At 40.6% G+C, this 71907-nt stretch overlaps 6 protein-coding genes, 2 long non-coding RNA genes and 1 other non-coding gene across 9 annotated transcripts in view; 7 read left to right on the top strand and 2 right to left on the bottom strand.

The window, feature by feature from the left end:
- Positions 1-2161: 2161 nt before the first annotated feature.
- On the bottom strand, positions 2162-4863 carry LOC128132571 (uncharacterized). The gene is made up of 3 exons (XR_008230641.1): positions 4642-4863; positions 2965-4280; positions 2162-2350 (listed from the first exon to the last, which is right to left on the bottom strand). It is a non-coding gene; the product is annotated as an uncharacterized LOC128132571 (long non-coding RNA).
- Positions 4864-5534: 671 nt separating this feature from the next.
- Positions 5535-6614, top strand: LOC111889108 (uncharacterized). The gene has a single exon (XM_023885248.2). The coding sequence runs from the start codon at positions 5535-5537 to the stop codon at positions 6612-6614; it is 1080 nt and encodes a 359-aa protein (XP_023741016.2).
- Positions 6615-7810: 1196 nt separating this feature from the next.
- Positions 7811-9750, top strand: LOC128132606 (cytochrome P450 81Q32-like). The gene is made up of 2 exons (XM_052769245.1): positions 7811-8894; positions 8974-9750. Exons 1-2 carry the CDS (start codon positions 8004-8006, stop codon positions 9589-9591), a joined length of 1509 nt encoding a protein of 502 aa, XP_052625205.1. The 5' UTR covers positions 7811-8003; the 3' UTR covers positions 9592-9750.
- An 8047-nt stretch (positions 9751-17797) lies between these two features.
- LOC128132607 (cytochrome P450 81Q32-like) lies at positions 17798-19509 on the top strand. Its single transcript, XM_052769246.1, has 2 exons — positions 17798-18725; positions 18813-19509. The coding sequence occupies exons 1-2, from the start codon at positions 17835-17837 to the stop codon at positions 19431-19433; spliced, it is 1512 nt and encodes a 503-aa protein (XP_052625206.1). The 5' UTR covers positions 17798-17834; the 3' UTR covers positions 19434-19509.
- A 21499-nt stretch (positions 19510-41008) lies between these two features.
- Positions 41009-43710, bottom strand: LOC128132572 (uncharacterized). The gene is made up of 3 exons (XR_008230648.1): positions 43489-43710; positions 41812-43127; positions 41009-41197 (listed from the first exon to the last, which is right to left on the bottom strand). It is a non-coding gene; the product is annotated as an uncharacterized LOC128132572 (long non-coding RNA).
- A 671-nt stretch (positions 43711-44381) lies between these two features.
- LOC128127062 (uncharacterized) lies at positions 44382-45461 on the top strand. The gene has a single exon (XM_052765314.1). It carries the CDS (start codon positions 44382-44384, stop codon positions 45459-45461), a length of 1080 nt encoding a protein of 359 aa, XP_052621274.1.
- A 1198-nt stretch (positions 45462-46659) lies between these two features.
- On the top strand, positions 46660-48597 carry LOC111889132 (cytochrome P450 81Q32). Its single transcript, XM_023885277.3, has 2 exons — positions 46660-47741; positions 47821-48597. Exons 1-2 carry the CDS (start codon positions 46851-46853, stop codon positions 48436-48438), a joined length of 1509 nt encoding a protein of 502 aa, XP_023741045.1. The 5' UTR covers positions 46660-46850; the 3' UTR covers positions 48439-48597.
- A 7579-nt stretch (positions 48598-56176) lies between these two features.
- Positions 56177-56283, top strand: LOC111889135 (small nucleolar RNA R71). The gene has a single exon (XR_002849423.2). It is a non-coding gene; the product is annotated as a small nucleolar RNA R71 (small nucleolar RNA).
- Positions 56284-69902: 13619 nt separating this feature from the next.
- LOC111889127 (cytochrome P450 81Q32) overlaps positions 69903-71907 on the top strand; it is a 2177-nt gene continuing 172 nt past the window's right edge. Inside the window, exons 1-2 of the mRNA XM_023885274.3 lie at positions 69903-70891; positions 71374-71907. The exon at positions 71374-71907 is cut by the window's right edge and continues 172 nt beyond it. Of these exons, the coding sequence (XP_023741042.1) occupies positions 70013-70891; positions 71374-71907 (1413 nt within the window). The 5' untranslated portion in view covers positions 69903-70012. The remainder of the gene's footprint in view (positions 70892-71373) is intronic.

Genomic DNA, 71907 nt, shown 5'->3' on the forward strand with positions numbered 1-71907 from the left:
TGAAATAGGGTAATGTAAAGAAAGAAAAAAAAAACTGGGGCAAATGCTTTTCGTTCTTATTGAAATTGTAAAATGGGGGACACCTTACAACGAGCATAATGTCATGCATTTTAAAGGGAAAAATTGGAACTAACAACTATCTCCTAAAGACCAGGTAATACAAATACGTGGCCTTGATTTATTCTTTCTAAATACTTAAACGTGCATTTAATTAAACTTCTGAATTAATATAACAGCATTTGATCATTGATTACTTTACTGTATTACTGCTTATTTATATAAAACTATCAAATGTAGATCCAGAATGAAACAAGTGCGGATGTAGAGATCTCTTTTTCAACAAAATAATCAGTACCAGTTCACCACAATGATACAATGAGCTATGATTGTTTGGGTGATATGATTCTAATGATTTTATTGGTATCTAATGCTATGCTTATATATGTTGCATGAATGATCCCTGATTTGATAACAAAGACTTTTTCGTTTTGGTCATTGCTGTTAGAGATGAATTTGGTTTAAGCTCAACATCGTTACCCCCAACCCTCCAACATGACTTTATTGTATAATTTTTATTGGCTCCTGTCATATATATTGCATTTTGGTTGGTGATGAATATACATATATGGATTGACCTATTACAAATTTAGGGTGGGGACTATTACATATACCTGGGAAACAAAAATATAATCTTCTATGTATTTAACAACATACTATATATGACTCGAATATACACGCTTCCATATAATTGTATATACTTATCTCATTAAAATTTAATATTTTCTTAAAGGGGACTGTCGTAAAGGTGGTATCTATGTGGCAATCAGATGCGCTTGCAGCCATGAAGAGATCTAACAATGTACAACTTGACGGAAAATGCAAGAGACTTGAAGTGGTTAGATTAAATACCGTTACAACCAATGACAAGGGGCATATTGGGAAATTCCATTAATGCTTCTCCAAGATTCAAATTCTCTTCTAAATGATTTATAAGGATTTAGATTGTGAGTTTGAGACCTACTGTAGGTCTGATTAACTTTGTTATTTGACAACATTGGAGCTAGAATTGTCGGAAGAGGGAACCCTTTTTTCATCTTCTTTTGTGTCATGATTTGGAGCTAGCATTCTGCATTGCTGGTATTTGGCCACATTGTTGGATTAGGTGATATGTTTTTGTTTCTTAAGTAAAGTGAACATGCAAACGTATCTGATCCTGCTTGTTGTTTTTTCTTTTTGGAATAAATTTTGGTAAATTTTGTTATTTGTTGGGGAATAGATTCAAAAAATAATATTCAATAATTTACATATTGTTCAAATTCATGCCTTTGATGTGGCGTATTTAGAAAATAAATTGACAATGATAGATTTTAATTAAAGATTCAATTATGCAAAAATGTTAGCTTTTAGCTAGGTAGACGCAATTATACATGGTTCCAGCTGAGCGAATAAAATTAATAATATAAATATACCTATAATTACATATTTTGATTATGCAAATATGCATGGATGGTTTGTTGATTAATAAGATGAATTATATAAATTAAATTAATTTTGTATTGCTTTCATCCATTTAATTACTGCTGCCGTCATATGGTATAAAAAATCTTGGTTGTGGCTACAAGGAAAGAAATTATGTAAATTAATTATATGGTATGTTTGATTTAGTTTTACAATGCTAACATAATATAACTTTCACCCATTAATCATTTTCATATGACAAGTGCAACAAACCCTGTGTTTCATAAATGTAGTAAGCATTTTGAATTAAATGTACGTTTTATGATTTTATCAAGCACAAGGTTTCCGTTGACTTAATTAGGACTTTGATTCTTTGAATCTTGGTTCCAGTAAACTTAATTTGCTTGTAAGATAATTGTATAGCTTTCAAGTATAGTTGGTGAATGTTAACTACAATTAAAGAGAATTAGTTTAACAATGTAACATGTGGTATGTTTTAAGGGTTAACTCCTCATTCATGTCTACCGGCGGATTTAGATATATCCCGGGGTAGCCCAGGATACCCCTCAAAAAATTTTCAGTAATGTAATTTTTTTCGGAATTTTTTTTCTTATTGTGTATTACACGATTTTTTTTTTTTTGGGATACCCTTTATTTGTCGGGAATACCCCTTTATTTTAATCTTGGTTTAACATCCCAAAAATACAGACTGAAAATTTCGTTTTAAATTAGTAATAAAACCATATTCATCAAATGTCATATAAGAATTATAAAGAATGTATCTCAAAATATCTTAACAACTGTCAAATATATCAGAGTATAAACATCCCAGGCTGAACAAATGGTGTGTGCACTGCAATCTTCCCGAGCTCCTCTTTTAAAAACTGAGTACCTGAAACCAAAACTGAAAACCGTAAGCACGAAGCTTAGTGAGCTCCCCCAAACTACCACATACCATACAACATATAAAGCACATACTGGACGTTGCCCACTGCATCGGACCAAAGTCCGGAAACTGCATCGGGCTGAAGCCCGGACTAACTGGGACCATGTCCCCTGCATCGGACCGAAGTCCGGAAACTGCATCGGGCCGAAGCCCGGACTAACTGGGACCATGTCCCCTGCATCGGACCGAAGTCCGGAAACTACATCGGGCCGAAGCCCGGACTAACTGGGGCCTTGCCCCCTGCATCGGACCGAAATCCGGAAACTGACTGGGACCTTGTCCCCTGCATCGGACCGAAGTCCGGACTAACTGCATCGGACCGAAGTCCGGAACTAACTGAACAAAGCATAACATGAACATATCAACTAACATGGACACACGTATACTGCATACTGCATCGGGCCGTGACCCGGAACACATAACACATAGATCCTGTCTGAGCCACGAAGGCATCAAACATACATACTAACTACTGCATCGGACCGAAGTCCGGAAACTATTGCTAGCTAAACGGGCCGGCATTGTGGCCTTAGACCTGTTCCTACTGGAAGGAAACTCACCTCACACTGTTGAAGTCCCGTAGACACAATCCCACACTGCTGAAGTCCCGCAGACTCCACCCTAGCTGCTGGCTGACAGATTTCCGAACTGTCAACACCAAATAACACCCAATTAATAATTGGGTTCTAACACAACTAAAAATACATGCTTTGGATAATTACTACATTACCCCTAGCTTGGCTTACCCAAGCCCAAGGCCCAATCCATAGGCCCAAAGTCAACTAGGGATCAAAGCCCAACATATGGCCCAATTTTCCAAATTGGGCCCAAACCTCTACATGGACTTCCCTTAAGGCCCAATTGATCAGTCCAGTCCAACATGTATCATTCTAGGGCCCAATATCATACAACCATCTAGGCCCCAACTATAGCCCATCTACGGCCCAATTTTCCAAATTGGGCCCAATCATTCATATGGGCCTTACCCTAAAGCCCAACTAATTACTCTAGTCCATTTGATTATTCTCAGATGGCCCAACACAAAGCCCAAGTGAAATTAGGGTTTCACATCAAATGATAACTAGGGTTAAGTGTTGCTTACTTAACCCACTAAGGACTTAACACACTAGGGACTTAATCCATTAAGGACTTAATCCATTAAGTCCATTATTGCTTAGATTAATTTCTGCCAATGATTATTATTTAATATTTCACTTATTAAATAAGTCTCGTGTGTGTGTTCTGATAACTTCTCAAATACTAGGATTTTCTCAATTAGTCCATTAAGGACTTGATCCATTAATTCCTTTACTCTACTAGATAAATGGCATGAACTAGTTTGGGCTTAATTCACAATCCAATCCCAATGGTCCACAAGTGGGCCCAATAAGTCTAAGGCCCAAAACTCATAATTAGGGTTTTCCACCCAAACATGGCCCAATAGGCCCAAAACCAATATCTAAGCCCATTAGGGTTTGCTAGCGGGGCACCACCCACTACCACCTCGGGTAGTGGTGGTCGATGGCGGCTCACGGCAGCGGCCACCACCTTACGGCGGTGGTTTACTTCATTTTCATTATTCCAAATTCAAATTACATTTTACAAGGCTAAATCTCAATAACCACACACACCCACACACACTAAACTAATCTAAACATACACACACACACAGCCACACCATGGTGGCCGGCGGTGGCTCGCGGCGGCATGAGGTGGCGTTGGCCTTTCTTGCTTTTCCGGCTATACTAACACACCACAAAATACGTCTCTTACTCGGGAATGCACACAACCACCCACTTCATGGTGGCATACGAAGGTCCGATAGCGACAGCAGCAACACAGCGGCGGCGGCTACCATTTCCAATGGTGATGGTTCCTGTCCAAGAAAATCACACACACAATCTTCACAACTAATAAATACACACACACACAGCCACCTCCTATGGTGGCTGGTGGCGGAAGAAGGAGGCAGAAAATGGTGGCAGCCACCACCTTGTGGTGGTGGCGATGGGTTTCTAGTCAAATAACTCCCATAGCCACACATTCGACTCATGGCAGCAAACTTATGCACAAAAACGACATGAGACCAAGCTCCTAACCACCAACTAGGAAGTTGTGGTCATCGGAATGAGTAGAAGCGGCGATTTAAGGGCGGCCGATACCCACAGCCGGCAATCGCAACGTCAAAACACGAAATGACGAAGGGAATGGGAAGAAGAAGTGACAGCTAGCCTTACCAGCGACTTTCTCGGTAGTTCACGACTCGAGCAGCGACAAACACGACGATTCCTTCCTCTTTGGTGGTCCTTTGGTTACTCCTCGACGTCTCCGGTAACAGGCGAGTGATAACGATGCTCGACGGCACTGAAATGGCGGCGATAGGGTTTGGTGATGCAACCGGCTTCCGAGGTGCTCCAAACGATGGTGGCGGCTAGAGAATGGTGACCTTAGGGTTTTGGTTTGAATGAGGCTCCAATACACAGGAGGGATGGAAGGTTCTTAAACCCCCGTCCTATTTTAAAAGTTCACCCAAATTGACATAATCGGTCCCTCCTTCCCAAAACCACTTCAACTTAAATCCAAAACTTACCTTTTACACCCTAATCCCATAAATTCCTTTCATAATAGATCCCTATATTACCAATAAGCCCCTTAAGCCTTCAAATCTTTTCAATTTAAATCCATTTATTACCAAACGCACCCTGACTTCTGTAATTGTGACTTTTAACTCCTCGAAACTAATGCCTCGCTCAATTTTTATTCATTTTAGGGCTTCTATACATTTATTTATTTTATAAACAGGGTGTTACACTTGGATCCGCCATGTTGGAATCCTAAGTCGAGTAGGACTTGAAGACCAAGTAATAGCAACCTAGTTTTTAGGAAATCATAAATAAGTAGGTTTCTAGTTTCCTAATTGTAATCTAATTACAAGTCGGTAGTTAGGAGTATCTATATACATTGTTTTAGGTCGAGCCATGATCATTGGAAAACATTGTAATATCGTGAGTTTTGAGAGAGTTTCTCATATAATCAAAGAGTTATTTTGATTAAAACAATCGTGTTTACATATTCCAATCTTTAATTGGTATCAGAGCTAAGAAACAAGAAGCTGTGAGATCGATTTTACATGTTGACGAGTCAGGTCAACATAACTGATGTAGGGGAAGACGGAGGACCTGCTCCGGTGAGGACCAAGGAGGTGGGAGCGACTTCTGTTGTCTGTCCGATGCTCACACCAACAAATTACACTGTCTGGGCCCTACGTATGAAGGTGGTGCTTAGAATTCACAAGGCTTGGACAGTGATTGATCCAGGAACAGAAAATAATGAAGAGAAAGATTACTTTGCAATAGGATTGTTGTATCAGGCAATCCCAGAAGATCTAATCATGCAAATCGAAGATGTGGAATCTGCCAAGGGACTGTGGGAATCGATCAAGGCTCGCTATGTAGGAGCTGATAGGGTAAAAGAGGCCCGATTGCAAACCCTAAACGCAGAATTTGATCGATTGAAGATGCAAGAATCTGAAACGATTGATAGCTATGCTGGAAAGCTATCTGGAATCGCATCTAAATCAGCAGCCCTAGGAGAAACCATTGATGAATCGAAGTTGGTAAAGAAGTTCCTCAAAACACTGCCCCGATCGAAGTTCATCCAGATCGTTGCCTCCTTTGAACAGGTGTTGGACCTGAAATCAGTTGGCTTTGAAGATGTGGTGGGACGACTCAAGGCGTACGAAGAGAGGATAAAAGAAGAAGAGGACGACGGAGGAGAAGGTCACGCGAGAGTGATGCTCACGAAATCAGCGTCGTTTGGCAGTGGTGGATCTTTTGGATTTCATGGAGGAATGACAGGGAAGGCAAAGGGAAAAGGCTCGTCAAGTGGAACTATTCATGGAGCAACCGGGTCGAATGGTGGATCAAGTGGATCAGGCCCAAATGTGTTTAAATCAAAACAGGCACAAGATGGGGAGCCCAATTCTAATTGCAAAAATTGTAATTGTTGTTGTCACAAGAATTGGAAAAATAGGGAAAAATACCGATCTAAGGTAATTTGTTTTCGGTGTGACAAACCGGGTCATTTTGCTTCTGAATGTCCAGAACGACTCCAAAAATTACAAGAAGGTGATTTTTCGGAACATGGCGACAGTGACGAATCCGTTTTTTTAAATACGGATCGGGTTGAAGAATTCTCTAGAAAGACTTAGAGATTCGGGGGTGATTGTTGGAATCCTAACTCGAGTAGGACTTGGAGACCAAGTAATAGCAACCTAGTTTTTAGGAAATCATAAACAAGTAGGTTTCTAGTGTCCTAATTGTAATCTAATTACAAGTCAATAGTTAGGAGTATATATATACATTGTTTTAGGTCGAGCCATGATTATTGGAAAACATTGTAATATCGTGAGTTTTGAGAGAGTTTCTCATATAATCAAAGAGTTATTTTGATTAAAACAATCGTGTTTACATATTCCAATCTTTACGCCACTGTTCATGTCATGTGTTTGAATAACATTCTAACCGTTTTTAAATTCATAGTAATGTGGACTAAATGTGATTGTGTCTATACTAAAGTACATTGCTATTTACTAGTAATGAATTATAGTAATATACTTTTAAAGTAAAAAGGGTTAGTTTGAAATATTTTAAAAATATAAGTAATTTTTTTATAATACAAATGTGAGAAATATGTTATTTTAATAAAAAGAAAATGAAAGTTCAATGCTTATTAATTTCTTTATTTGGGTTTATTACAAGAATTGGCAATGAAAATGCAATGTTATTTGTTGTAGTCAACCCTTTAATACGATTGTACTTGAATTTACAGTTAACTACGAAAATTAACTATAATGAATATAGACTGATATAATAAATTAAAAAAATAAGTTTATATGTGTTTCTATTATACCGGTCAACCATTCACCGTATAGATATAAAACAAATTGCTAATTCACAATACCCTAAGGCTTGAGGGAGTGGGAGGTGCTAAGCCTCGCCACCTCCCTCGCTAATAAAGTGTTACCCATTCCTTATTATTTGTTAGCCTACTCGCCAAAGAAGTGGCCAGGAGAGAGAGGAAAGAGAAAAATGTTAGGTGAATTATGATTGGATGTTTCCTTTGTATCTTTTTTTTTTTTCAAACTAAATCCTATTAAAATAATAATCCATCACTCGCTATCAAATACTAAAAATTAGATGCCAAGGGAAAAACTTGATATAACATTTAATGCATCGTTATAATTTACTCTAAATACTACAACAAAATTCCTTAAGTCAAATTTGCATCAGCCTAATGCCTACGAGATAACTGCGCATAAATACCAAATTCAATTTGAATCAACCTAATGCCTACGAGATAACTGCTCAACATGTCATCAATACCAAATTCATTTACTTTTCTAGTTTTCTATAAACTTTGAATAAGATTCATGTAACAATTTTTACAATTATCTAGAAAGAGCAACAAAAATTGAAAAATGGAAAGGCCAAAGTCTTTCACCATTTAACTCGCAAGCCAACGTAGTCAATGAGCACGCACTTTTTACCAACTAAAAAACCAAAATTCGCCATTGAATCATACACCACCATCTTCAACAATGGAAGTACTTTATCTGTATGTCTCCTTTCTACTGCTTCTAGCTTCCTACCTCTTCACATCCATCTTCCGTCGCAAAATCTCCAACTTCCCACCAACTGTCTTCCCGTCCCTCCCCGTAATCGGCCACCTCTACCTTCTGAAACCACCACTGTACAGAACCTTGGCAAAAATCTCCGACAAATATGGCCCCATTTTCCGCCTCCAATTGGGCTTCCGCCCTGTCGTAGTGATCTCCTCCCCTTCCCTGGTTGAAGAATGCTTCACCAAGAATGACGTCATCCTCGCCAACCGCCCTCGGATGTTATTCGGGAAGATCATCGGTGTCAACTACACTAGTTTAGCCTGGGCGCCCTACGGCGACAACTGGCGCAACCTCCGCCGCATAGCATCCATCGAGATCCTATCAATCCACCGTCTGAATGAATTCCACGACATACGAGCCGATGAAGCAAGGTCGCTGATCCGTAAGCTAGCGTCCGGTTCTTCTCCGGTGACAATGAAGAATTTTTTCTATGAGCTGACTTTGAATGTGATGATGAGGATGATCGCCGGGAAGAGATACTTCGGTGGTGATAATCCGGTGTTGAAGCAAGAAGGAATACGATTCAGGGAAATGCTACATGAAACCTTTATACTCGCCGGAGCTTCAAACGTCGGAGATTACTTGCCAATTTTAAGTTGGTTTGGAGTGAAGGGACTGGAGAAGAGGTTGATCGCGTTGCAGGAGAAAAGGGATGTTTTCTTTCAAGGAATTATCGATGAACTTCGCAAATCAAAAGGAAGTGATCAAACCAGAAACAAAAGGAAGACAATGATCGAAGTTTTGTTATCACTACAAGAATCCGATCCCGAATACTACACTGATGCATTGATCCGAAGCTTTGTGCTTGTAAGATCAACATAATCAGATCATAACAATTTTTTTCTTGTCAATTTCTTATCTGATTATTATACTTTTCTGTGACCAGGTTTTATTAGCAGCTGGGAGTGATAGTTCAGCAGGAACCATGGAATGGACAATGTCACTTCTACTCAACCACCCAGAAGTTCTAAAAAAGGCACAAAACGAAATCGATCAAGTTGTGGGAAAAGATCGTTTTGTTGATGAATCAGACATATCAAATCTCCCTTACCTTCGTTGTATCATGAACGAGACCCTTCGACTGAAACCTCCAGGCCCACTAGTTCCACACGAGGCATCAGAAGATTGTGTGATTGGAGGGTTTAACATCCCCGGAGGGACGATGGTGCTGGTGAATCAATGGGCGATACATCATGACCCGATGGTCTGGGCCGACCCGGAAACGTACAACCCGGAAAGATTTGAAGGTGTGGAAGGGACAAGAGATGGGTTTAAGCTGCTGCCGTTTGGGTATGGAAGGCGGAGTTGTCCGGGGGAAGGGTTGGCTGTTCGTGTTCTTGGGATGACTTTGGGGACGATGATTCAGTGCTTTGATTGGGAAAGGATTAGTGAAGAAATGGTGGATATGAGTGAAGCTCCTGGGCTTACGATGCCTAAAGCTGCTCCATTGGTCGCCAAGTGTAAACCACGTCTACAGATGGAGAATCTGTTGTCGGAGCTGTAATTAATTAAGTGTATTGTTTATTCGGAAGAAGTTGGTGATGATGCGTGGGTTAGCCCCTGTTTCTAACTAGCGGGATTACGAATATACTTATGATCCTTTTAGTTGCCTTCATGTTGATAGGAAAATTTGAAATTAGTTAAAATAAGCGGATTATGGTTATATTTGGAGACGAATTTTTAAAAGCTCTTAAACGAAAAAAAAAAAAAAAAAAAAAAAAAAAAAAAAAAAAAAAAAAAACATAGTTTAATTTGATTCAATCACTTTCCAATACTTAATAAAAAATGTTATCTATAAAAATATAATATATTGATGTTTTATATGTTTTGAGATGTTACAAAATTGTTAAATTATTTATAAATTCATAATTTTAGACAAGTTAAAACCTTTGTTATAATTTGGCATGACTTATTTTTTTTACTAAACTGTCTCAATATTTTATTTTTCCAAATTCGGTTTTCTTCAATATTTTAAAGACTTTTTTGCACGAATTTTTTATAAAAAAATTTTATAATTTATTTTAATAATTATTTATAACTTTTTTATACAGCTTATTTAAACTTTTTCTACGATATACATAAACTTTTATACAAGTTTTTTAAAACCTTTTTACATCATATCTAAACTTTTTTTACAACCCCGGAAGGTTAAAAAAACAAAAAAAAATGGTTTAAAAAGTTTGAAATGTAAATACAAATGTTTAAAAAAATGATTCTTTTTAAGATTTAGGGGAAAGTTTAAAAACACACACTCTTGTTTAGTTTTGAATCCACTTTTCCCTTATGGCTAGCTAATGATTACGGATTATTAAGCTGGTTTTTAGTTGTATTAGTAATTTAGTTCTATCTTACCAATACTTAACTAATTCATGTCAAACCATGTATGTTCACACATAATTAAACACACAACTAAATGTAAATATGCTATGTAAGATTTGTTGTATAAACGCAATTATGGTCACAGTACACGTTCTCTAGCACAGCTAAGCTTATTTATTCTAATTACTAACTAAGATTGGTCAATCCTAGCTCTAACAATTCAATGTTCACTAAATCATTATGTAAACAGGTTCATGCAGTTTAATGGTCACTAAGCTACACAGAACATGCAATCAAGCAATTAGATAAACAAATAATAACATGCTAGGTTAAACAAATCAAACACAAGCAATTTTTACCAACTAAATTTAATCCATAAGTATATAACTATTCATAAGTTCAAAGCTTCATCTAGCTAAACAAGAATAGCTAGATTCAGCTGCTCATCATAGCAACTAAATCAAAACAGCTAAAACTAATGAAAGACATGTTCTTATTTAACTTAAAATAAACCTTTACTTCTTTTGGTGTTGAAAACCCTCTTCCAGAACCTTTCTTTCGTTCTTATTCGTCTCCTGGAACTCCTTTCTTCTGCCAAAAGCTTCCTCTATTCGTAATTGTCAAGGATTTATATAGTTGCTGATATCCATAAATTCACATCGTGAATAGTATGAAATTTATCTGCCAACAACTTCCACCAACTCAAGACTCCAGTCTTCAGTTGCCTAACCGCAAAAGACGGTCTTCTGTTTGTTGCTACAGTCGCAACTTTCAAATACCATCTCCATTTCGGAGATCCAATCCATTATCTCAACAGGCTTTGGGCTCCCAGAAAGACTTGGCGGCTTGGCGCCCAAGAAGTTCTTGTACATTCGCCCATCCTTGTTGTTTCTCCTTTCTGGATCGTTCCTTCATTCCCCTTGAGTCCCAACTTCACTCATCATGCGACTATTGTTCCCTTCCTCCGATTGCTCGGTAATTAATTTGGGTTCCTCAATAGGTATGATAGGTTCATCCCTATTATTATGCAACATTTGTCGCATCTCCTCCCTTTGTTCGGCTAGCATAGCCCGAATCATGGCTTGCACCGCAACCATTGTTATTGGTTCTGGTGCTGCTGTTACAACAGGTATCTGCTCAATCACTGGCGGTTGATTCCTGTTTTCATCCGCGTTTCCAACGCCACTCCTTGTTCTCACCATTTTGATCTACACACCGAATAAGGTGAAATTAGATCCTCATTCACGATAGATATTCAAATCATCCTTATTATTCCGAAACGTTTACATGCTAGTTCTAATGACGTAGACGCACGCTTAGAATCCAACACACATAAGGTTTCCAGATCCCGTCGGCAACAGACCGTAGATCCTAACAATTAATATCATATATGGCAACATATAACATTTAGCACATAAAAGAATTTTAGGCAACTTTCCTAAAATAAACTAGTGCTCGTGTCTAAAATCCAACAGACACACATCTCAACATTCCACTTAGCATTCTAAGTTTAAGTCTAGAAATCCTACAAATTCCTAGTTCGCTTAAACTAATGCTCTGATACCAACTGTGACATCCCCAAAATCTCGGCCAGAAAAGTCCGATTTTCATTTATGCTTTTAAATAATTTCAGAGTAAATCATTTTGATTTGAAAGAGTTGCGGAATTTGTTCCCAAAACAAAACATGATAAAATAATATTTATCAAAGCATTTCATCAAGAGATGCATTTCATTATATAATCAAAACTCGGGATGTCATGTTTCCGATACAGACCATAAAGCATAAACGATAAACATTGCAAGTCATTCAACAAATATATACATATACAGACTTGTAAACAAAACAACAAGATGATCCATCCATCTTACGCCCTTGTGCCACTTCCTGTAATACAAATAAAATTGAGTGGGTCAGGCTTGGGAGCCTGGTGAGCATATAGGGTTTTCAACCCACAATAAATAAATTATATTTAATTTCACCAACCAATCACTATCCCGATTACCCATTCCCGTTATCCTCACTTTACGTCCCTAAAACAACAACTATCTCAAGGGACCTAATCTAGGATTTTCATCGGGACGGACATCACTGCGAAGGGGTTTCCTCAACAATAGATATCCTAAAGGCAACCATGAGGGGGATAGAGTACACCGGTGAACACATCGTTCACAACACCTACAGGTTATGAACCTGCTAGCGTTCCACTGGACTGTCTAGAAAGAGTCTGTGGTCGTTATCCATACTCCGCTGAATAACTAGATCAACAACAACAACAACATCGAGGCCTCTCATCTGTTTATTACACACCAACTATCTACCCATGTTCTACCCAACATATTAGTAGATAAAAATATATATTTTTATACGTAGTTTAAAACCTGTATATCATTTTCATTCAATATATATTCCACATAACAGATGAGGCATACCACATAACACTTATTCCATAGAAAACAATTCAGATCTATGAGATAGAATAAAGTGAATATCCATTCACGCATACAATCACAAAATATACACATAACAAGTATATCATATAAATTACTTCATAGTTACTCGTTAGAAGAAAGTAGCTATACCCTCACACCTATAAACCACAATTTACTTAATACACTCAAACCGCACTTGTATTATTATCGTGTTTATGAAAGGTAGTATACACTCACTTGATCAGAAGACGATCGGACAGCACTACGACTTGCAGAAGTAGTAATCCACAGCAGATCTGGAAGATCTCCTCAAAAATCGAACTTCTCGCGGGCAGAGCTTCGGCTCAGGAACCGCACTTCTCGGGATCTTCGGGATCTCGGGACTTGCCTCGGGGCTAGAGTATGATACCGGGGCTTCGGGGTGGCTTCGGGGGTAAAAATGCAGAACTTCGGCACAAAGATGAGAAGAAATGAGCAAATAAACCCTGAACCCTCGCATCCTATTTATAGTGAAAATATCTGATGTACTCGCCGAGTAGGGGACACCTACTCGCTGAGTTGGTCCATACTCGCCGAGTAGGGGACACCTACTCGCCGAGTTGGTCCATGTGGCGGCTTTCTGGTGGTGCCACGTGTCAAATTCCGGGTGGTGCCACGTCACCCCTATCGCGTGTTAGCCTTCGAACTTAGAAAAATCATAACTTTCGCATACGAGCTCCGTTTTTGACGTTCTTTATATCCACGCGTAGCTAAAATCAAGATCTACAACTTTCGTTTAGACTCCGTCGGCTAAATCTTGACCGATCTCAAATTTAACAGTAGGAGGCGTTTAGACTGTTAAATGACCGCGAAGAATTCGTAACTCCTTCATACGAACTCCGTTTTCGTCCATATTTTTACCGTTGAGTTCCTATTAATGAGACCTTCAACTCTCATTTAGGTCGCGTAAGCCAAAAACCGGTCGAACTAAAATTCGAGTTTTGGGTCGTGCACTGCTAAGCCGAATCTTAGAAAAATCATAACTTCCTCATACGAAGTCAGATTTGGGCGTTCTTTTTATTGACGCTCTTATCTTAACATATTCTACAACTTTTGTTTAGATTGATAAGGCTAAATCTCGCTCTATCTTAAATTCACTATTTACGCTTCCCGGTGCCGTGCCGGTTTTGCCGTAAAACTTCGACAGGTCATAACTTCTTCGTTATGACTCGGATTTCGGCATTCTTTATATCTTCGGAATCCTTGTTTCGACCAATACAACTTTATCCAATGATATCAAGTTTATTTTAAACTTAAATTTCGACGCTTATTTTTATTCTTAATTAATCAACCCACATAATTAAGCAATTAAGCACAAAACACATAATACTCAAATAATACATTATTATCATTTCAAATTGGGTTACAAAGGTTAACCTAGACTATTACATTGCTAAAAATGGCAAGCCCGGAAACACAGGCGTTACAATTATCCCATTTATTATCTTTGCCTTCCTACTGTCCTCCAAGGCTTGAACGAGGTTTGGGTAATTGTGATACTGTTAGACCACCATTAGAACATGAATCTTGCTCACTAGATTTTCGACCATCGTTGGATTTTAAAATTTTTGATGTTGCTTGGATCTTTATCGCCTTAGGCTTAAGGGAGTGGCCTCGCCATCCCTCTCGTTACAACCATCGCCATGAGTTTCTATAGCACCCCCTATGACTCAACAGGAGACTCGCTAGCAATGGCTCGTTACACCCACAACGAGAAGAGAGAGGAGAGAAGGAGGGAATGTGACTTCTGATTGGTCCTTTTTCTTTATTTCTTCTTTTGATTTTTTCTTTTTTAAAAATTCAAGCCGTTTCATTGGTCCTTTTTTATTTGGTTTATTATTTTTTTTTTTCTAAATCTAAATGTATATGTGATTAAGATAAAAGCTTAGGTGGAAGTTAAAATAAAATATGATATGACAATATGTTTAGCATGTACTAGGAGTGTTACTACTCCTAATAAGTAGTTTTCTTTTGATTTTATAGAAAACTACTAAGCATCAAACTAAATACTATATAATCATATTTCTCATATTGAACTTGAGGTCTCACCATCAATAAAAACATAATAAATTACATAAAAGGTCTCTCATTATGATATTTGAACCACATTTTTACCCTTGTACCGTTTATTTTTTTTTATTTTATTTTACATATTATTTATTTATTTAAATATTAAATAGAAAGGTCACGCCAAGCCTACTCCTATGGTCAACATTACCTTCTTTATTATATTTGTCTTCCTACTGACCTCCTAAGGCTTGAACTAGGTTTGGGTTTCTGTGATGCTATCAACCCACCATTGGAACATGGATCCTGCTCATTGAATTTTCGACCACTGTTGGATTTTGAAAATTTTGATGTTGCTTGGATCTTTATGGCCTTATGCCGTTGATAGCCTTTCCTTGTTGCATAGTAGGCTTGCATTTTCTCAAAACCTTTCCTTCAATCTCTTCTTTAGACTGCACTTGTAACATGGAAAAAGAAAAATGAAAACTCAAATTGTTCCAAATTTGCAATCATCTTCATTATGTTTAAATAATTTTATCTAATGAGAACACATGTAAACCCTTAATATAACTAATGTTGTAGAACTCGTTACTTGGTACCTGTTCGGCCGACTACCGAGTAGCGAGTATTCAGGAGTACTCGAGGAGTACCTTGGATTCGGTAATTCATGTAAAATATTTTTAGGGAACTTATATATGTCAAAATCATAAGTTAAAATCTTAAGTTGATTGAAATATATAACAAAATTTTATATATATATATATATATATATATATATATATATATATATATATATATATATATATATATATATATGTGAATACACAAAAACTAAAAAACACATAATAGTCGCACTTCATGAATAATAACTGAAAAATAAAGATATATATATATATATATATATATATATATATATATATATATATAGTAATAATCACATGCGTGTGTGTTAAATAATAAATCGTTAAGTACATTATACATATTAATTACTGAGTTGATCGGGTTTTACAACACTGCTCAGTTTAGTAAGGAGCCGATCAGGGAGTACTCGGGATTTTGTAGCACGCCTTGGTAAGGAGCTGAGTAGCGAGTATTTGGAGGTGTAGTCGGCTAACTCGGCGAGTTTTACAACACTGCTAATGACCAAAAACCATAAAAATGGACTTGAAAGTTAGCGATTTCTCGACGAGTTCATTTGGTTCCACTGTTAATGGAATCCTTATTGTAATGAGTGATTTCATTTTTCTATTCTAGGTTTATGTAACCGTGGGTTTTCGATGATAGTTATGATTTTGGTTTCCCTTGATTTAATTTAGAGAAATTGCAAATTTAACCAATTTTGCTAATTAATTTGCAGTTAATAGCCAAAAAAACTCAAGGTTACAAAAATAACCACTAAAGTCGCAGATGGGTTAAGCCTATCTACAATTTGACCTTCCTATCTGCGAACGTACAAGTTGCTAATGCATGGTTGTGCATCGGGACTTGTACATTCGCAGATGGATTAGTTCATCTACTACCACCTGCTATTTTGCCTTTTTTTCAAGGTATAAATACCTTAAAAAAAATGAAACACTCATTTTTCTTGACTTTTATTGGAGAAAACTCTTTCTAGGGAGCTATAGAAATAATAATCCATACTAAAATAATTGAAATAGTAATAATTGATGTAATTAGCTATATTTCAACATAACGAGATATATATACAATTGTAATATGTCATCAACATGATGAATGCATAAAAATTATCTGTGAATATATGTCATTTTTTTAATAACAGTCTTATTAAACTATAACAAACAAAATACAAAAAATTAATTCTTTCCCGTCCATACCAGCAGCTCCCATTTTCTCCCTCCATCTCATGGATGTCATGTTAAGGGTCATAGAAGTTGTCCTCTTATTTAATCTTTGGCAAATATTCACACAAACAGTCTCGTCTGATTTAAGCTTTTGCAAATAATACAATAAGCATATATAATGATCTTGATAGACATACAATTCCTTACATTCGGGTTTCTACTAGCTATTGAGCTATAGTTAATGTGCATTCAATATTTTGTAACTTGAAAAAAAAAGTAAAAAAAAAATCTAGAAATACAAATATGTATAATGTATACACTTAATAACCGCCTAAGAGAGAGTGTTCCCCACCAAAAATCTAGAAAAATAACTGTTACAAATTTTTTTTTTAAGGTTTTTATACCTTGAAAAAGGCAAAATCGCAGTCCATCTACAAACGTACAATTCACTGATGTCCAACCATATTTTAGCAACTTGTATATTCGTAAATAAAAATGTCAAATTGCAGATGAACTTAATTCACTTGCGATTTTAGTGACTATTTTTGTACCGTTGGGATTTTTTTGCTATTATCTGCAAAGTTAACAAAAATTGCTAAATTTACAATTTTCTCTTTAATTTATCTGTTAAAGGAATCTTCAATTGATTTGATTTCCCTGCCAATGCTAACGTTTATTTACATTTTATAGTAACATTTCATAAAATAAATAAATGACATTAGAAGAGAATAGTTATTATATGTGGTAATGTGGATCAAAGACCAAGACTAAAACCGCATGAAAATAAAACCATTTGAACCAAAATTGATGATTGACTATGTAATAAGAACCATTTTTATAATTTACTCTAAATTCTACGACAAAACTCCTTCAGTCAAATTTGCATCAACCAAATTCGTACGAGATAAGTGTAATATGTCATCAATACCAAATTCATTTACTTTTCTAGAAACTTTGAATATGATTCATCATGTAACAATTTTTATAATTATCTAGAAAGAGCAACGAAAATTGAAAAATGGAAAAGCCAAGTCTTCAGTCTTCACCATTTTACACGTAAGCCAACGTAGTCAATGAGCACTAACTTTTTACCAACTATAAAACTAAAATCAAAATCCGCCATTGGAGCATACACCACCATCTTCAACAATGGAAGTATCTTATCTATATGTTTCCTTTTTACTACTTCTAGGTTCCTACCTCTTCACATCCCTCTTTCGTCGAAAATTCTCCAACCTCCCGCCCACTGTCTTCCCGTCACTCCCCGTAATCGGCCACCTCTACCTTCTGAAACCACCACTGTACAGAACCTTGGCAAAAATCTCCGACAAATATGGCCCCATTGTCCGCCTCCAATTGGGCTTCCGCCCTGTCGTAGTGATCTCCTCCCCTTCCCTGGTCGAAGAATGCTTCACCAAGAATGACGTCATCCTCGCCAACCGCCCTCGGATGCTATTCGGGAAGATCATCGGTGTCAACTACACTAGTTTAGCCTGGGCGCCCTACGGCGACAACTGGCGCAACCTCCGCCGCATAGCATCCATCGAGATCCTATCAATCCATCGTCTGAACGAATTCCACGATATACGAGCCGAAGAAGGAAGGTCGCTGATCCGTAAGCTAGCGTCCAGTTCTTCTCCGGTGACTATGAAAAATTTATTCTATGAGTTGACTTTGAATGTGATGATGAGGATGATCGCCGGGAAGAGGTATTTCGGTGGTGATAATCCGGTGTTGGAGCAAGAAGGAATACGATTCAGGGAAATGCTACACGAAACCTTTATACTCGCAGGAGCTTCCAACGTCGGAGATTACTTGCCAATTTTAAGTTGGTTTGGAGTGAAGGGACTGGAGAAGAGGTTGATCGCGTTGCAGGAGAAAAGGGATGTTTTCTTTCAAGGAATTATCGATGAACTTCGCAAATCAAAAGGAAGTGATCAAACCGGAAACAAAAGGAAGACAATGATCGAAGTATTGTTATCACTACAAGAATCCGATCCCGAATACTACACTGATGCATTGATCCGAAGCTTTGTGCTTGTAAGATCAATATAATTTATCAGATAACTATCGTTTCTTGTTTCTTGATTTCTTAGAAATCTGATTATCGTACCTTTCTGTGATCAGGTTTTATTAGCAGCTGGGAGTGATACTTCAGCGGGAACCATGGAATGGACCATGTCCCTTCTACTAAACCACCCAGAAGTTCTAAAAAAGGCACAAAAAGAGATCGATCATGTTGTGGGAAATGATCGTCTTGTTGATGAATCAGACATATCAAATCTACCTTACCTTCGTTGTATCATAAACGAGACCCTTCGACTGAAACCTCCAGGCCCTTTACTAGTTCCACACGAAGCATCAGAGGATTGTGTGATCGGAGGGTTTAACATCCCCGGTGGGACGATGGTGCTGGTGAATCAATGGGCGATACATCATGACCCGAAGGTCTGGGCCGACCCGGAAACGTACAACCCGGAAAGATTTGAAGGTGTGGAAGGGACAAGAGATGGGTTTAAGCTGCTGCCGTTTGGGTATGGAAGGCGGAGTTGTCCGGGGGAAGGGTTGGCTGTTCGTGTTCTTGGGATGACTTTGGGGACGATGATTCAGTGCTTTGATTGGGAAAGGATTAGTGAAGAAATGGTGGATATGAGTGAAGCTCCTGGGCTTACGATGCCGAAGGCTGTTCCATTAGTCGCCAAATGTAAACCACGTCTACAGATGGAGAATCTGTTGTCGCAGTTGTAATTAAGTGGATTGTTTATTGCTTCGACACTTTTTCACATACTTTGATACTTATGAGTTATGATCTGCCTTCATGTTACTTTCAACCGGTGGAGTGGGTTTGGATCATATTTTATTATTCGTTTATTCGTTAAAGATCCATACCCGTTAATCACTATCGATATGATTTGTTTATGACCTATCCTATCTAGAATTTTAAAAAATAAATTTATTATTTATAAGTTATAGATTTATCAATCACCGATACATTGTTTAGTACAGAACGCGAGGAGTTTGATCGTTCAATTTCCACTTCCCATATCTTAATGGTTGAGTTTCAGTCGACTCTCAATGCAAATAGTACAGATTTAGATATGTTAGGGGCACTAAAAATATATCGAATAGTTTTTTTTCAAGTCGGGTCAAAATTGTATTAATTATATGTTGGGTAATCTTGATGCTTTAAGTCATGTTAATTGGGCTCTTTTGATGGTCATCGTGTAGGGTTTTAGTCGATTTATTTAGTTTTGGATTTGGTCATATGATGGCCAAGTCGAAGGAGAATAATATGGCTTAGTTGCCATTTTCATTGGAACACATACACCTACAAGTTTTTAGTTTTTTTCCGTTTGTTTTTTAGCTATAAATAGGAGACTTTGTAATCTACTTTATGTATGGAATAATGTAGAAAATTTTCCAATAACTTTTTGTTTCTCCTTTGTGTGCAAATAAAGTTAAGTGTTTTTTTTTTATTCCACTGGGTGTAAGATCTATAGCACTAGAGAGAGGGCCTGATTTCCAACATTATATATGCATGAAACCTAAATTTATTGTTGACAAAACACATGAAATCATTGTCCACAAAACACAATAGCTTAATGGTGCATTCTGAATTATTGTTCACAAATCAACCTAGATTAAATGGTGTTTTCCTTTTATAGAATCTTTCCATTTCTGTCCAAAATGAAAAATCGACGCAATAAAAACTAATCAACTAAGTTGTTAATCTCAAAACACATAAAATTTCGTATCTAACAAAATATAAACAAAACCTAGATAAAAATGCACAATTTTATATATTTACAACTTCATAATCCTCTATTAAGTTGAAAACTACATATATTCAAAATTCAATCTCACAATTTACAATTTAAATTAATAATATAAGTATATAACATTATAAATAACAATTTTTAAGGTTTAGAAAAATAAAGTATGAAAATTAAAAATTAGTTTAAGAAATCTTTACGTACCTATTTGGAGAAGAAAAAACAAAAGGAAGACTTTTTTGTTGCTTTCGTGCCACTTTAGGCCTGAAATAGAGAAGGAAGAACTGAGTATCTATAACTCTGCATCGTTCAAAACTTTTGATTGTGTTTTTACTGCTGCACTGGCGCAAAGAAGAAAAAAAAAAGATGCAGTTGTTGTTGTTAAAAGAGTTAATTTTGTGTCTCATTTGTTTTGGTTGAAGGCATTTTCACGACAGCCCATCGTTAAGGCATCCTTAATTAGCAAAAGAGTTTTCATTAAAAATTAAGCCTATAATATCGCCAAAAATCTTAACAATTGTGGGCATGTTCCCCCACTCGGCCCTTAGTGGCCCGTCCGACATTTGTTTTGTTTTGGAAATGTTATTTATTAAGTTATAAGTAAAGTTTATTTTAGAATAAATATTTTCTGGTTTTACTTTTTAGTGATTCATGTTATATTTGTTGTAATTCATAATTATAGCCAAATTTTAATAGGGAAGTTCCAAACTATTGAGAAAAAGTTTCAAAAAAGTCTTATTTTTTTTTAACAAAAAAGTCTCATTATTCTGAGAAAATCATATAATCTGTCATTTGTTGTTCAAATATAAAAATGATTTTTTTCGTTAATTTGGGTAAAATGTTAAATAACCGAACTTTTATGTTCAAAAAAAACTTTTAGGACTTTCTTGAAACTTTTCTGTAGATTTCCCAATTTTAATAATGTAAATGGATCATGTAAAAAGGTTGAAAATCCGTTGATATGGTGTGTAAGAGTATAGATTTAATTATAGTTTATTTTAGAATGAATGTTGTATGGTTTTTACTTTTTAGTGATTCATGTTATATTTGTTGTAATGTATAATTATAGCCAAATTTTAATATTGTGAATGAGGCAGGTAAAATGGTTGAAAATCCGTTAATTCGGTGTATAAGGGTATGGATTTAATACTTAAAATCTTGCGGGTTACGGGTTACGAGAAGAGTTTGGATTAACATTTAGAAATTACTTAATAAGTTTGGATCAATGTTTGTCTATTCAAACCTGCTTCATTGCCAAACCTAGTTACATCTTGTTGATAGGAAAATATGAAATGAGTTTTAATAAGTGGATTCACATTACATGTATTTTGGGATTCATTTATAAAAGCTTTTAGTCTTTAAAAAATAAATATTATGAAATTATTTATATTTTTATTTTATAATCGATTCAGTTTTTATATTTTATTCAATTATTTCTCAAAAGTGACCATTGATTGCATTTTGTTCATTTTATGCGATAAACCAGTCAACAATACTCCAACAAAATATGACGATTTTTTCATAAATATGATTAAATATAAGTTTTTTAAATATATATATATATATATATATATATATATATATATATATATATCATTATTGAATATTTTAATATTATCTTAGTAAAAAAAACTATCTAATGGATTATATCTTACGTTAATCTTGTAATATTTTTTCTTGTCTGACAGTTAATATCTATTATAAAAATAGCCATTTTTATAATATTTATATCTAACCGATTGTATTATTTTACATTAATCTTACGATAGTTTGTTTCTTCCATATAAGATTGTTTTTCTCCTTGCAAAATCACAATCGTAAGATGCCATATAAATTGTAACCAACATAACATCCTACCAATATGATTTTAGAAAATAAAAATATATTTTCGTCTATTAGTTTAAGTTAATAACAAATACTAGATACATCTCTAGTATATATCATTTTACCTAGGTGATCCTATGATATTAAGATCAAGATCATGATTTTAACATGTAACATCCCGAAATATCAAGGGTAGAGTTGAAGGGCTAAAAGAGTAAATGATCAAGGGAACTCGACGAGTAGAGTCGCATTTTGGTCGCGTGTTAAGTGGCCGACTCGGCGAGTCCGAGGATGGACTCGGCGAGTAGGCGCTGAGTGGAGAAAACCCTAATTCTCGGGTTTGAGCCCTATATAAAGAACATAACATCCATCCCTCAGCCTCTTTACTCATCCTCAAGTCCAGAAACCCTTAGCCTTCGTGTGTGAGTGATCATATTGCATTTGGAAGCTTGGAGAAGCAATTGTTGAGGAAATCTTGAAGGGTAGGAGGCTTGGAGCAAGGGGCTTTGCTTGGATTCGAGTTCCATTGCAGTTGGGGCGTTCTTTTGAGGTAATATCTCGTCCTTGGGCTGTTACTCTTATGGATTCATCATTTTGGGGTTTGTGTGGAGCTTATCTTGGGATGTTTTGGGGTTTGGAGGTTAGATCTGAGGTTGCTACCTCAGATCTGGAAGAGAGAAGGTCTAGAGTGCATGAAAGTCCCTGTTTGTGAGTGGTTGATGGAGCCATCTTGTCCCAAACCCAAACCCTAGAGTGAAAATGCATAGATCTCTTTGGATTCACGTAAAGTTTGCCACTTTACGTGATGGATGGGTTGTAGGAGGCTAGATCTATGTTTTGGATCAATTGCATGGCCTGGAGTACTTATGTATGGATTCAGACCGGTGGTACTCGGCGAGTCACATGGGTAGACTTGACGAGTTGCTTGAAGATGAGTTGGAACTCGACGAGTTGGAAGAACAAATCGGCGAGTTGAATGAAGATGGCCTGGAACTTGGCGAGTTGTATGAACAACTCGGCGAGTAGGTTGAAGATAGCCTTAGACTCGGCGAGTCTGTTCTTGGACTCGGTGAGTCTTGTCGAAGAGTCCCAATATTTTCTGGTTGAGTCGAGAATCGGCGAGTCAAGGGATGACTCGGTGAGTTGTGGGCGAGTGGACTCAGAGTTGTTGGACTCGGCGAGTCTCGGGGTGACTCGGCGAGTTAGGTCGCGGATTGAGGGAAGTTCTGAGTATTGGGACTCGGCGAGTAGAGTCAGTCAGGGGTTGACTTTGACCTTGTCCAAAGGTTGACCAGTTGTCTTCCAAGGGTATTTATTGAGATGAGTGTTTTAGTGTTCAGTGAAGGAGTTCGTGTCGGAGTTTGGAGCAGCGGGATCTTATCCTTTCAGCCGACAGTTTCGAGGTGAGTTATCCTCACTATATCAACAGGGTCTAAGGCACCAAGACTGGCCCTAATCGGATTGAGATCCGGGTAGTTGTTGTTATGTTATTGCTTTGATATGTTTGCATCCTGATATATAGGAGGGTATATGTTAGAGACCTGATTGAGATTGGTATCCTGAGAGATAGGGTGATGCTATGCTAGTGACCGGTTAGGTCGGTATCCTGGTTAGGATGATGATATGTTTGATCTGCTTGTTGACTGTGAATTGCTATATGATTGTATGTATATGTGCACATGGTTGTTTGGACTGGAGTTGGGTTGAGGCGGGTCCTGCTTTGTGTTGTAGGCCAAGATACCCAAGGCGGATCGGTTGTCCCGAAGGCCCAGCGAGCGGTCCGGATAGGCTGTAGGCCCCAAGAGGGCGGACCAGACGTGCCGAGGCTCGGAGAATGGACCAGGCTGACTGAAGGCCCGGTGCGGGCAGACCAGTCATATTGTAGACTCAGAGAGTGGACCAGGTGGATTAAAGGCCCGGTGCGGGCGGACAAATCACACTGCAGACTCGTTGTATGTAGATAGATTCGGAGAGTGGACCAGGTGGATTGAAGGCCCGGTGAGGGTGGACCAATCACACTGCAGACTCGAGGTTTATGGGTAGACTCAGAGGGTGGACCAGGTGGACTGTTGGCCAGTGCGGCGGACCAGTCACACAGTAGACCCGAAGTGCATGGCTGTTCTTTGATCGGATATGTTATGGCATGTTATGCGTGTATGGTATATGTGGTTGGTATTTTGGGGATATCTCACTAAGCTTTCGGGCTTACAGTTGCGGTTTAATGTTTTTCAGGTTCTTTAGGAGACCGTGGCAAGGCGAAGGCGTGATCGTACCGCTCCTCGTGTCTATGTTGTGATGAGATTCTGGGAATACTTAAATTAGATTGTATTGAAAACCTTTTTGTAATAACTTTAATGGAATCGGGTTGTTTTCAAAAAAATTAAATTGGTTGAAATTTTTGGTCGTTACAAGTTGGTATCAGAGCCTTGGTTTGAGTGAATTGGAGGAACATTCGTGTGACTCTAGTCTCAAATCGAGGAGAGTTTTCAAAAGAGTATTTAAAATGGTTTTCAAAATGAGTAAAGGAGGACGCGGAGGTACGATCAGCCGGAGCCAGTAAGTAACCCCAAAATACCATACATGATATTTGTTTTGAGCTTTGTTAGAACAGCATGCTAGTGCTAGGCTAGGGATCTTCAGGATTTCATGATAATGTTGCCTGATTTATGATGCCTGTAGCCTAGGGTTTCCTCATGAGAGATTTCCAGTGTTCCTCTAGTTGTGAGGGTTGAGCGTTGTTATGCATGTTTTCACTAGGGTGTTGTGGTAGTACTTCATACAAATATGGGTAGGTGTGGAAGGTAGTATGGGCCCGTACTACTGAAATCACAGGACCCATACGTGTATCGGGGAAACCATGACCTCTAGGGTTGCGTTGAGAGAGTTGGTTGCCGGGGTAGTAGGAAGAGTCTGAGATTTCGTGGTGTTCTTTTCAATATGGAGATTCCGATGCATGCTGGGAGTGGATCCGGGTCAGGATCGGGAGCAAGAGAGGGAGTACCTGACGGGCCAGTGCTGCCCGAGGTTATGGATCAGATGAGATCGTGCGAGTTGGATGCGAGGATTCGTGAGATCCTGCAGGATGAGGTTGCTGCGTTGTTCTGGGCCGAGTTGCCGGAACTGTTTGGGTCGATCAAGACCGCCATGATCGAGTATTTTGATGAGCGTTATGCAGCTCTCACAGAGATGGCTGCCGCGACGGCTACATCGGCTGTAGCAACGGCAGGGGGAGGAGTTGGTCGGGGCTTTCAGTATCGGGACTTCAATAATACGAAGCCTCCCACCTTTGATGGAGTTCAGGACCCGATTGTTGCTATGAGATGGTTATCGGACGTGGAGGGGTGTTTCTTCACGTGTTCATGCCCTGTTGATCAGAGGGTGAGGTGTGCTCTGAACCTGTTGAGGCTCGGGGCAAAGGATTGGTGGAGATTGACCACGGGGTCATATTCGGATGCACAGAGGGCTGCGGTTTCATGGGATCAGTTCAGAGAGATGTTTAGCACTCGTTATGTTCCGCGGGTTGAAAGAGAAAGATTGGCTCAGGAATTCCTTGAGCTAAAGCAGGGTTCGGAGTCGGTGACGGAGATCACCAGGATGTTCACTGAGAGGGCGATGTTTTGCCCTGAGTTCGCTTCGGAGCAGGCTCAGATGTCCCGATATCTGAGTATGCTCAAGAGGGATATCAGACAGTTTGTGTCTACGCAGAGGTGCGAGACCTTGTTGGAGTTGCAGGAGGCCGCCAGGCGGCGTGAGTTAGAGATTGAGTTGCATTTGCGTGAGTTGAGGCAGGCTCCGGTGCAGTTGCAGCCGGCACCGAAACGGTCCAAGACCGTTGATTTCAGGGTAGGAGAGCAGAGTAGTCACACTTGTAGGAAGTGTGGGAGGAGCCACACCGGAGTATGTAGGTCCGGTGGCGCATGCCGCAAGTGCGGAAAGGAGGGGCACTATGCGAGGGATTGTCGACAGTCAACGCAGGCTCGGGATTTGAGGATTTGTTATCATTGTCATCAGGTGGGACACTTGAGGGTCAACTGTCCACAAATTGTTGCAGGACTGGTGCAGGCTCCAGCACCGGCCACTTTGAGGATCACGGGTGGAGGTCAGGGTGGAGCGGAGCCCCCAAGGGCTCAAGGTCGTGCTTTTCAGCTTATAGCAGAGGAGGTCAGAGCAGTGCCGAATGCAGCCGCGGGTATGTCTCTTTCTTGATGTCTTCATTATCTGTGATTATTATGGAGTATTGTGTATCTGCGAGTCTAATTGTGTGGCTTTCGGTGTGGTATTCGTTGTTCTTTGTGGGTTGTGGTATGGTTATGGGTTTAGTATTGCGAATTTCGTTGATTATCATTCTTGCGAGTATCTTAGTGGTAATCTGGCGTCCGATTTGAGGATTGGATAGTATTGTTTTCTGAGGAGTAGTTAGCTGCAGATTGAGTTTCTTTTGAGCTCGGGTGGATCAGCGTCGATATGTGCTTTTGGGAAGGTTGCCCGTGCTTGCGGGGCGCAGTTCGCATGTAAGTGATTGTGTTGTGTAAGGTTGTTTAGCGAGGTCAGTGTTGGCGACCGGTGATTGATAGTCAGTGCTCTAAGTGGGGGAGAATTGAGGATTCTCCGGAAGGTCGATGGACATGAGAGGTTGATTAGCTGCTTGGATTTCAGAAGTGGTTCTATCAGTCAAGAGTATAGGCTGGTACGAGTAAGTGGCAGGCATGCGGGGCGGGATACAGACCTAGGGCATTCGATTGTGGAGGGCCTGGGAGTAGATCGGGATCGAGCATGTGCGATTGAGACATAGTTCGGAACCCTTAAAGGGCTAGAACAGTATGCATGGGAGGATTTCCGGGAGAGATAGCTCGGAATGATGAATGTTAGTTGAGCGGTCCGGATAGACTGAAGGCCGGTGGGCGTACCAGTCAAGCCGAAGGCTCGAGTTGGAAAACGGTACAGCCAGGCTGAAGGCCCGGGAGGGCGGTCCAGATTGGCTGAAGGTTCTGAGAGTGGTCCAGATTGGCTGAAGGCCTGGTGAGGCGGTCCAGTCATGTTGAAGACTCTGCAGGTATTGTTAGTCCGGTTAAGGAGATGGATTGAGTATGTTGCGATGTGTTAGCATCAGAAGGTCTGGCCCCGGGTATTGATCTTGATTAGTGGAGATGGTGCATGGACTCGAGAGTCCTTGCGAGCAGATTCAGAGCATGTGTGTGGCATCGATAGCGGTTATGCTATAAAGGGGTGGTGCAGCGTTGGGTGAGCACCGTGGCACTTGTCGTGGTGACAAGGCAGCCAAGTGGATTTCCTTGGTAAGGAAAGAAAGAGAGGAGTGTAGCTCCGAGAGGAAGAGTAATTCACGGAAGTGAAAACGGCAGTGTAGAGTTATGATCGGAGTGGTCTGACGATGGTCATTGAGCAGCATGATTACGGTGGTGGTATGGAACAACATCATGATGGGATGTCTGCTGAGGACGCGGAAGGGATTCCGCGGGTGTAGAGCCAAGAGTCTTAGGATGGATGCAGGGATGGAGTCTGGGACTCCCAGCTTGATTTTGATCAAGGGTTGTGTGCGTAGTGGTGGTTCCTCCTGGGGATGTTGGAGATGTCGTCAGTGTGACGGGTTTTCCTAACCCGAGAGTGCGAGGGCTGGTGCAGCATGTGGGTGTGATTGCAAGAAGAGGACTCGTGGGAGTTGCTCTGAGATTGAAGAGTGGGTCTTTCTGTCAGCATGGAATGGATAAAGTGGGATTCGGATCGGGGATCCGGTGGTTCGTGATTATTTCTAGCTCGTAGGGGGTCAAGCGATTGTTGAGATTTGGAGCAGTGATGCATCTTGGGTAGTTCTCGATTGTTGAGTGTGATTATCAGAGGGTACAGCCGGTGCCCGGTTTAAGAAGGTGGTCAGGACACCGCAAGGAAAGAGGAAGTGAGTTCGAGTTCGATGGTTATGCCTTGAGGAACCTGGTCCGGTTAGGGCCAGGTGGCGCGTCGTGGGAGTATTTTGGAGTTGAGTTGCCGTAGGTTTCGAGGACGAAGCCTAATTTAAGTGGGGGAGAATTGTAATATCGACAGACTCCTATTCACGAGATCTTCAATTCTCGTTTATATTTTTTAGGCTAACAATCGATCGATTAAGATTTCGATTTCGATGCGCACACTACTTCACTGAATCTTAGAAAAATCATAACTTCCTCTAATGAGTCAGATTTAGAAGTTCTCTATATGCATAAATTCTCTTTTCCAAATAGTATGACTTTCGTTCAGATCTCCTAAGCTAATAAGCAACCTTCCTCAGATTCATTATTTATGATATTTATATCCGAATCGGATTTAACGCGAAACTTCGAAGAAGCGTAACTTCTTCATACAAAGTCGTATTCAGATTTTCTTTATATGTACGGAATCCTAATTAGGTATACTATAACTAGGTTAAGGTTATTTGTCCTAAATAATCTTTTATTTTCAATGTTTAATTTAATCTTATTTATTATATTATTAAATACTTAAATATACACATAATATCATATAAAACATGTAATCATATAAATATGTGAATAATCCTTTCTTGTTCATTTCATAAAAATGATTACAATAGTTAACCAAAGGGATTACAGATTATGACTAGTCTAGCAGGAAACACGGGCGTTACAATTATCTCCCCATTAGGATGATTCCGACCCGGAATCATGTATCAACAAACATATGAGGATAACAACTTTCGATTTCGCTTTCTATTTCCCAGGTGAGGTTTGGCCCTATCGTGTGTTTCCATGGCAGTAACACTAAATCAATCATCTTATGACGTAATTTCTTCCTCTTACGGTCAACAATTGCTTCAGGTTCTTCAACCAGCCTTCTATCTTCATCGATCCTTAATTTTGAAAGTGGAAGCTGTAACACCTGCAGATTCGGGCTAGTCAATTTTGAGACAATAAGCATCAAAAAATGAGTTTTTGATGGAAGATTATTTACAAGGATTAATCTTAACCAAGTTATAGTATGTGTTACAAGGATTGCGTACATATAAAGAACGCCGAAATCCGAGTTATAACAAAGAAGTTATGACCCATCGAAGTTTCGCGACGGAACCGACACGGCACCGGGAAGCGTAAATAGTGAATTTACGATAGAACGACTTTAAGCCTTTACGATCTAAACGAAATTCGTAGAATATGTTAAACCGAGAGCGTCCATAAAAAGAACACCTAAATCTGACTTCGTATGAGGAAGTTATGATTTCTCGAAGTTTCGGCTATTAGTGTACAGCCCAAAGTTTGAATATCAGATCAAGCGGTTTTTAGCCGACACAACCTAAACGAGAATCGTAGATCTCGTTAATAGTAGCGTAAACGGACGTCGGATGAAGAAATTATGAATTTTTAACGGACCAATCATGTCCCGGCCTGTTAAAAATATAACCTTTAAAATAAAGTCAAAATTAGCTGACAAAGTCCAAACGAAAGTTGTAGCGTATGGTCCCGCCAACACGTGGATATAAAGAACGTCGAAAACGGAGTTCGTATGCAAAAGTTACGAATTTTAGAAGTCGAGTGTGCAATTTGCGAAACCTGATGCGAACTGGATGACGTGGCAGCATTTGGGCTGTCGCTTGCTGATAACGGCTCAGCCTTCGAATTCGGATACCTGGCTCGTAAACGCAACGCATACAAGTAGAACTCCCAGCATCCGAAGAATGCCTCGCGTCGGAAGGGAACGTTGTGCGTACTCGTATCCTTCATGCGGTCCGAGAACAAGCCACGTCGCCCCAGCAGCTACTTAACACCTGTTGTACGATCTCCGGAGAACGCCCCACGCAAGCAGCTAAACGTTGCGCGTAATGGGAAGGCTCACGACTATAAAAGGGCAGCGAGGGTTGCCGACTTACTCACTCCAAATCCACTTCTTTCTTTCACTAGTTTCTCTCTCTCTCTCTCTCTCTCTCTCTCTCTACCACCCCTAACCCCCCTCCCCCCTAAGCCTAGGTAAACCACCTAGCACCCGAAGGAAGCCGCGAGGCTCCCGGAGTCCCAAGAAAGAAGGGTCTTTCGGTTCGGAAACGCTGCTCCAAGCGAAGCCTTATTTTCAATAAAAACCCGTTGTAGGTGAGCTACGCCTACGCTATTTTTAATATAGATTTTATTTAATTATAGTGATGTTATTAGGACCTTAAAATAATTATTTGGGCTATTGTTATGAGTTATATAAGAGTCGTTATAATATCTTTTATTTACTCACGGTACGGGGAATCTGGTTTAAAGGGTCGCATATGGTTGTTGGATTTTAGAAGTGTTATATGCCAAAATGGTCCTGCCCTCCGGTGTTTTATATATGGCTCCTGTCTGTACATAGTGGGTGAATAGTATTGTTTAACGCTTATATAATAGTAAGAATAGCTAGACTATTAATTAGTCTCAGTGAATATTAGACTAAGCCCTAGTGGTAATGATACTAGGTTTCGTCGAAGGAAATTGTTTTAAGAGTAACGAAGTGTTGTCCAAGTTTAGAATCACCACCTTAACAAGTGAGTGCATAGTTACTTTCATCTTACACATAGATATGGAGTATTTAATATAAATTACATGCTATGTATGCATATTGTCTGTATACTCACTGTCTATGCTGGGTGAAAGATTTTTATACATGTTTTAAATAATTTAAGAGTCCTTATAATATCTTATGAGCTATATAAGAATAGATGTAATAGTTTCTGTGTGACAAAATAAAATAATGAGAGGCCTCGTTATAGATGTTATTGATGATCCGATCATCTAACGGAGTAAAGATGACGACCACAGACTATTCTAGACAATCCAGTAGAACGCTAGCAGACTCGAAACCTGTAGGTGTTTATTTGAATTGTGTGCTCACCAGCAGTGCTCCATCCCCCACATGGTTACCTTATTTGACATGAATTGCTGAGGAACCCCCGAAGCATGTGTTGTCACCCCGATGAAAGTCCTTAGACTAGGTCCTTTGTGTTAGATGTTTTAGGGACGTAAAGCGAGGATAACGGGAACGGGTAATCGGGTTTGTCTGGTTTGATAAAGTTAATAAACTTATTTATTGTGGGTTGAAAACCCTATGTGCTCACCAGGCTCCCAATCCTGACCCACTCAGTTTCTTGTATTACAGGTAGTGGCGCATGAGCATAGATGTTTGGATGAGAGATAAGGGATTATAGGCCTGTAAATACGAAATAATGTAGTAAGGCTTATGTTGTACTGTTTATGTTTTTGATCTGTATCGAACATGACATCTCGAGTCTTTTAATGAAATACATTTCTGCGGAAATTCTTTCATAAATCTTTATCATATTTTGTTTTGGGAACAAATTCCGCAAGTCTTTTATTTAAAATGATACTCTGATTTTTAAACAAATCATAAACAAATCGGTCTTTTCTGGCCATGAAAATGGGGATGTCACAGAAGCATATCCACTTCTTCCCCTGAGTACTTCCTCAAATAACAAACAAATGTGAAATGTATTATGGATACCTTCCAGTTCAGCGGGCAATTCAATCTTGTAAGCTTGATTCCTTATCCTTTGAAGTACTTTGAATGGTCCTATAAAACGAAGACTCAACTTTCCATGCTTCCTAAATCTAATACGTCCATTCCATTGAGAGACTTTAAGTAACCAACACGATGTCGTACGACACTTTCTTCTGTATGCTTGAGACTTTAATTCGTGCTCCTTCCCCTTTCCTGTCGACGAGACGAAATTCACCAAAACAAGAGAAGTCAAACTCCTCAAAACGCACTAGCCCTACACCCCTCATCCGATCTTTTTGCTCGCCTCACTCACATTCGCTTTGTTTTCTTCTTCTGTTGACGTTCACAAGGGAAATAGCAGGGATCATTTACCCCCTTTTTTAATGTACTTGAGTAGAATGGGTGCAAGGATAAGGATCGATCCTTCTCCTTAGGGGTTATGTCATTATTTACCTAATTGTCCCTCAATTGTCAAATTTAAACCCATTTTTTTAATGTACTGTTTTGGTTTTTTCATTAGTATTTTATTTTTGTTTCCCTAATTTTTTAAAACCAAATCGTGAATGCTAATATGATATTGTTGAGAGAATTACTAACATGGTTAGACTTTGTGCTTTTATATATTATATTCGTATTTGTTGGGACTAATCAGTTTTTCACAAGCTTGATTTGTGAAACAGGGTAATGTAAAGAAAGAAAAAAAACTGGGGAAAATGCTTTTCGTTCTTATTGAAATTGTAAAACGGGGGACACCTTACAACGAGCATAATGCCATGCATTTTAAAGGGAAAAACTTACTGAAAAATAGGAACTAACAACTATCTCCTAAAGACCAGGTAATACAAATATGTGGTCTTGATTTATTCTTTCTAAATACTTAAACGTGCATTTAATTAAACTTCTGAATTAATATAACATTCTCCCCTTAATTCAGAGTTTGATTGGTTCCACTCCAATCAGATTCCGCATCTCTTCATACTTTATCCTTGCCATTGACTTCGTAAGAATGACTGCTTTTTGCTTTGTGCCACACACATGACTAACCACAATTTCCCCTGCGTCAATGCATTCTCGAATAAATTGATACCTTATATGGATGTGCTTACTTCGCTCATGGAACACTGGGTTCTTCATTAAGTCAATAGCAGATCTGTTATCAACCAACAAGTCAACTGGAGGTACCCTTTGCCTTGTAATTGCTGTGAGTAATCGTCGAAGCCAGATGCCTTGGCAAGCTACTTGAGTTGCAGCCATAAATTATGCTTCACATGATGATAGAGCTACAATTCTTTGCTTTTGTGAAGACCATGTCACTAAGTTCCCATTCATATAGAATGTTGTCCCACATGTTCTCTTTCCATCTTCCAAATCTTTTCCAAAGTCGCTATCCGAGTACCATGTGAGAGTGATTCTTTCATTACCTCAGGTATATGACAGACCATAGTTTAGAGTACCTTTGATGTATCTAAGAATGGCCTTCACTGCTTGAAAGTGTTTAATCGTTGGTTTCTCCATAAACCTGCTTACTACCCCAACTAGGAAGGAGAGATCAGGGCATGTGTGTGTTAGATACCTTAGAGCACCTACTATACTTCTATATTCAGTGGGATTCACCAATTCATCTTCTTGGTCCTTCACCAGTTTCAACTTATGGTCCATAGGAATTCTTGAAGCATTGCACTTTATCATGCGGGTCTTGACAAGAATGTTCTTTGCATATGCCTCCTGTTTCAAGGTTATTCCAGTTTCTCCTTGATTGACTTCTATTCCCAAATTGTATGACAATAAACCGAGATCACTCATTTCAAACTTAGCTTTCATCTCCAGTTTGAAATTCTCTACATCTTTGGAGCAGCTTCCAGTGATTAGTAGATCATCAACATAAACTCCCACAATTAGAATTTTACCCCCTTTCTTCCTTGTATACACGGAATATTCCTGATAACACCTTGTGAATCCTAAATTCTTCAGATGTTTATCGAGACAAGCATTAAAAGCTCTGGGTGCTTTTCTTAAATCCGTAAAGAGCCTTTGAAAGTTTATACACTTTGCCTTCTCTTCCTTTCTTCTCAAAACCTTCGGGTTGCATTACGTACACCTCTTCTTCTAATCTCCCATTCAAGAAAGCTGGTTTCACATCGAGATGGTGTACCCTCCATTCATTTGACCATGCAAGAGCTAATATTACACGCACAGTTTCGATTCTAGCTACTGACGCAAACACCTCTTCATAGTCGATGCCCCGTTTCTGTATGTATCCCTTTGCCACAATTCTTGCTTTATACTTTGAGATTCTCCCATCTGGTTCCCTTTTGACTTTGTAAATCCACTTTAAACCGATTGCACTTCGCCCTTTTGGAAGATCAACGAGGGTCCAGGTCTTGTTCTTTTCAACTGACGCCAATTCCTACTTCATGGCGCTGACCCACTCGTTTTTAGTTATTGCTTCTTGATATGAGTTTGGTTCTTCATTATTACGAATCATGAGCAATTCTTCAGGGGGTACAGATATCTCGTATGTATTTTCGTACAGATCAGTGAGTGTGCGGTAGCGTTTTGGGGCACCACCGCTAGTGGAGCTTGAGGCGATGCTTGGAGTCGCAGTTTGAATAGGTGACTCAGGCGTAATGGGTGAGTTGGGAATAGATTGATCTGGGGTGTGTTTGGGCTAGTTATTGAGTGTGGGCTCCCTTGTGAGTCCCTTTGGGAAGTATTGGGCTCTTCATTATCCGATCCAGGCGACCCGGCATCGTATGACCCGGTACCAGTTTGAGGGGTATATGGGTCAAATTCATCTCCGTCTTCAGCCTCCCCGAAGTCAACAAAATCGAAACCATCCACTATAAAGCTCATACCTGGAATTGATTTAATCTTGTCTTTCTCCCCCTAATTTCAGGTTTAGTTTTCTTCAAATACCACATCCCGACTTACATACACCGATCCTGTATCGGGGTCTAATAACCTGTGAGCTTTTGACCCTTTTTCTGTGCCGAGATAAACAACCTTCTTGCTTCTATCATCCAGCATCATCAAGTGATTTTTTACAATCTTCATGTGAGCTAGACACCCAAATACTCTTATTTGTCCGGCGTGTGGTTTCCGGCCTATCCACATCTCATATGGTGTCGATTCCTTCAGGGCTTTTTTGCTCAACCTGTTTTGCACATAAACAGCATGGTTTACGGCTTCCCCCCACAGCACATCAGGCACCTTCATGGTTTTCAGGCAGCTTCTAACCATTTCAAGTATCAATCAGTTTCTTCTCTCCACCACTCCATTTTGCTGCAGAGATTAGGGTGATGTATAATGCCGGTTGAGCCCAGTTTCATCACAATACATGGTAAATTGATTCAAGAGAAATTCTCCTCCCCTGTCTGTTCTAAACAATTTCATCATTTCACCTGTTTCTGCCTCAACCTTCTTTCAGAAATTCTTGAACGTCTGAAATGCTTCGTCTTTTGATTTCAGCAAGTACACCCACATCACTCTGCTGAAGTCATCTACCAGCAACATGAAGTACCTATTGTCGGCTGCTGTTGGTGGTGTAACAGGCCCACACAAGTCACCATGTACAAGCTCCAATGTTTTCTTTGCCCTAAAGCTTGTACTAGATGGAAAAGGATTTCGAGTTTGCTTACCCATGAGACACCCTTCGCAGGGTTCAGATGGAATGATCATCTTAGGAATTCCCTCAATTATCCCCTTTTTAGACATCAATTTCAAAGAGCCAAAGCTCACGTGACCTAACCTAACATGCCACAGCCATGATGGGTCTTTATTTTGAGCAATCAAGCATTGATTACTAACGTCTTCTTGTTCTATTTTGTAGAGGCGGTTTTGGGATTTATGTACCTTCATCAGCAATCTGCCTCTTCTATCATGTACCCAGAGAAAAGGCTCCTTTATTTTAATTTCATCTCCATCTTCAGATAATTGCCCAAGACTGATTATGTTGCTGCATAAATTAGGTATGTAATACACTTCCTAAAGTTTCCTTTGTTCTCCATTTTTACATTGGAAGATTATGGAACCCTTTCCTTCAATCCTTACTTTAGTTTCATTCCCAAATCTAACATAACCTTGTATTCCTTTGTTCAGGTTGTGGAACTTCTTCATGTCACCAGTCATGTGATTTCTTGCTCCTGTATTGAGGTACTGTAACACCGTAAAAATTAAAACAATTTTTCACATTTTCAAAACACATTTTTCATTCACAATTATTAATAAAGTCTCATTGTATCATATCTCTGTTCCACAAAACATTTCCCAAGATCGAAATACATAAAACTCCATGTGTGTGTACGAATCATGCAGGTGCCTTCTCGTGCTCCTCACTAGTACCTAAGACACATAACACAAAACACTGTAAACACGAAGCTTAGTGAGTTCCCCAAAATACCACTCTAATACATATTAGCCACTCAAGGCTATAACTCTGCTGACCCTCTGGTCAGTGTGTCTCAGTGGGACCCTCCAGTCCCAACTCTCTGTGGGCCCTCTAGCCTTAACTCTATGGACCCACTGGTCCTATCCCTGGAAACTCTGAATCATGCATATCACATATCACAATAACACATAAATAGCATACAAATACACTGGCACATAACTCAACAGTACACTAGCACATAACTCTATTACCACTCTAGGTAAAGTATAATGAGAAGACTCACCTCAGATGTCTCGGTAAATCTCTGACTCGGTAGAAATATGGTCTAGCCTCCGCCTAATCACATAAAGTAAATACTCTCATAAATATAACTTTCGAGACTAGACTCAACTCTCTCTTGGCATCCTCAGAAGTGTAAAAGACCATTTTACCCTTCTCTTGACACAAAGACCCCATTATTGACCAAACCCTCAAAGTCAACAAAGTCAATGGTCAAACTTTGACCCGACTCGCCGAGTGCACTTGGGCGACTCGGCGAGTCTACGCATGTCCATTATCCCTCTAGTCTTGCATGACGCGTCGAGTCTTTCCCCTGCTCGACGGGTTACACCTGACATGAATCGCGGGGCCACCCCGACTCAACTCGCCGAGTCCCATTATGAACTCGGCGAGTTCCGCCTTGAACTCCAGTCCTCTATTTCCCTCTGACTCACCGAGTCATTCCCCCAACTCGACAAGTTACTCACTGAGTGAACTATGGGAAACCCTAGCCCTACTCGTCGAGTCTGTTCTTGGGACTCGGCGAGTTCATGTCATGCTCAAGCTCAAATGACCTCCTGAGGTCAGATCCGTTCCTCTAACCCATAGATCTGGCCTCCTTAAGCAATATAAACACGTAAAGTCTGGATCTTGATGCCCATGCAAAGACTCAATGGCTCTATTTGAAGAAATGGCCTCAATATGTCACCCTAAGCTCATATTACCCAATGTCACCCCATAAAGATCAAGGAGTTAAGGTCTTTGGACCTCTTTGGATCCAGATCTGAAGCCTCAACACAATAAGGGACCAATTGCACCATCATTCACACTCTAAATGGGCTAGAAACCCTAACTCTCAAGGATTAACACCCAAAACTGAAGAAGGATCGAATATATACCTCAATATGAAGTTCTTAGGCTATGAAATCCACAGAATAGCATCCTCTTCAGCTCCTTCTTGCCTTGGTCACCTTTTTCTTGAAAAAACACCCACACAAGGATCAAAAATGGTCGCTCCTTCTTCACAAACGCTCTAGATCGCTTAGGGTTTCACTCAGGGGTCTGGTAGCTGCAATTGGTGGCTATAAACCCCTTTAAATATGTCTCAAACCTCGGAGATTAGGGTTTCATTAAACAGCGCGGACTCGCCGAGTCCACTAGTCGACTCGCCGAGTCCGGTCATTAATCCGGATAGAATTCGCGATCCTACTCGGCGAGTCTAAGCATCAACTCGCCGAGTCCTTCCAAAATCTCCAAAATAAATGAATAAATAATGTACCTGGAAATCCGGATGTTACAGGTACCATATCCCTGATTTGCTTATCTCTCCACCATTTGTCTTCAATTTTGGATGCAGTTTCTCCTCATTCAGAAAAATTTCACCAGCTTCTTCTTTGCCTTCCAGGGACATAAGCAATAGTGCAGGTTCAGAGTCTTCTTGTATCAGGTTGTTTTCATGGCTTCTCTCCTTTCTTGGGTTTTTGCACTCAGTTGCATAATGGCCATATTCCTGGCAGTTATAGCATTGTATTGTGCTTTTGTCTTGACTGCTAGAGGCCCCATGATTCCCTTCCATGTGGTGATTTGATCCACTTCTACCACGACCACGACCTCCATTATGCCTTCCTCTGCCTCTGCCTCGTCCCCGTGATCCTCCAAAACCTCCTCTATGCGATTTGGATTTGGAGTCTCCATCACCCTTCTTCTTATTCCTCTCTGACCACTCTTGGTGTGTCAAGAGTGGCTTTCGATCATCACTTTCAGTATGTCCCTTTATTCTTTCTTCATGTGGTTTTAATCTTCCAATGACTTCTTCTACTGTCATGTGTTCTAGGTCTCCAAACTGTTCCAGGGTTGAGGCCAATTGCAGAGTCGACACTGCCTCAAGCAGTTTCTTCACCACATAGTCTTCTTCTACGGTATCACCCAGAGTACGCATAGAGCTAACAATATTATCAATTTTCACTGCAAATTCATCCACACCTTCTGATTCTTTCATGGTAAGTGATTCAAACTCAGCCTTTAGAGTTTGTATTCTTGCTATTTTTACTCTGTCAGCCCCTACAAATCTTGTCTTCATAGCCTCCCAGGTCTCTTTGGCTGTTTTCTTCTCAGCCAATGACATCAAGAGATCTTCAGGTATCCCTTGATAAATTGCTGCTAATGCCATTTTATCCTTCTTTGTGTCAACAACTGTGTTTGCAGTTCTGGGCTCCACCGCCTCCCATACACCATGTGCCTGCATAAACACCTTCATTTTGATAGCCCAAGCTCCATAGTTCGTCCTTGACAGCATAGTATATTGAAGGGTGAACTGACTATCTTTCTCGCCATTACCACTGGTTCCTGCCATTTCTTCTTGAGACTGGTACTTGGGCATATACCAGGATTAGCTCTGATACCACAATGTTGGGATTAATCAACTTTTCACAAGCTTGATCTGTGAAATAGGGTAATGTAAAGAAAGAAAAAAAAAACTGGGGCAAATGCTTTTCGTTCTTATTGAAATTGTAAAATGGGGGACACCTTACAACGAGCATAATGTCATGCATTTTAAAGGGAAAAATTGGAACTAACAACTATCTCCTAAAGACCAGGTAATACAAATACGTGGCCTTGATTTATTCTTTCTAAATACTTAAACGTGCATTTAATTAAACTTCTGAATTAATATAACAGCATTTGATCATTGATTACTTTACTGTATTACTGCTTATTTATATAAAACTATCAAATGTAGATCCAGAATGAAACAAGTGCGGATGTAGAGATCTCTTTTTCAACAAAATAATCAGTACCAGTTCACCACAATGATACAATGAGCTATGATTGTTTGGGTGATATGATTCTAATGATTTTATTGGTATCTAATGCAATGCTTATATATGTTGCATGAATGATCCCTGATTTGATAACAAAGACTTTTTCGTTTTGGTCATTGCTGTTAGAGATGAATTTGGTTTAAGCTCAACATCGTTACCCCCAACCCTCCAACATGACTTTATTGTATAATTTTTATTGGCTCCTGTCATATATATTGCATTTTGGTTGGTGATGAATATACATATATGGATTGACCTATTACAAATTTAGGGTGGGGACTATTACATATACCTGGGAAACAAAAATATAATCTTCTATGTATTTAACAACATACTATATATGACTCGAATATACACGCTTCCATATAATTGTATATACTTATCTCATTAAAATTTAATATTTTCTTAAAGGGGACTGTCGTAAAGGTGGTATCTATGTGGCAATCAGATGCGCTTGCAGCCATGAAGAGATCTAACAATGTACAACTTGACGGAAAATGCAAGAGACTTGAAGTGGTTAGATTAAATACCGTTACAACCAATGACAAGGGGCATATTGGGAAATTCCATTAATGCTTCTCCAAGATTCAAATTCTCTTCTAAATGATTTATAAGGATTTAGATTGTGAGTTTGAGACCTACTGTAGGTCTGATTAACTTTGTTATTTGACAACATTGGAGCTAGAATTGTCGGAAGAGGGAACCCTTTTTTCATCTTCTTTTGTGTCATGATTTGGAGCTAGCATTCTGCATTGCTGGTATTTGGCCACATTGTTGGATTAGGTGATATGTTTTTGTTTCTTAAGTAAAGTGAACATGCAAACGTATCTGATCCTGCTTGTTGTTTTTTCTTTTTGGAATAAATTTTGGTAAATTTTGTTATTTGTTGGGGAATAGATTCAAAAAATAATATTCAATAATTTACATATTGTTCAAATTCATGCCTTTGATGTGGCGTATTTAGAAAATAAATTGACAATGATAGATTTTAATTAAAGATTCAATTATGCAAAAATGTTAGCTTTTAGCTAGGTAGACGCAATTATACATGGTTCCAGCTGAGCGAATAAAATTAATAATATAAATATACCTATAATTACATATTTTGATTATGCAAATATGCATGGATGGTTTGTTGATTAATAAGATGAATTATATAAATTAAATTAATTTTGTATTGCTTTCATCCATTTAATTACTGCTGCCGTCATATGGTATAAAAAATCTTGGTTGTGGCTACAAGGAAAGAAATTATGTAAATTAATTATATGGTATGTTTGATTTAGTTTTACAATGCTAACATAATATAACTTTCACCCATTAATCATTTTCATATGACAAGTGCAACAAACCCTGTGTTTCATAAATGTAGTAAGCATTTTGAATTAAATGTACGTTTTATGATTTTATCAAGCACAAGGTTTCCGTTGACTTAATTAGGACTTTGATTCTTTGAATCTTGGTTCCAGTAAACTTAATTTGCTTGTAAGATAATTGTATAGCTTTCAAGTATAGTTGGTGAATGTTAACTACAATTAAAGAGAATTAGTTTAACAATGTAACATGTGGTATGTTTTAAGGGTTAACTCCTCATTCATGTCTACCGGCGGATTTAGATATATCCCGGGGTAGCCCAGGATACCCCTCAAAAAATTTTCAGTAATGTAATTTTTTTCGGAATTTTTTTTCTTATTGTGTATTACACGATTTTTTTTTTTTTGGGATACCCTTTATTTGTCGGGAATACCCCTTTATTTTAATCTTGGTTTAACATCCCAAAAATACAGACTGAAAATTTCGTTTTAAATTAGTAATAAAACCATATTCATCAAATGTCATATAAGAATTATAAAGAATGTATCTCAAAATATCTTAACAACTGTCAAATATATCAGAGTATAAACATCCCAGGCTGAACAAATGGTGTGTGCACTGCAATCTTCCCGAGCTCCTCTTTTAAAAACTGAGTACCTGAAACCAAAACTGAAAACCGTAAGCACGAAGCTTAGTGAGCTCCCCCAAACTACCACATACCATACAACATATAAAGCACATACTGGACGTTGCCCACTGCATCGGACCAAAGTCCGGAAACTGCATCGGGCTGAAGCCCGGACTAACTGGGACCATGTCCCCTGCATCGGACCGAAGTCCGGAAACTGCATCGGGCCGAAGCCCGGACTAACTGGGACCATGTCCCCTGCATCGGACCGAAGTCCGGAAACTACATCGGGCCGAAGCCCGGACTAACTGGGGCCTTGCCCCCTGCATCGGACCGAAATCCGGAAACTGACTGGGACCTTGTCCCCTGCATCGGACCGAAGTCCGGACTAACTGCATCGGACCGAAGTCCGGAACTAACTGAACAAAGCATAACATGAACATATCAACTAACATGGACACACGTATACTGCATACTGCATCGGGCCGTGACCCGGAACACATAACACATAGATCCTGTCTGAGCCACGAAGGCATCAAACATACATACTAACTACTGCATCGGACCGAAGTCCGGAAACTATTGCTAGCTAAACGGGCCGGCATTGTGGCCTTAGACCTGTTCCTACTGGAAGGAAACTCACCTCACACTGTTGAAGTCCCGTAGACACAATCCCACACTGCTGAAGTCCCGCAGACTCCACCCTAGCTGCTGGCTGACAGATTTCCGAACTGTCAACACCAAATAACACCCAATTAATAATTGGGTTCTAACACAACTAAAAATACATGCTTTGGATAATTACTACATTACCCCTAGCTTGGCTTACCCAAGCCCAAGGCCCAATCCATAGGCCCAAAGTCAACTAGGGATCAAAGCCCAACATATGGCCCAATTTTCCAAATTGGGCCCAAACCTCTACATGGACTTCCCTTAAGGCCCAATTGATCAGTCCAGTCCAACATGTATCATTCTAGGGCCCAATATCATACAACCATCTAGGCCCCAACTATAGCCCATCTACGGCCCAATTTTCCAAATTGGGCCCAATCATTCATATGGGCCTTACCCTAAAGCCCAACTAATTACTCTAGTCCATTTGATTATTCTCAGATGGCCCAACACAAAGCCCAAGTGAAATTAGGGTTTCACATCAAATGATAACTAGGGTTAAGTGTTGCTTACTTAACCCACTAAGGACTTAACACACTAGGGACTTAATCCATTAAGGACTTAATCCATTAAGTCCATTATTGCTTAGATTAATTTCTGCCAATGATTATTATTTAATATTTCACTTATTAAATAAGTCTCGTGTGTGTGTTCTGATAACTTCTCAAATACTAGGATTTTCTCAATTAGTCCATTAAGGACTTGATCCATTAATTCCTTTACTCTACTAGATAAATGGCATGAACTAGTTTGGGCTTAATTCACAATCCAATCCCAATGGTCCACAAGTGGGCCCAATAAGTCTAAGGCCCAAAACTCATAATTAGGGTTTTCCACCCAAACATGGCCCAATAGGCCCAAAACCAATATCTAAGCCCATTAGGGTTTGCTAGCGGGGCACCACCCACTACCACCTCGGGTAGTGGTGGTCGATGGCGGCTCACGGCAGCGGCCACCACCTTACGGCGGTGGTTTACTTCATTTTCATTATTCCAAATTCAAATTACATTTTACAAGGCTAAATCTCAATAACCACACACACCCACACACACTAAACTAATCTAAACATACACACACACACAGCCACACCATGGTGGCCGGCGGTGGCTCGCGGCGGCATGAGGTGGCGTTGGCCTTTCTTGCTTTTCCGGCTATACTAACACACCACAAAATACGTCTCTTACTCGGGAATGCACACAACCACCCACTTCATGGTGGCATACGAAGGTCCGATAGCGACAGCAGCAACACAGCGGCGGCGGCTACCATTTCCAATGGTGATGGTTCCTGTCCAAGAAAATCACACACACAATCTTCACAACTAATAAATACACACACACACAGCCACCTCCTATGGTGGCTGGTGGCGGAAGAAGGAGGCAGAAAATGGTGGCAGCCACCACCTTGTGGTGGTGGCGATGGGTTTCTAGTCAAATAACTCCCATAGCCACACATTCGACTCATGGCAGCAAACTTATGCACAAAAACGACATGAGACCAAGCTCCTAACCACCAACTAGGAAGTTGTGGTCATCGGAATGAGTAGAAGCGGCGATTTAAGGGCGGCCGATACCCACAGCCGGCAATCGCAACGTCAAAACACGAAATGACGAAGGGAATGGGAAGAAGAAGTGACAGCTAGCCTTACCAGCGACTTTCTCGGTAGTTCACGACTCGAGCAGCGACAAACACGACGATTCCTTCCTCTTTGGTGGTCCTTTGGTTACTCCTCGACGTCTCCGGTAACAGGCGAGTGATAACGATGCTCGACGGCACTGAAATGGCGGCGATAGGGTTTGGTGATGCAACCGGCTTCCGAGGTGCTCCAAACGATGGTGGCGGCTAGAGAATGGTGACCTTAGGGTTTTGGTTTGAATGAGGCTCCAATACACAGGAGGGATGGAAGGTTCTTAAACCCCCGTCCTATTTTAAAAGTTCACCCAAATTGACATAATCGGTCCCTCCTTCCCAAAACCACTTCAACTTAAATCCAAAACTTACCTTTTACACCCTAATCCCATAAATTCCTTTCATAATAGATCCCTATATTACCAATAAGCCCCTTAAGCCTTCAAATCTTTTCAATTTAAATCCATTTATTACCAAACGCACCCTGACTTCTGTAATTGTGACTTTTAACTCCTCGAAACTAATGCCTCGCTCAATTTTTATTCATTTTAGGGCTTCTATACATTTATTTATTTTATAAACAGGGTGTTACACTTGGATCCGCCATGTTGGAATCCTAAGTCGAGTAGGACTTGAAGACCAAGTAATAGCAACCTAGTTTTTAGGAAATCATAAATAAGTAGGTTTCTAGTTTCCTAATTGTAATCTAATTACAAGTCGGTAGTTAGGAGTATCTATATACATTGTTTTAGGTCGAGCCATGATCATTGGAAAACATTGTAATATCGTGAGTTTTGAGAGAGTTTCTCATATAATCAAAGAGTTATTTTGATTAAAACAATCGTGTTTACATATTCCAATCTTTAATTGGTATCAGAGCTAAGAAACAAGAAGCTGTGAGATCGATTTTACATGTTGACGAGTCAGGTCAACATAGCTGATGTAGGGGAAGACGGAGGACCTGCTCCGGTGAGGACCAAGGAGGTGGGAGCGACTTCTGTTGTCTGTCCGATGCTCACACCAACAAATTACACTGTCTGGGCCCTACGTATGAAGGTGGTGCTTAGAATTCACAAGGCTTGGACAGTGATTGATCCAGGAACAGAAAATAATGAAGAGAAAGATTACTTTGCAATAGGATTGTTGTATCAGGCAATCCCAGAAGATCTAATCATGCAAATCGAAGATGTGGAATCTGCCAAGGGACTGTGGGAATCGATCAAGGCTCGCTATGTAGGAGCTGATAGGGTAAAAGAGGCCCGATTGCAAACCCTAAACGCAGAATTTGATCGATTGAAGATGCAAGAATCTGAAACGATTGATAGCTATGCTGGAAAGCTATCTGGAATCGCATCTAAATCAGCAGCCCTAGGAGAAACCATTGATGAATCGAAGTTGGTAAAGAAGTTCCTCAAAACACTGCCCCGATCGAAGTTCATCCAGATCGTTGCCTCCTTTGAACAGGTGTTGGACCTGAAATCAGTTGGCTTTGAAGATGTGGTGGGACGACTCAAGGCGTACGAAGAGAGGATAAAAGAAGAAGAGGACGACGGAGGAGAAGGTCACGCGAGAGTGATGCTCACGAAATCAGCGTCGTTTGGCAGTGGTGGATCTTTTGGATTTCATGGAGGAATGACAGGGAAGGCAAAGGGAAAAGGCTCGTCAAGTGGAACTATTCATGGAGCAACCGGGTCGAATGGTGGATCAAGTGGATCAGGCCCAAATGTGTTTAAATCAAAACAGGCACAAGATGGGGAGCCCAATTCTAATTGCAAAAATTGTAATTGTTGTTGTCACAAGAATTGGAAAAATAGGGAAAAATACCGATCTAAGGTAATTTGTTTTCGGTGTGACAAACCGGGTCATTTTGCTTCTGAATGTCCAGAACGACTCCAAAAATTACAAGAAGGTGATTTTTCGGAACATGGCGACAGTGACGAATCCGTTTTTTTAAATACGGATCGGGTTGAAGAATTCTCTAGAAAGACTTAGAGATTCGGGGGTGATTGTTGGAATCCTAACTCGAGTAGGACTTGGAGACCAAGTAATAGCAACCTAGTTTTTAGGAAATCATAAACAAGTAGGTTTCTAGTGTCCTAATTGTAATCTAATTACAAGTCAATAGTTAGGAGTATATATATACATTGTTTTAGGTCGAGCCATGATTATTGGAAAACATTGTAATATCGTGAGTTTTGAGAGAGTTTCTCATATAATCAAAGAGTTATTTTGATTAAAACAATCGTGTTTACATATTCCAATCTTTACGCCACTGTTCATGTCATGTGTTTGAATAACATTCTAACCGTTTTTAAATTCATAGTAATGTGGACTAAATGTGATTGTGTCTATACTAAAGTACATTGCTATTTACTAGTAATGAATTATAGTAATATACTTTTAAAGTAAAAAGGGTTAGTTTGAAATATTTTAAAAATATAAGTAATTTTTTTATAATACAAATGTGAGAAATATGTTATTTTAATAAAAAGAAAATGAAAGTTCAATGCTTATTAATTTCTTTATTTGGGTTTATTACAAGAATTGGCAATGAAAATGCAATGTTATTTGTTGTAGTCAACCCTTTAATACGATTGTACTTGAATTTACAGTTAACTACGAAAATTAACTATAATGAATATAGACTGATATAATAAATTAAAAAAATAAGTTTATATGTGTTTCTATTATACCGGTCAACCATTCACCGTATAGATATAAAACAAATTGCTAATTCACAATACCCTAAGGCTTGAGGGAGTGGGAGGTGCTAAGCCTCGCCACCTCCCTCGCTAATAAAGTGTTACCCATTCCTTATTATTTGTTAGCCTACTCGCCAAAGAAGTGGCCAGGAGAGAGAGGAAAGAGAAAAATGTTAGGTGAATTATGATTGGATGTTTCCTTTGTATCTTTTTTTTTTTTCAAACTAAATCCTATTAAAATAATAATCCATCACTCGCTATCAAATACTAAAAATTAGATGCCAAGGGAAAAACTTGATATAACATTTAATGCATCGTTATAATTTACTCTAAATACTACAACAAAATTCCTTAAGTCAAATTTGCATCAGCCTAATGCCTACGAGATAACTGCGCATAAATACCAAATTCAATTTGAATCAACCTAATGCCTACGAGATAACTGCTCAACATGTCATCAATACCAAATTCATTTACTTTTCTAGTTTTCTATAAACTTTGAATAAGATTCATGTAACAATTTTTACAATTATCTAGAAAGAGCAACAAAAATTGAAAAATGGAAAGGCCAAAGTCTTTCACCATTTAACTCGCAAGCCAACGTAGTCAATGAGCACGCACTTTTTACCAACTAAAAAACCAAAATTCGCCATTGAATCATACACCACCATCTTCAACAATGGAAGTACTTTATCTGTATGTCTCCTTTCTACTGCTTCTAGCTTCCTACCTCTTCACATCCATCTTCCGTCGCAAAATCTCCAACTTCCCACCAACTGTCTTCCCGTCCCTCCCCGTAATCGGCCACCTCTACCTTCTGAAACCACCACTGTACAGAACCTTGGCAAAAATCTCCGACAAATATGGCCCCATTGTCCGCCTCCAATTGGGCTTCCGCCCTGTCGTAGTGATCTCCTCCCCTTCCCTGGTTGAAGAATGCTTCACCAAGAATGACGTCATCCTCGCCAACCGCCCTCGGATGTTATTCGGGAAGATCATCGGTGTCAACTACACTAGTTTAGCCTGGGCGCCCTACGGCGACAACTGGCGCAACCTCCGCCGCATAGCATCCATCGAGATCCTATCAATCCACCGTCTGAATGAATTCCACGACATACGAGCCGATGAAGCAAGGTCGCTGATCCGTAAGCTAGCGTCCGGTTCTTCTCCGGTGACAATGAAGAATTTTTTCTATGAGCTGACTTTGAATGTGATGATGAGGATGATCGCCGGGAAGAGATACTTCGGTGGTGATAATCCGGTGTTGAAGCAAGAAGGAATACGATTCAGGGAAATGCTACATGAAACCTTTATACTCGCCGGAGCTTCAAACGTCGGAGATTACTTGCCAATTTTAAGTTGGTTTGGAGTGAAGGGACTGGAGAAGAGGTTGATCGCGTTGCAGGAGAAAAGGGATGTTTTCTTTCAAGGAATTATCGATGAACTTCGCAAATCAAAAGGAAGTGATCAAACCAGAAACAAAAGGAAGACAATGATCGAAGTTTTGTTATCACTACAAGAATCCGATCCCGAATACTACACTGATGCATTGATCCGAAGCTTTGTGCTTGTAAGATCAACATAATCAGATCATAACAATTTTTTTCTTGTCAATTTCTTATCTGATTATTATACTTTTCTGTGACCAGGTTTTATTAGCAGCTGGGAGTGATAGTTCAGCAGGAACCATGGAATGGACAATGTCACTTCTACTCAACCACCCAGAAGTTCTAAAAAAGGCACAAAACGAAATCGATCAAGTTGTGGGAAAAGATCGTTTTGTTGATGAATCAGACATATCAAATCTCCCTTACCTTCGTTGTATCATGAACGAGACCCTTCGACTGAAACCTCCAGGCCCACTAGTTCCACACGAGGCATCAGAAGATTGTGTGATTGGAGGGTTTAACATCCCCGGAGGGACGATGGTGCTGGTGAATCAATGGGCGATACATCATGACCCGATGGTCTGGGCCGACCCGGAAACGTACAACCCGGAAAGATTTGAAGGTGTGGAAGGGACAAGAGATGGGTTTAAGCTGCTGCCGTTTGGGTATGGAAGGCGGAGTTGTCCGGGGGAAGGGTTGGCTGTTCGTGTTCTTGGGATGACTTTGGGGACGATGATTCAGTGCTTTGATTGGGAAAGGATTAGTGAAGAAATGGTGGATATGAGTGAAGCTCCTGGGCTTACGATGCCTAAAGCTGCTCCATTGGTCGCCAAGTGTAAACCACGTCTACAGATGGAGAATCTGTTGTCGGAGCTGTAATTAATTAAGTGTATTGTTTATTCGGAAGAAGTTGGTGATGATGCGTGGGTTAGCCCCTGTTTCTAACTAGCGGGATTACGAATATACTTATGATCCTTTTAGTTGCCTTCATGTTGATAGGAAAATTTGAAATTAGTTAAAATAAGCGGATTATGGTTATATTTGGAGACGAATTTTTAAAAGCTCTTAAACGAAAAAAAAAAAAAAAAAAAAAAAAAAAAAAAAAAAAAAAAAAAAAAAACATAGTTTAATTTGATTCAATCACTTTCCAATACTTAATAAAAAATGTTATCTATAAAAATATAATATATTGATGTTTTATATGTTTTGAGATGTTACAAAATTGTTAAATTATTTATAAATTCATAATTTTAGACAAGTTAAAACCTTTGTTATAATTTGGCATGACTTATTTTTTTTACTAAACTGTCTCAATATTTTATTTTTCCAAATTCGGTTTTCTTCAATATTTTAAAGACTTTTTTGCACGAATTTTTTATAAAAAAATTTTATAATTTATTTTAATAATTATTTATAACTTTTTTATACAGCTTATTTAAACTTTTTCTACGATATACATAAACTTTTATACAAGTTTTTTAAAACCTTTTTACATCATATCTAAACTTTTTTTACAACCCCGGAAGGTTAAAAAAACAAAAAAAAATGGTTTAAAAAGTTTGAAATGTAAATACAAATGTTTAAAAAAATGATTCTTTTTAAGATTTAGGGGAAAGTTTAAAAACACACACTCTTGTTTAGTTTTGAATCCACTTTTCCCTTATGGCTAGCTAATGATTACGGATTATTAAGCTGGTTTTTAGTTGTATTAGTAATTTAGTTCTATCTTACCAATACTTAACTAATTCATGTCAAACCATGTATGTTCACACATAATTAAACACACAACTAAATGTAAATATGCTATGTAAGATTTGTTGTATAAACGCAATTATGGTCACAGTACACGTTCTCTAGCACAGCTAAGCTTATTTATTCTAATTACTAACTAAGATTGGTCAATCCTAGCTCTAACAATTCAATGTTCACTAAATCATTATGTAAACAGGTTCATGCAGTTTAATGGTCACTAAGCTACACAGAACATGCAATCAAGCAATTAGATAAACAAATAATAACATGCTAGGTTAAACAAATCAAACACAAGCAATTTTTACCAACTAAATTTAATCCATAAGTATATAACTATTCATAAGTTCAAAGCTTCATCTAGCTAAACAAGAATAGCTAGATTCAGCTGCTCATCATAGCAACTAAATCAAAACAGCTAAAACTAATGAAAGACATGTTCTTATTTAACTTAAAATAAACCTTTACTTCTTTTGGTGTTGAAAACCCTCTTCCAGAACCTTTCTTTCGTTCTTATTCGTCTCCTGGAACTCCTTTCTTCTGCCAAAAGCTTCCTCTATTCGTAATTGTCAAGGATTTATATAGTTGCTGATATCCATAAATTCACATCGTGAATAGTATGAAATTCACGTCGTGAGTTGTAGATAACCGTGTCCGTAAAGGATTCCTTCACCCGCGTACATATCTTCTAGAACCAATGATTCACGTCGTGAATAACCTTTTTCCAGATTTACTTCACTTTTACTCTTTTAATTCCCAAAGTTTCTTTCTTTAACACTTTCAGTCCCCTTTTCTTCAAAATGTCTTCTTTTTTGCTGTAAATAACATTTAAGCTCATAAGTACCATTATTCTAAACAAATTACCAATTTATTAATAAAAATATACTTAAATATTGCCTAAAAATAAGTATAAATATGGCAATATCAAAATACCCCACACTTAGGCTTTGCTTGTCCTCAAGCAAATTTAAACTTAATTCTTAATTACTAACACTGCACAGAACAATCCGTCTCTAGTTCAGCCATTATGCCAAGACCTCAACGCATACATTTGTGTCTAAAATTCTCCTAAAGTACCCCCCCCCCCCCCCATATTTTAAATACTCACAATCTTCATAAACACTCGCCCACTTTTTCCGAACAATGCTCATTTTATGCAACCCTCCGAATCCATCCGCAGAAAACCTCTTTATCCTCAAGGTATTTTTAGTTGAGCAACCTAAGCATACATAATCTAGAATTACAACTTTTTCGATACCACTATGGAGCTCTTTTGGAGTTCTTCAATTCTTTGACGTTTGATCTTTGATTTCTTTGAATTCACCACCTTATTTGATTTCTGGTATCTTTAACTTTTTGAATTTCTTGGAATTTTGATCTTTTGATCTTCACTTTATTTGCTCCAAAATTCTACTGTACTCGTAATTCTCTTTTTTTTTTATATTACATGTACCTCATTGTTTTCTTTTCACTCAAAACCTACATGCTTAAGCAGAGGCGCTCAACCTCAACCTTTATTGGTTAATGATAATAATTTTCCTGGATACATTTTAGGTTTAGGCTGCTAAACATATTGCATCCCTCAAACCAAGCGGGGTTATGTTTTTGTTCCATGATTTCACTAAAATAAGGGAGGCCACAAATGCACTATAATGTATATTGGCTCAACTAAACATTTGAACTTTCATCGGATCATCCCGCATAATACTAGCAATTATAGCTCAAATTATTATTACTAGATTCAATTATTAAAAATTTGAATTTTTCAAAATTTTCAATTTTTATTATCAAATTCTATGATTTTCTAGCAATTTACTTCTTCTACCCCTACCCCACACTTATTTCATACAATGCCCTCATTGTATGCATCAAATTTAAAGAAACTTAAAGAAAAGGGAGAAAAAGGAACAGACTCCCCTGGGATAGTGGCGTGAAGATCTCCAAAAGTGTGGAAAACGTGCATCTTGAATATGGACTCCAAAAATAGAAACTTGGTTCTTGAACTCGCGAAATAAGGAGTGTACCGGCAAAACACGAAATCGAGCCTTCAATCGTCTTCAAATATGGTGTAAGTCTCCAAAAGTAGAATGAACAATGTGGGAAAGCATACGCCACATTGCATGGTTGTAAAAAAATGAGCCAAAATAATCTTGAATATATTGACAAGAAGAATAGCATTAACCCATAGAAGACTAAAATGTCAAGGGCCTTGAATCTTGTAAAAATCTAATATTCACGGCGTGAGTGTGGAATAATTCACGACGTGAGATCAAAACTGAGTGTATTCTGAGAACCTCCTGATAACTGACTCACGACGTGAATAATAAAAGTTCACGTCGTGAATACTGGACAAGCAGAAAACATTGCCCAATTCTTTTTCTAATGTCTTAATGTATTAAGACTCTTCCAAAGTCATCAGTTTATGACTCTTTCGCTGACACTCCACTCTCTTAACTCACCCCACACTTATTTTGAAAATATGGGTCTCGACTCTCGGCATTAAACACTCCCGGCTAAAAACGTACGCATTCATAACTCGCTATCCCTCCTAGGCACTCCGTAGCAATTTCTGAGAAACAATCAACAACGAAGAATAAAAGAAACATAATATTCAAAGTAGTTCTTACAATTCCATAAAAACAAACTAAAAACAAATCAAACAAAATAAATAACGATCAATCATCCTCATCATTATCATGCGCTCCACTGGTACCAGCTCCATCACCTCCACAACCACCATACTCCGACCATCGTGGGCAAATCAGGTAATGATACCCTAAATGAGGCGGCTGCTCCACCCCAAGATGCCGAACATCATTCTCCATCGTGCCGCCTATCCAATTCACACTCAACGATAACTGGTCAAAGTAACCAGCCATATCACCCCCAAAAGGCGCACCAACCATGGAAGCAAGTGGGTGTATCGGCTGCCCGCGGTCTCCCCTTCCTCTCACGTTCCTGCGCCTCGGTCTAGGTTTTGGCGCAGGTGGATCGGCTGGCTGATCATCCTCATCATCACCCTCAACATCCGATGGAACTATGCCCCAATGCGATCCAAAATTTCTGACCACCCGCATAGTCTCCAAATATCCCGTACCAAAGTCATGCTTGTCCACACACGTCATGGATCTAGTAATATCAGGAACAACCAAATGATAAGAACGGGCCAAACGAGTAACAAAATGCCCCCCGCAAATAGGGCTCCCAAGGCGCGAACTCGCGGCAGACCCGGCCAGAAAACGGGCTAGAAAATACGGGATGTTGCAACAGACACCAGGCTGTAAGATGCACCATAAGAAAAAATAAGTTTTGCTTAGTCACTTTGTCTCCATGCCTCTTATGATTGATGGAAAAGGTGATGAACCGGTGGAGTAAACGATGGATCGGGGACTGAATACTGCTCTCGGGAGATACTCCGGAATTAAACATCCCGGAGGCAATGTTATGCCAAAAAGAATACCCCATGACACCCTCCGCATATCCTCTAGCAGCCCCACTCAAAAACATGCCAAACTCGGGAACCATAGCCTCCTGTCTATCATACAGTCCTACTCTCCAAGCAAACTCAATCAGGCTGCACTCCCGGTACTCACCCCCCAATCGAAATACCAGCGCCTGTGGCCAATGTGGATCTTGGACCGTTTCCTGAAATGTTACCGTTGCGAAAAACTCGACACAAAATTCCTTGTAGACCCGCTCTTGCACCCGGAACAGATTTTGCCAACCAGAACAGGTGAACGAATACCCATCTCCAATGAATATCTTTGTCAAGAACGGGCCCACCCGGTCTACGAGCCCTACTTCCCTCAATCTTGTCCAATTGACTGTTGGAGCAACTGCAATTTCCCTGTTGTAAAGTCACCCCAATCTGTTGTTCCAACAGGTCAAAACATCACGGGCCGTTGTCGCGGGAAAATTGTAAAACAGGTGCAAACCCGCAACCCCAGCTGGAACCTCTCTTCTTGGATCCATTCCTGCAAAAACACGGAAAAGAAACAGCCAAAACAAATATCCACAAATTAAACATAGAGGAATATGAATTATGTTCAGCCCCAGAATTCACGTCGTGAATCATGTAAGATTCACGTCGTGAGTTCGTAATCCCAGAAGGCAGAATCGTATCCATCGGGGAGAAATCCAGTTAAAATATCTTAGGATTTTACTCCTAAACTACTTCCAAACACTTAGCATGAACATTCAAAGGTTATCACAAACTGTAAAGAATTAATTTCTTCATTTAACAAACCCTAACCCTAAGTTCCTCTACTAGAACCAAAAATTAAACGTAATAATCAATAATTGGTACCTTTGTTGGAAGTATTACGTAAGCATAAGGGTGATTAGTAGAATTGTCGGCTAAAATCGCAGCAATGGGGACCAAGGGGGACCAATTTCTGTTTCCACTTCGTGAACAATAAACAAATGAAAGGGTTTACTGGTTTCCAGGGACTTATCATGTGGTCCCGTACTTTTAAACATTCACGTCGTGAATTCTATACGATTCACGTCGTGAATAGTGTCTGGGCTTAAATTTCGGCCATGTACTCACGGACTGATCTTGGGCTTGCTAGTCTAATGGGTTAAGCCATATCATGGATTATGTGTCCGGTTCATTCGCAATTCACGTCGTGAACGGCTAACTATTCACGTCGTGAATAAAGTCTGAAAAAATCAATTGTGACTAAGTCCTCAATTATTACTACTTCCATTTTAAGGTCCCTACATTTTGTTCTAATAGAGTTGGATGACTCGATCCAAGTTTTTAAAACTAAAATGCAAAAAGAAAGAAAAAAAATTTCAAACCAAACTCGGGTTGCCTCCCGAGAAGCGCTTCTTTTTCTTGGAGTCTTGAGCTGGACTCCGTGCCTCCTACGTTGAGTCTTCGGAAGAGTCCTCCACCAAGATCTTTTGTTCCTTGAACCGCCTCTTGTAAGCTTGAACTCGCCTTTTATATGCCTTCTTTGAATTCTCCTTTTTAGCTTTTCCCTCTTCTTCAAGCTTGCGTTTTGTGCCCTTGGGTTCCTCCTTGCACTTTATGTCATTCTCCTCTTCTTTCACCATCGGCCTTGTTACTCTGGAAGTGACCTCCTCTTCATCACTTGTTATTTCCTCATCCTCTTTGCTTACCCAAGAAGGCGGGATTTTGTAAGCTATGACTTTAATCAAATATGGAACAGATGCCCTTGGTTTTGTCCTTTTGACTTGATGAACTGCCTTTATTTCTTCTTCCATAAGCTTTTCCAGTTCTTCTAGTTCATTCTCTTCATTAATTGTGAACACCTCTTTCTTTATCTTCTTGAAAGTCATCTTTTATCCCAAAGACTTCTTGTTCATCTCCAACCCTCAAAGTTAGTTTAGACTCGCGGATATCAACAAGAGCTCCAACAGTGTTAAGCAATGGCCGACCAAGGATAATTGGAACATCGTGATCTTCTTTCATGTCTAAGACTACAAAGTCTATTGGAAAAACAAATTTTCCAATTTTCACCAAAATATCCTCCACGATGCCGCGGGGTTATGTCACCGAACGATTCGCAATGTGAATCTTCATTCATGTAGCCTTCATCTTCGGAATCTCTAATTTTTGATAAAATGAAAAAGGCATCAAATTAATGCTAGCCCCGGAATCGGCTAAAGCATTAACCTTCAATTTATTACCAAACTCACACTAGTGAGGCGTCCAGGATCCCCCATCTTTTCTGGTGTTTCTCCTAACACAGCTTTTGAAGTTTGTTCACTTAGAATCACTGTAGACTGCTTCTTTAATTGCCTTCGAGTCTCTATCAAGTCTTGCAGTAATTTCAGGTTCTCGGGAACTTTAGATAAGGACTCGACAAAGGGGGTATTAATCGGGATCCCCTTCACATGCTTGACAAACTCTCTATGCTCTCTCTCGAGTAGACTAAGGGTAGCTTGGGAAGGAAAAGGCAAATGCGGCTGATAAACCAAACTAACTGCAGAATCTTTCTGTTCTTGATGGGTCCACGTCGTGAACTTATAAGGTTCACGTCGTGAATTCTGGAACTCAGCAGCTTCATGATTTTCGAGCTTGATCTTCTTCATCTTTTGATCGGGCTTCTGTGGTTCTTCTTCCAATGCTTCCAGGAACTCCGAGATGGCTTCTTCTTCGGTGTCTATGGCCATTACATGAGATTGGTTCTTTACTTCGGGATTCTTCGGGGATAACTTCTCATGAACTAGAGTGGCTAGTTGACCAAATTGTACTTCAAGGTTATGGATGGAGGCTTGCTGATTCTTTATCAAAGTTTGTTGTTCCAGAATAGCAGAATCAGTGGCATCGTGTTGCTTTTCTGATGCTTCCATAAACTTCATTAAAATGGTCTCTAGGTCGGGTTTCTTCTCGGCTGGTGGCTGCTCCTTTTGATAGAGGCCTCGACCTGTCTGCCTATACTTCTCTTCTTTTTGCTTCTTATACTCCTCATATGGCAGCCACTCCTTTTTCGGTTTCTTCCAGTCCTCATCAAATTTATCCCCACTAGAGTAGCATACTTGAACCTTTCTGTTCCCATAATCATCTACATTGCAGTCCTTTGTCAAGTGTGGACCACTGCATCTCTCGCAACCTACTCTTATGGCATGTATCGACTGGTCCATCTGTGTTATCCTACGGTCCATATTATTTAACATGGCCATGACCGCTGCTATTTCTTCAGTTTGGGACCCTCCTCCGCCTTTGATTCCTTCTTGCCTCGGGTTGTGGTATTCGCGAGAATGCTTCGCGAATTCTTCAATTAGCTCCTTGACCTCCCTTGGATTTTTCTTTGTCAACAGTCCTTGAGAATCAAGGAGTTGTCTCGTCATCACATTGACCCCATCATAAAAAATTGACATCTCTTGCTGCACATTTAGGTCATGCTGAGGGCAATTTATGAGTAAGCCCTTGTACCGCTCCCATGCTTCGTATAGTGACTCCCCCGCCTGTTGCTCAAAGTTGGCTATTGCCTTCTTGAGTTTGGCTATCTTGGATGGCGGGCAAAACTGGTCCAGGAATTGCTCACGCATTTGGGCCCAAGTGGCGATTGTACCCAGTGGGAGTGCTTTTAACCACTCCTTAGCAGCTCCTTTGAAAGTGATGGGAAGCATCCTAAGCAAGACTGTGTTTCTGCTGACATTTGGGACATTGAAGTAGTCCGCAATGTCATTGACTTCATCTAGATGCTTAAAAGCATCCTCATGATCTTTCCCGAAAAATGGGATGTCCTTCAGGGCAGTCAATATGTGTCCCTTCAGCTCGAATGTGGCAGTGGCAGGTATTGCGGGTTAGACTAAACCGGGACCCACATCTTCTTGGATCCGCTTCTTATAAGCTCCCATGGACATTTCTTCGATCGCTGCCATCTCGTTCCTTGGCTCGTTCTCGGGTTCGCTTGTGTGTTCTTCAAATTCCGGCTCGGTATCGTATTCGGACTCGGTTTGGACGGGTGTCTGATCAAAGTGCTCAATATTGCTCTTGTGCCTCGCGGATGAACTTGACTCTCCTGTTTTCTTTCCCGACTTCCTTGAAAAAGCCGACTTCAATCCTTGCAAGGGCGTCTTTTTCTTGTGAAGTGCAGACTCGGGGTCTTCAAGTGGTGGCACCAAGTGTGTGTTTGAACTTCTGGTCATGAACTCCTGCAACTTGCTAAACTAAACACGTAAAACTGGACTAAAATAAGAAAAATTAAAAACTGAACTCTCAGCTTTCACGTCGTGAGTTTATTAAAACTCACGTCGTGAACTCTGTGACAGAAAAAAAAATATACTATCTATGCAAGTGAAATGATATCAATGACAATAAAACTAATATAATAATAAAAAAAAGTAACTAAAAACAAATAACGAATAATCAAATAAACTAAATTAATTGAAAGTCGTTCCCCGACAACGGCGCCAAAAACTTGATGTGTACAAAAGTACTCACTAATTTTAATATTTATAACCTAACAAACTTAACTAACTATGCACTTATAGGCAGTGTACCTAGTCAGATTACAGTATAGCTTGGGTAAGTCGGGTGTCGATCACAGGGAACGGTGTTACTAATTAATTTACTTACTATTAAATTGACCTAATTTATTAACAAGTTTAATAAGGGGTTTTATCTGATTTTACAAGATCAGATGAACTTAAATTCAAATTCAATATTTAAAAACACACACTCTTGTTTAGTTTTGAATCCACTTCTCCCTTATAGCTAGCTAATGATTACGGATTATTAAGCTGGTTTTTAGTTGTATTAGTAATTTAGTTCTATCTTACCAATACTTAACTAATTCATGTCAAACCATGTATGTTCACACATAATTAAACACACAACTAAATGTAAATATGCTATGTAAGATTTGTTGTATAAACGCAATTATGGTCACAGTACACGTTCTCTAGCACAGCTAAGCTTATTTATTTTAATTACTAACTAAGATTGGTCAATCCTAGCTCTAACAATTCAATGTTCACTAAATCATTATGTAAACAGGTTCATGCAGTTTAATGGTCACTAAGCTACACAGAACATGCAATCAAGCAATTAGATAAACAAATAATAACATGTTAGGTTAAACAAATCAAACACAAGCAATTTTTACCAACTAAACTTAATCCATAAGTATATAACTATTCATAAGTTCAAAGCTTCATCTAGCTAAACAAGAGTAGCTAGATTCAGCTGTTCATCATAGCAACTAAATCAAAACAGCTAAAACTAATGAAATACATGTTCTTATTTAACTAAAAATAAACCTTTACTTCTTTTGGTGTTGAAAACCCTCTTCCAGAACCTTTCTTTCGTTCTTATTCGTCTCCTGGAACTCCTTTCTTCTGCCAAAAGCTTCCTCTATTCGTAATTGTCAAGGATTTATATAGTTGCTGATATCCATAAATTCACGTCGTGAATAGTATGAAACTCACGTCGTGAGTTGTAGATAACCGTGCCCGTCAAGGATTCCTTCACCCGCGTACATATCTTCTAGAACCAATGATTCACGTCGTGAATCCTTTAAGTCTCACGTCGTGAATAACCTTTTTCCAGATTTACTTCACTTTTACTCTTTTAATTCCCAAAGTTTCTTTCTTTAACACTTTCAATCCCCTTGTAACGACCCAAATTTTACATCCAAAAATTTCATTTTTAAAATATTACTTTAGAAAACATTGATGAATAAAAACATTGTCTAAATAAAAAGAAACGTTGTTTGTTCACACCATAACACATTGCAACCATGTTCTAAAAAGCCACACCATACATCCCATCAAAATATCAGAGTACAGTCCCAGTAAATCTCCTAAATGCGGAAACCGAAGAGTGTGTGTATGACGTGCCGCTACCGCGCCGGCTCCTTCCCCTTCGATGCAGAGGTACCTGAAAACAAAACTGTAAACGTAAGCACAAAGCTTAGTGAGTTCCCCCAACGTACCGCATACCATACGAACACATAACATATATACTGCCAGGCTATTCTGGGGTGCCTGACTACCCGGTACGGCCATTCTGGGGTGCCGACCTACCCGTGTCAAGCCATTCTGGGGTGCTGACCTACCCATACGGCCATTCTGGGGTGCCGTCTTACCCGTGTCAAGCCATTCTGGGGTGCTGACTACCCATCGGTCCTGACAACCGATCCTCGGGGACTATATAACCCCTACTACTATGGTCACATATAACATAACAAGCCAGCATACAAACATATCATCACATACTGTCAGACGTATCTGGGGTGTCTGACTACCCTTCGGTCCTAACGACCGAACTTTACTACTATCACAGACAACATATCATGCGAGCATATCACATATCAGGTAATAGCAAACTTAGATGATATCACAAAGACAATCATCTACCATACATCTCCTACTGGTGGGTCGGCATTGTGGCCTTAGACCCACCGCTACTGGAAGGTAACTCACCTCAAAGTAGCTGCTGAACTGATCGGAAACTGACTGCCTACTGCTGCTCCGGAAATCCTCCGGCTGCAATTTCCACAATAAACCCAATCAAACATTGCTCACTGACCCTTGGGTAAAATGACCATTTTACCCATGACCATGCCCTAAGTCAAAGTCAGAGTCAACTTTCAGTTGACCCGACTCGCCGAGTTGGCTTTCCAACTCGCCGAGTCCCTGACCAAACGACTGCCCTAAATCCCGATCCTACCCGTCGAGTTAGGCGACGACTCGACGGGTTCACCTTCTTAACCAATATTCAAGTCCTTCATCCTACTCGCCGAGTTGTATGAACAACTCGTCGAGTCCATCTTCATCCGAAGAACACTTTATGCTAAGACTCGCCGAGTTGTATGAACAACTCGCGGAGTCTGTTCTTGAGCTATGAAGATTGCCTTGGACTCGCCGAGTCAGGGCATTGACTCGCCGAGTCCTAACATGGGTGAGTTCAGCTTCCAACTCACCGAGTCACCCCCTGTGACTCAAGGCTCAACTCGACACATGAAGAAGGGACCAATTCTGCGACTCGCGACCAGACTCGCCGAGTCACCTATGCGACTCGCCGAGTCGTCGCCATGCACTCCTTAAATATACCGATTTGCTCGGTTCCAGGCCATGCCATTCATAGATCTGGACTTCTAGGACACGAATCACACGTAAAGTTTCCAACTTTACGTGTGGTTATCCACCAATAAGGATTATAAGGCTCAAAATGTCTCAAAATGGTAGATCTAGGGCTAACAAGCCTTATGGGACCAAAAAGCTAACAGATCTGAGCTCCTGGAGCTCAATCTTTCATAGATCCAAAGGCCAAACGCCTTATTACAACATATAATGAACATGCAAACTTGGGAAAATGACCAAGAAGGACCCAAATGAAGTTTTAAGCATAGAATCAAGGGGAAAACGGGTTATACCTCAAAGGAAATGTTGGAATGACACAAGGATGGCTGATCTCCTTCTCCTCTTCTTGCTCTACTCCTCTTACACTTCAACACCTTCAAGAATACACTAAGAGCACCTCAAACTCTCAAGAAAACAAGGGAAAAACGATGTAGGGGGAGTTCTGGAGTGAATGGGGACGAGTTGGGGCGGAATGAGGGTTTAAATAGGGTGCAAACCCTTGAAACTTAGGGTTTCATCCCGCAGCGGTGACTCGCCGAGTCCAGGATATGGACTCGTCGAGTCGCCTACTTAAAACGCGTCCTGAGTCCCGTCCCTACTCGGCGAGTCGGACCCTATGACTCGCCGAGTCTAAGGCTAAATTAGGTCAATGCTCAAATAAAATTCACATACCGGAAACCAGGTGCTACAAATCTCCCCCACTTATTTTAGACTTCGTCCTCGAAGTCTGCTGCCTGATCCTGAAACAGCTCGGGGTAGTGCTCCATCATCTCGTCTACCGGCTCCCAAGTCCACTCTGAACCCTTGCGGTGCTGCCATTGCACCTTCACTAGCTCCACCCTCTTGTTCCTTAAATCCTTCGACTTCCTGTCGAGGATTGCGACTGGGCGCTCGATGTAGTTCAGGCTGTCATCAACCTGAATATCCTCCAAAGGTACTACTGCAGAATCGTCCACTAGGCACTTCCGCAACTGCGAAACATGGAAAGTGCTGTGGATCTGGCTAAGCTCGGCTGGCAGATCCAGCCTATATGCTACCTTGCCCACCCGGGCTGAGACCCTGAACGGTCCGATGAATCGCGGGCCCAACTTGCCCCGCTTCCTGAATCGGATGACGCCTTTCCACGGCGACACCTTCAGGAGGACCATATCTCCGACCTGGAACTCTAAATCGGATCGACGCTTGTCGGCATAACTTTTCTGTCGACTCTGAGCAGTCTGAAGCCTGCTCCGGACCTGCTGTATCCTCTCAGTCGTCTTGAGCACCACTTCGGTGCTCCCCATAACTCTCTGGCCAACCTCACCCCAGCATATCGGGGTCCTACACCTCCGTCCGTACAACATCTCGAAGGGAGGGCGGTCGATACTCGCGTGATAGCTGTTGTTGTAGGAGAACTCAGCCAAAGGAAGATAGGTATCCCAGCTACCACCGAAATCCAGAACACATGCCCGCAACATGTCCTCCAAAGTCTGGATGGTCCGCTCACTCTGTCCATCTGTCTGCGGGTGAAAGGCGGTGCTGAAATGCAGACGAGTGCCCAACTCGTCATGGAATCTCTTCCAAAACCTGGAAGTAAAACGCACATCCCTGTCTGAGATCACCGATACTGGCACCCCATGCCGTGCCACAACCTCCCTGATATAAATGTCGGCCAATTTCTCGGCCGATATGCTCTCCGGAATCGGAATAAAGTGAGCACTCTTGGTCAATCTATCCACGATGACCCAAATCGAATCCACTCCACGTGCGGTCCTGGGAAGCTTTGTGATAAAATCCATCGTGATATCTTCCCACTTCCACAGTGGAATGTCCAACGGCTGCATCTTGCCATGCGGCCTCTGATGTTCGGCCTTGACCTTCCTGCAGGTCAAGCACCGCTCGACGTACCATGCCACATCCCGCTTCATGCAGGGCCACCAATAGTCTAGACGAAGATCCCTATACATCTTCGTCGCCCCGGGATGAATGGAGAATCGGGACTTGTGCGCCTCCTCCATCAAACTCTGGCGCACGCCCCCGTGATACGGCACCCACACCCTACGGTGTAGTGTCAACAACCCTCGGCTATCATAATCGAAGGAGGAAACCTGACCTACTACGCGCTCGCTCTTCCGATGCTCCTCCTTGATAGCCTCCTGTTGAGCTTCCCGAATCTGCTCCAACAGGGGAGTCACCACAGTCATCCTCAAACAGGCGTCCCTGATCGGCGCCGCCTTGCGGCTAAGCGCATCGGCCACCACATTGGCCTTTCCCGGGTGGTAAAGGATCTCGCAATCATAATCCTTCACCACATCCAACCACCGACGCTGCCTCATGTTCAGATTCGGCTGGTCCATGAGGTACCTCAAGCTCTTGTGGTCCGTGTAGATGGTACACCGAACCCCATAGAGGTAATGTCGCCAAATCTTGAGGGCAAATACCACCGCCCCCAGCTCCAAATCGTGCGTCGGGTAGTTCGCCTCGTGAGGCTTGAGCTGCCTCGAAGCGTAAGCAATGACATGCCCCCTTTGCATCAACACCGCGCCCAACCCAGAAATGGACGCATCGCAATAAACCACGAAATCCTCTACGCCCTCTGGCAGGGCTAAGATCGGCGCCTCACACAATCTCTGCCTCAGCGTCTCAAATGCAGCCTGCTGCTCGGGTCCCCACCGAAAGACCACGGCTTTCTTCGTCAGCCGCGTCAGGGGCACGGCTATCTTGGAGAAATCCTGGATAAATCTCCGATAGTAGCCTGCCAATCCTAGGAAGCTCCGAATCTCAGATGGGGACTTCGGAACCTCCCATCTCATCACGGCCTCGACCTTGGCCGGATCGACCAGAATCCCGTTCTGGTTGACGAGGTGCCCCAGAAATTGCACCTCGCGCAACCAAAACTCACACTTGGAGAACTTGGCATACAAGCTCTCCCTCCTCAGGGTCTCTAACACCTCTCTCAAATGCTCCTCATGATCCTCCCGGGTCTTGGAATAAACCAAGATATCATCGATAAAGACTATCACAGACCGATCCAGCATCGGTCTGCATACACGGTTCATGAGGTCCATGAACGCGGCAGGAGCATTGGTGAGCCCAAACGGCATCACCACAAACTCGTAATGGCCATAGCGCGTCCGAAACGCGGTCTTCTGCATATCCTCCTCCCTGACCCTCATCTGATGGTAACCCGAACGCAAATCAATCTTGGAAAACCAAGATGCGCCCTGAAGCTGGTCAAAGAGGTCATCAATCCTCGGAAGCGGGTAACGGTTCTTCACCGTTACCTTTTTCAGCTCCCGATAATCTATACACATCCGATGCGACCCATCCTTCTTCTTCACAAACAGAATCGGGGCTCCCCAGGGCGAACTGCTCGGCCGAATAAATCCCTTGTCCAGCAGCTCCTGCAGCTGCGTAGACAACTCCTGCATCTCGGGAGGAGCCAACCGATACGGTGCTTTGGCTATCGGAGCCGCACCGGGAACGAGGTCAATCCTGAACTCCACCTGTCGCTCCGGAGGTATCCCAGGTAGTTCCTCCGGAAAAACATCAGCAAAATCTCGAACCACCGGGACCTCGCTCACGGTCGCCTTACCCGCCTCCCGGGTGTCCATCACGTACGCGACATAACCCGCGCATCCCTGCTGAAGGTAGCGCCTAGCCCTCGCTGCTGAACATACAGTGGGTCCACACTGCGGCCGCTCTCCATGAATCACCAACTCTCCCCCACTTGGGGTCTTGACTCGCACTAGCTGCTGCGCGCAATCTATCACTGCCCCATTAGGGCTCAACCAATCCATACCAATAATCACCTTGTTCCCACGCAATGGAATGGGAACCAAGTCCACCAGGTAACACTCCTCAAACAGTCGCAGGGCACAATCTCGAAACACCCTCGATGCTCGCACCGATCGATCATCGGCAATCTCTACCTCTAACGGGCAATCTAACTCGCCTGAAGTCTCATGAAATCTCTTGCTAAGAGCAAGAGAAACGAACGATCGGGATGCACCCGAGTCGAACAATACCTGAACCGGGATGCCGTTCACATGGAACGATCCTAATACACATGCATACACACAGAGTACATATCAATATCATAACAACGAAAAATAAAAGATAGAAGGAAGAAATCATACCCGTCACCACATCGGGCGCGGCGCGTGCCTCCTCGGCAGTCAACTGAAATGCCCGACTCCTCACCACCGGAGCCTCTGCCTTGCCCTGACGGCCATCCGTGATCCGCAGGGTCGCTGGAGCTGGCGCCTTCACTGGCGCTGAAGCTGTCAACATGGGGCAATTGGCCTTCTTATGGCCCCTCTGGTTGCAGTGGAAACACAGCAACTCCGATGTCTGAATAACGGTCGCAGGAGCAGTGCAATCCCTGCTGAGATGCCCAAACTTGCCGCACTTGTAGTAGCCTGACGATCCCATCCTGCACGCCCCCTCGTGCGGCCTGCCGCACCTCCTGCAGCGGCTCGGTCCCGACTGACCTTTCGGCCTCCCATCTGATCCCTTGGGCTTCTTCCCCGAAGCCCCTGATGCCTGACCATCCTCAAGTTTCCGTTTCCGGATGTGCTCCAAATCTATCTCTCTCTCCCTAGCCCTGGCAATCATGGAGTCCAGGGTAGGGCAAGCCGAAAAGCTAACATGCTCCCGAATGTCAGCTCGTAGCATATCGTGGTAACGAGTCCTCCTCATATCCTCGTCACCTGCATACTGGGGCACCAATAAAGCCCTCTCCCGAAACTTGGCGGTGATCTCCGCCACGGTCTCTGTCGTCTGCCTCATATCTAAGAACTCCCTGGCCAGCTGCTGAAGCTCGACCGCTGGCGCAAACTCTGCCCTGAACCTAGTCACGAAGTCAGACCAGGTCATTGCCTCGACAGCCGAGGCTCCCATCGAGTCACCCACTGACTCCCACCAATCTCGGGCCCGGTCCCGTAAACACCCTGCTGCGTACCTCACCTTCGACCCCTCGGGGCAGAAGCTGATCAACTGGGCGGACTCGATATCCGCAATCCACCGCCTGGCGACAATGGGGTCCTTCACCCCATGGAAATCCGGCGCACCACTGCTCCTGAAGTCCTTGAAGGACAGTGTGCGAGATCCTGACTGGCTAGAGGCCAAGTCGCTCCTGAATGCCCGTAGGCGATCCTCCATCATCTCCATGATCCCTTCCTTGATCGACCCAAAGATGATGGGGGTCGACTCAAGGATGCCCCTAGTGATCTCCGACGTGATGAACTCACGTAGCCTCTCCTCAATCGGCTCGGTGCCATATCCCGAACCTGACCCCTCTCCTGACCCGCCATCTATCGGTCTCGATCGAAGTACCACCATTCTGCAAAACATCAATAATAATCATTAGTGGTACTGCTACCTCCTGAGGGATCACAACTACTTACAAGTTCCCTGGTCTTATCTTGGCCTTCCTTGGTTCGGGTACGGATCCTCTGCTTTCAGTAGTACGGGCCCATACTACCTTCCACATCTATCCATACCTTCTTCAAGGAATGCCTCGACTCCACCAGATCCCTTTCACTACTGCTGATCACTGCTATACTCATCCTAGGCTTGCCCTAGGGAAATCTCTAATTCCACTCTAACAAGTCCTCAGCTGCTGCAGGCCTCCTTGAAATGCCAATTAGCCATTACCCGAATACCATCACATGTGACTAGGCTCAGATAATCCTTCGTGTACCCGACTCGTCCCTACAACGGTTGGACTCAAACAAGAGCTGCGCAGTAGGATCAAATCCGGCACTCTAAGATTATTCAACCCTGATCACATGTGACGTGACGCATTCGCCTAATGGCTAACACCCATTATTCAGAGTCCCACGTAGCACGAAGCAAGCAGCATTCAGATAAGGGTAACAATCTCAATTAACTCTATCTACTTTCAGGAATTGAGCTAGCATTTAGTGCTAAGCTCATACTACCAGGCATAACCTAATCAGGCTATCCTACTTACTGTCTACTCAATATCTAGCATGCAATTCTCATACAACTGAAACACATAAAGCAGGCACATAAGGCATCACTCCTAGATCCTTAGTCCTATTCTAGCATGCATTATTCATAAAGCTGATAAACATAACATAAACTTGTATGAGTACTATGGGGAATACTTACTTGAGCTCGGCCGGTCGCGCACGTCACACACTTTACCCTTTCTCGAAACTCTTTTCTCAATTTTAGAAAACATTTTCTTTTAGAAAATCTTTTAATCCCTCGATTTGAGTTCAAACACTCCCGAGGGTGTGTCCGAATCCCTCAAACCAGGGCTCTGATACCAACTTGTAACGACCCAAATTTTACATCCAAAAATTTCATTTTTAAAATATTACTTTAGAAAACATTGATGAATAAAAACATTGTCTAAATAAAAAGAAACGTTGTTTGTTCACACCATAACACATTGCAACCATGTTCTAAAAAGCCACACCATACATCCCATCAAAATATCAGAGTACAGTCCCAGTAAATCTCCTAAATGCGGAAACCGAAGAGTGTGTGTATGACGTGCCGCTACCGCGCCGGCTCCTTCCCCTTCGATGCAGAGGTACCTGAAAACAAAACTGTAAACGTAAGCACAAAGCTTAGTGAGTTCCCCCAACGTACCGCATACCATACGAACACATAACATATATACTGCCAGGCTATTCTGGGGTGCCTGACTACCCGGTACGGCCATTCTGGGGTGCCGACCTACCCGTGTCAAGCCATTCTGGGGTGCTGACCTACCCATACGGCCATTCTGGGGTGCCGTCTTACCCGTGTCAAGCCATTCTGGGGTGCTGACTACCCATCGGTCCTGACAACCGATCCTCGGGGACTATATAACCCCTACTACTATGGTCACATATAACATAACAAGCCAACATACAAACATATCATCACATACTGTCAGACGTATCTGGGGTGTCTGACTACCCTTCGGTCCTAACGACCGAACTTTACTACTATCACAGACAACATATCATGCGAGCATATCACATATCAGGTAATAGCAAACTTAGATGATATCACAAAGACAATCATCTACCATACATCTCCTACTGGTGGGTCGGCATTGTGGCCTTAGACCCACCGCTACTGGAAGGTAACTCACCTCAAAGTAGCTGCTGAACTGATCGGAAACTGACTGCCTACTGCTGCTCCGGAAATCCTCCGGCTGCAATTTCCACAATAAACCCAATCAAACATTGCTCACTGACCCTTGGGTAAAATGACCATTTTACCCATGACCATGCCCTAAGTCAAAGTCAGAGTCAACTTTCAGTTGACCCGACTCGCCGAGTTGGCTTTCCAACTCGCCGAGTCCCTGACCAAACGACTGCCCTAAATCCCGATCCTACCCGTCGAGTTAGGCGACGACTCGACGGGTTCACCTTCTTAACCAATATTCAAGTCCTTCATCCTACTCGCCGAGTTGTATGAACAACTCGTCGAGTCCATCTTCATCCGAAGAACACTTTATGCTAAGACTCGCCGAGTTGTATGAACAACTCGCGGAGTCTGTTCTTGAGCTATGAAGATTGCCTTGGACTCGCCGAGTCAGGGCATTGACTCGCCGAGTCCTAACATGGGTGAGTTCAGCTTCCAACTCACCGAGTCACCCCCTGTGACTCAAGGCTCAACTCGACACATGAAGAAGGGACCAATTCTGCGACTCGCGACCAGACTCGCCGAGTCACCTATGCGACTCGCCGAGTCGTCGCCATGCACTCCTTAAATATACCGATTTGCTCGGTTCCAGGCCATGCCATTCATAGATCTGGACTTCTAGGACACGAATCACACGTAAAGTTTCCAACTTTACGTGTGGTTATCCACCAATAAGGATTATAAGGCTCAAAATGTCTCAAAATGGTAGATCTAGGGCTAACAAGCCTTATGGGACCAAAAAGCTAACAGATCTGAGCTCCTGGAGCTCAATCTTTCATAGATCCAAAGGCCAAACGCCTTATTACAACATATAATGAACATGCAAACTTGGGAAAATGACCAAGAAGGACCCAAATGAAGTTTTAAGCATAGAATCAAGGGGAAAACGGGTTATACCTCAAAGGAAATGTTGGAATGACACAAGGATGGCTGATCTCCTTCTCCTCTTCTTGCTCTACTCCTCTTACACTTCAACACCTTCAAGAATACACTAAGAGCACCTCAAACTCTCAAGAAAACAAGGGAAAAACGATGTAGGGGGAGTTCTGGAGTGAATGGGGACGAGTTGGGGCGGAATGAGGGTTTAAATAGGGTGCAAACCCTTGAAACTTAGGGTTTCATCTCGCAGCGGTGACTCGCCGAGTCCAGGATATGGACTCGTCGAGTCGCCTACTTAAAACGCGTCCTGAGTCTCGTCCCTACTCGGCGAGTCGGACCCTATGACTCGCCGAGTCTAAGGCTAAATTAGGTCAATGCTCAAATAAAATTCACATACCGGAAACCAGGTGCTACACCCCTTTTCTTCAAAATGTCTTCTTTTTTGCTGTAAATAACATTTAAGCTCATAAGTACCATTATTCTAAACAAATTACCAATTTATTAATAAAAATATACTTAAATATTGCTTAAAAATAAATATAAATATGGCAATATCAATGACACTTCAAATTTTCGTAAAAAGAAGAAGAAGAAAAGTGAAGGCACTTGTGTTGCAATTTATTAGGTGGCTGCAAACTAAAAAGAAAGAACCATAATAAATAGGGTGCATAATATAAATTTTGGGCTTAGTCAAATTTAAATAGAGAGATATATTTTTATTCGGCTAATTTTTTGGAGGCTAAAGTTGGTTTAAGTCTAAGTAATTCCATAGTAAACTTTGGTTTCTTGGTTTAATTTTGGGCTAATTTTAAACGTATATTAGTAAAATGTAATTTTTTAATGTGTAACATAATTGCTTATGTTTAATATTGATGCTTTTCATTTAACCTAATGTAAAAAAATAAAAAATGAAAAAGTAAATAATATGGAATAATAAGCATGTTGATAATGAACACCTCAACATATAATCGAGATGAGATGTGCATAAATGACAATCGGTAGTGTTGGCATACTCTTAAGGGGGTGTTTGGATAAATAGTTTTTAGCTTATTAGCTTATTGCTTATTGCGATGGAAATAAATACTTTTTTAAATTGCGTTTGGATTAGCAATAAGCAATAAACATTTTAAGTGTTTGGCAAACAAAACAGCTTATATGAGTAAAATGACCAATAAGCAATAAGCAATAAGCATTCCCCCCTTGCTTATTAAAATCAGCTTATTCTTACCATAATAAGCTGATTTTTAAAGACTCCTATCCAAGCACTTAAATTTGCTTATTGCGGTGGGATTAAGCAATAAGCAATAAGCAGCCTATTTTTTTCCTATCCAAATTGATTTCGGTTCGATCCGATTCGATTAAGTAAATCCAAATTGATTTCGGTTTTCAAAATATAGATTCGAATAGTTCAAACTAAATTCAAATCCGATCCGATCCGATCCGATCCAATTACAATTCGGTTGAATCGGTTTTTAAAATTTGGTTTTAAAAAAACAGCACATTTTAAAACGACATATAATTATAATATTATCCATTTTTTATAAAAGAAACAAAAACAAATTATTTAGTTTTGATTTAAAATTTATAAAGAATTATTAATAAGGTATATTATAGTTTAATATTTAATAGATAAAAAAACTTTTGAGAGAAAATATATATTAATGTTTTTTATTAGGTGAAACTTTTTGAACTTATTTGAAAAATATACTATAAAATTAATAAATAGTTATATATATATATTAAAATTAAATAAATAATAAATTGTTATTCGGGTTTTTTTTGGCCTATTCCGTTCTTATTTTATAAACTATAATCAATCCGAAATCCAAAATAATAATTCGGTTTATTGAAAACCAATCCGAATATCCGATTCAAATAGTCTGATCCAAATTATTGAATTAAACCATTCGATTTTATCCAAATAATAATCAGCTTACTTAAAAGAGTCATGTTTTTTTTTTTTTTTTTTTTTATGAGGTCTCTCAAATAGGTATGATGGGAATGGGACTACAACTCATAGTCTAATGAAGTCAACGCTCCCTTCTTCCTTTCACATTCGAAGCGCTTATAAAACAAAAACAAAAGTCCGCCATTAACAACATCTCCAACGATGGAGGTTCCCTATCTATACATTTCCTTGCTACTGCTGGTGGCTTCCTACCTTTTCACATCCACCTTCCGTCGCAAATTCTCCGATCTCCCACCAACCGTCTTCCCAACTCTCCCCATAATCGGCCACCTATATCTTTTGAAACCACCACTGTACAGAACCTTTGCCAAACTCTCCGCCAAGTACGGCCCCATCCTTTTCCTCCGCTTCGGATCCCGCCGTGTCCTCTTGGTCTCCTCTCCATCCGCCGCCGAAGAATGCTTCACCAAGAACGACATCATCTTCGCCAACCGCCCTCACATGCTATTCGGCAAGATCATCGGCAACGACTACACCAGTTTCGTTTGGGCGCCCTACGGCGATAACTGGCGCAACCTCCGCCGTATCGCTGCAATCGAGATCCTATCTATTCATCGTCTCAACGAGTTCCACGACGTACGCGTAGATGAAGGCAGGTTCCTAATCCGTAAACTGCTTTCTCATTCGTCCGCGGTGGATCTGAAGTCGGTTTTCTATGAGCTGACGTTGAATGTTATGATGAGGATGATCTCCGGGAAGAGGTATTTCGGCGGCGATATGGCGGAGGTGGAGGAAGAAGGGAAACGGTTCAGGGCGATTCTGAAAGAGACTTTTTTGCTCTCCGGTGCTGCCAATGTTGGCGATTACTTACCCTTTTTGAGTTGGTTCGGAGTGAAGGGATTGCAGAATAAATTAATTGCTTTGAAGGAACAGAGGGATGTGTTCTTTCAAGGCTTGATCGAACAACTTAGAAAACCCAAAGGGGAAAACAAGAAGAAGACGATGATTGAACTTCTATTATCTCTACAAGAATCAGATCCCGAATACTACACCGATGAAATGATCAGAAGTTTCGTTCTGGTAAGATCATCCTTCTGTTTTTGCATTACTTGAATACTTGATCCTAATTTAAGTTCCATTTTATAGAATTAGATGATGATGACTTATGAATTTGCCTTGTGTGGAACATAGAAATGAATCTTTCTTGTCTACATTCAGGAGCCTCTTTTGGCACCTTCCTAGACGACTACTCAAAAGTCTTCATTTCTTTAGCTTAATTTTGTCGTCTGAAGAGAATAATTTTTTGGTTGATTAAAATAGAACCCAAGATTTGATTCCATCAGAAAATATTCTTCATATTATTCATAATTATTAAATAAAAAACTATAGGGGAGTTTGTTTCACATAATCTTTGAAAAGATTATAATGATTTAAAAGATTTGAAATCTAAGTGTTTGGTTAGAGAAACTAAAACACAATTTAATAACAATAGTTGAATAAATTACATAATTGATCTATTTGTTTTTTATTTTGAAACTGAATTATTTGGTTTTGGTGATTAGGCACTATTAACAGCCGGCACAGACACGTCAGCAGGAACAATGGAATGGGCTATGTCACTTCTATTAAACCACCCACAAGTTATAAAAAAAGCACAAAACGAGATCGATACAGTTATTGGTACAGACAGACTTATTGATGAATCAGACGTAATCAACCTCCCTTACCTCCATTGCATCATAAATGAAACCCAACGGTTAAAACCCGCGGGCCCGTTGCTCGTCCCTCATGAGTCATCGGAAGATTGTATTGTCGGGGGATATAAAATCCCACGTGGCACAATGCTTCTTGTCAATCAATGGGCCATACATCATGACCCGAGTATATGGGTCGATCCGGAAAGGTTCGACCCAGAGAGATTTGAAGGGCTGGAAGGGACAAGAGACGGGTTTAAGTTGATGCCATTTGGGTCTGGAAGGCGGGGTTGTCCTGGGGAAGGGTTGGCGATGCGGGTAATGGGGCTGACTTTAGGGTTACTGGTACAGTGTTTTGAGTGGGAAAGAATGAGTGAAAAGATGGTTGATATGACTGAAGGA

The sequence above is a fragment of the Lactuca sativa genome, chromosome 1, assembly GCF_002870075.4.
Source record: "Lactuca sativa cultivar Salinas chromosome 1, Lsat_Salinas_v11, whole genome shotgun sequence".
NCBI classification, from domain to species: Eukaryota; Viridiplantae; Streptophyta; class Magnoliopsida; order Asterales; family Asteraceae; genus Lactuca; species Lactuca sativa.

Excerpts from the sequence above, each read along its gene's own strand:
- LOC111889108 (XM_023885248.2), top strand. The coding sequence starts at position 5,535 with ATGTTGACGAGTCAGGTCAACATAACTGATGTAGGGGAAGACGGAGGA.
- LOC128132606 (XM_052769245.1), top strand. The coding sequence starts at position 8,004 with ATGGAAGTACTTTATCTGTATGTCTCCTTTCTACTGCTTCTAGCTTCC. Across the intron at positions 8,895-8,973 it reads TGATCCGAAGCTTTGTGCTT|GTTTTATTAGCAGCTGGGAG; the intron begins GTAAGATCAACA and ends TTCTGTGACCAG.
- LOC128132607 (XM_052769246.1), top strand. The coding sequence starts at position 17,835 with ATGGAAGTATCTTATCTATATGTTTCCTTTTTACTACTTCTAGGTTCC. Across the intron at positions 18,726-18,812 it reads TGATCCGAAGCTTTGTGCTT|GTTTTATTAGCAGCTGGGAG; the intron begins GTAAGATCAATA and ends TTCTGTGATCAG.
- LOC128127062 (XM_052765314.1), top strand. The coding sequence starts at position 44,382 with ATGTTGACGAGTCAGGTCAACATAGCTGATGTAGGGGAAGACGGAGGA.
- LOC111889132 (XM_023885277.3), top strand. The coding sequence starts at position 46,851 with ATGGAAGTACTTTATCTGTATGTCTCCTTTCTACTGCTTCTAGCTTCC. Across the intron at positions 47,742-47,820 it reads TGATCCGAAGCTTTGTGCTT|GTTTTATTAGCAGCTGGGAG; the intron begins GTAAGATCAACA and ends TTCTGTGACCAG.